Consider the following 58306-nt stretch of genomic DNA (forward strand, 5'->3'; position numbering starts at 1 on the left):
CTGTCAAAAGTTGGCTGACGTTAAAGCTGTTGGTCATACCAGACCATGTAAGGCTGTAGTAGTAAAACCCCTCAGTGTATCGAGCTCAGCAGTTGTGTGTTTTATGAACTATTTGTGAATTCAACCTTTCATTTGTTAATGGAACCAATTTTAGTCAATGTTTGCCCCCCTGTTCGGTGGCTTAATTCACTGTATACTAACTCACTGTGTTTTAGAGGATCATTACAGGGTTTTAGTTCCTACCCTGCAAAGTAACTAATGACTATGGCGGTCAGTTAAATGTAGTGAGCTAAAAGGTAAGCCACAGTATTTACCTCTGAAATATGGTGGAGTCTAATAATGAAGTTCTGTACAGTACTTTTACTGTGCTTTAAGTGCAGAACTTTACGTCACATTGACTTGCTTTACACCACTGCCTAAAGCTGGCATGAACACTACACATTATCCACCTGATTCAATGCAAACCTTGACATCTGAAATGCCCTTGGACAATACCCTGTTGACCCCGTGAACATGCGTATTACTTCATCTATAGGCAGTTTTGATGAAGTCAAGTGAAACACAGAGGAGTGAGACCACATAATTTTTTCGTGGTGACACGTCTTATTATTTTTCTAAGGAGTGAGACCTCATAGACTTTTTTATTGATCTGCCATAGGGGGAACTTCACATATTACAGCAGCAACAGTGGCAGGGGCAAGATAAGCAGTCTTATTATTTTTCTAAGAAGTGAGACCAGTTACTGTTATTATTACTGTTATAATTATTTGGAAGTGAAACCCCTTATTATTTTTCTAAGGAGTGAGACCTCTTATTATTTCTCTAAGGAGTGAGACCTCTGTCTCGGCCCTATCTGTCCCGCTGACGTCACGGCGGTACATTTATCCGCCGCTGCTTCCTGCTGAGTCTCCGCTCCGTCACTCCTAGCGGTACACGCTGCTGCTGCTGCTGCTGTTGCTGCTCCGCCTCACAACACTCTCCAAAATTCAAGAGCCGGGGAAACGTCGACATTTCGGGTACGTACACCGTTCAAATTTCGCCCACGAGCCTCTTACGTGCCCCGTGCTCTCCGCGGTGTGCCGTTCATGAGCGGCTGGGAGAGCGCGGAGTGTGACAGGCTGCTGCCCGCCGTGAGACATCGTGGAGGAAGAGATGCCCCAGAAGAGGGAGGGAGGCTCAGCGCGGCGGCGGTGCTGCTGGAAGATTTACGCACGGTTGTGGCCCGAGTTGGACTGTGTGACTGTGTGTGCCGTCAGTTTTCGGTCTACATGGAGCTCCCGTGTTGAACAGAAATCTTAATTTTCAGCGTTTTTGTCTCCACCCTGCCGCTGGCAGATAGTTGGAGCACTTCTGAGGAAGGGTGGCTCCTCTGGCTGCACTTTTAATTGAGGGCTTTAAGGCTGGCTGGGCGGCCTCACTTTTCATCTGCTCCCAGGCTCTTTACTTAATCACATTTAAAGGCTGTCAAAGCCAAACAGTCGGTGTGGGTTTAAGCGGCGCCCACTGTGAAAATGGACGGTGAGTGACTGCTGGTGATGATGTGTGGCAGCTGTGTGTGTGTGTGTGTGTGTGTGTGCGTGTGACTGTGTGTGTCTGTGTGTGTCTGTGTGTGTCTGTGTGTGTGTGTGTGTGTCACGGGGTCCTCTGCCTTTCTTTTGCCTGCCCTGATATGTTGCCTCTTGTATCACTTCTGCTTCACTCAGATCCATCACGATCACACTGTCGACAGGCAGTAATGTGCCTGCGTGTTGGTGAACTGCTTCCTTCATCAGGTTTAACACACTAAGGTGGTGCTAAAGTGTGAGTGTTTGTCATTTAACATTTTCCAGAGATGGTTCTGATGTATTGTGAGCTTGGATCGGACCTCTCGGAGATATTTTGTGTGTCTGATTACTCAGAATTGAAGCTTAACCGCTTCACTAACACACACACACAGAAAGCCGCCACATGGATTAAAAAGCATTTGAGTCTGTGTAGTAGTCTGAGTGGGACATGCACACTTTCTGAAGTGAGTGTCTCTTCCTGCTGTTCCTGGTCTCATGACATTCCTCATGTCTGCACTAGCTGATGGGGGTGAACTGACCAGTAATCCAAGTCACCGCAAACCACTTGCAAACTTGGCGCGTTGTGGCATCACCGTGAGCAGGAAGTGGATTGTTGTGGACAGATGTGTCTTGACCTCTGACATTGCTGCCTTTTGAGTCAAAGCATTTCATCTGCTGGCTAAATCTCTTTCCTGTAGGTGTTGGGTGGATGTTGAGTGATAACCCAAGTAGAAAAAATGAAAACCAGGTCTTGTATTTTCTGTTTTTGTTTGATTATAGAGATTCAAGTGGACGTCTTTGTGACATAGTTTGGAAATCTTTAAACTCCCTAAAGGTTTCCCCCTCGGCTGTGTGTTTTCACATTAGTCAGACGCGGATGTGCTCCTCTGAGATTGTTTGTTTGCTGTCACTTTTCCATCTGTGTGTAAACTGTTAAACCTCAGCCACAGGTGGCCAGTTCAGGCATTCTGATGCATCTGATCAATTATTCAGAGTGAAGATGTGGCATCGGGGATCAACTTGCTGCCTGTCTGTCTGACTGTAAGCTACAGTAACTGTAACAGCCATGCGATCAGATCAGATCGGGTCCCGGCTGCCCTCGGGCCTAAGATTACAGAGCTCCCTGTTTGTTAGTGTGCGCACAAGACGAGATTTTAGTGTTTCGGTCTTGGCTGATTGGCTTTCAAGGACAACCATATAGGAGAGTGCTGCGTTCTCTGCTCAGGGAACACTGCAGAGGGAAAGCTGCTTTTACCCATTTGTCTTGCGCCCCAGTTCTGCATTGTTGGCTCTGATGCGCACACGAGTGCAGTGACATAAACAGGACACCAGCTTGGTGCATCAAGATTTCTTTTTCAAAACCTCTGGGGGATAAAATCCAGAAGTGTCCCTCTTTCCTTAGTTCGTGACCACACATCTTGTTTGTTTTTCTCAGATACGGCCACATTTGATTTGTAGAGAAGTCAGCAGGGGGGAAACAGTGTCGTCCTGCCAGTGAATGCAGCATTAGCTCAAGGGCTTGCAGTAACTCTTGATGCCAGCCAAAGACGCTGTCACGCCTCAGCTGTATTGGGGTTTGGATGTGCAGCCTTGTTGTCACTCTCTGCTGGTTTCTGGCCTTTGAGCACCTTCTCTTGTAAAGAATGTTGAGTGTACCTCTTACATAGCCACAAAATATGCTAGGGACCTCCAATACATAAAATACTACCAAGACTGTGGTGGCACAAGCAGATGGTGGTTAACATGTCTAGACATGAGACCAATATCTGCATTTGGGGTGTACCCCTGCTATTATCATTGTGAAATGAAGCAATGTGTCTTCATACCACTGAACAAATGGATGTGGAAAGATGCAGTGTCATTTGTGTTTGTCTTATTTTGTCTGAGCTGTCGCCGACATGATTGACGTAAAAGACCATAATAGAGCAGCACAATGTAAATGGCTGCACGTGGTTGTGCAAGTCGATACACACCCTGACTTCACACACTTTAGTACCATACTTGTGTTGAGTGATGGAATGCTTGCACAAGTTGTGGCTTAACAACATTCAACTTGTGCTTTTAATAAACCAACAAACAGGAACCATCTTGGATACAGAGGGACATTTGACAAGAGGTACTTGGTCTAAATTTTGTTTCTATAGATTTTTGTAGACTGTTTAGTTTTGCATCTTTCCTATTTTGTGTGTGTGTGTTCTTAGTGATCATGTCTTAACTACAGTTAGTAATTATATTATATTAATTACAGCTATATTATTAACAAGCATGAAACCTCTCAAAGGCCACAGCATAATGTGCATATTTAGAGCTTTTTGGTTGACACAGCCTAGAGAGCTGATCATAACAGTAGTACATCACCAAATGAAGAATATTATTATCCCTACAACACTGGCAGTGCCTACAGCCTCCTTACAGAGTTTTCCAGAACATACTGTAAAACTTTCATCAGCCAGCCCTAATGGAGAAAAGCAGTGGAGGAATTACGACGGAGACCAGAATCATATTTTTGATCTTCATGCTTGACTTTAATGCAGCGGACCACAGGGCTGCTGCAGCAGTACAAAGGCCCCATACATAAAGCTGAAGTCAACAGTGTTAATGTGTCACAGCCAAGAGTCCAGACTGCAAATCAGAATTTGTGGCAGTGCTTTTAAAATGGCTCTTCATTCATCAATTTACTCCGCACAGTTTGACCATGTTTGCGAACGAGGAACAGCTGCCAGATGTGCAAAGCTGACGTAGACCTATGCATTGCCAGATTCATTGATAAGACACTTTCGCTAGCTATAGCGGTTCAGATACCTTAGCTCAGGATATCTACAGGTACTGAACACCTGTTCCATACCAGTGCCCTTTAAAATTAACATGTAAAATGGGTGTAATGCACTGTATGAAAACCATTGGCCAATAAAAGCTGTTTAATTTAGCTGCCTGAAGAATTTCTGCCTGTTGGACACGAAGGATCTGAGCTAAGCTAAGTGACTGACTAGCTCTGGCTCACTTTGTCTCCATTATCGGGGTAAATTTTCTTTGTGAAATGCATTTTCAAGTGGAAATCCCCTTAATCCAAATCTTAACATCTGTCTGGAGGCGTACACACTTTGCAGAATGCACAACCTCCTCAATTTGGGTTCACTAGAGTAGATTTTTCTTGCCCTCTGTTCTGTTTCTCTTCTCTTGTATGAGTACCATGCACACTGGGGCTGGCCACTTGGCACAGGATGTGATGCAGCAAACACTACATCTGCAGTATTGGCCACAGACTGAGCAGGTGTCCAGACTACAGCACGCAGTAGCACAGAAATGTTCTCTCTTACTCTAGAATTGACGTTTTCATTAATATTTTATTTAGATATACTGCTGTGTAGGAACAAAAGCTCCATATGATGGCAGAATTATCTGACGGAAGCTAAAAGTTTCATTTGTATTAAATCCTTTCTCGGACCGGTGGTAATGCAGCAGGCCTTCCCCCACATTCTGTCGACCAAGCTCTTCACACAAGCTGACAAGTTGGTCAGAAATGGGAACTGAGAAATTTCTGCTTGTTGCTACTTGATCTGAAAGTGGCAAGAGTGAATGTTAAATTGACACTTGACTTCCAACCCCCAGTAAACTGTTAACATTGCACATCAGAGTTGTCACTGATGATAAAATGCACATGCAGTGATGTGGTGTACTCCTCAGGCTGACACATGCAAATAACTAGCTGAATAACTGGTTTAAGTGTAATTACACGAGCAGTGATGCAGCTAAAGCTGCAGCAAGTATAAGAGCAGAATCTCCATTTAACATCGGATTGTATTGGATTATTGTCATAGTTGCAAAATAGATACCAAACATGGTTTTAGCTTTATCTGCCTTTTTGAAATCCTCTTCCCACGCAACCTAGATAATCCCAGATGGCTAATTGTATACTGTTGGTCTCAGATTGACTTGAGTATATTGGCATCTCACTAGATCAGTCTTTCTGTCCTGTAGAGAAGTAAGTCGCTAGTTGCCTGAATGGTTCTAAAGAATAACTTCAGTCCCAAGTGTTACTGCAGCAGCAGCAGCGAACACTTTCCTGTTATTCAGGAGTTATCTACATCCGCTCAAAGAAGTTAGTTCTTCCACTTCAATCTCAAATCTATGAAAAACGTTGTTCTGCATGTTGAAATCGAGCAGAGAAAAGGACTGCTTTGCACCATGGTTGTGATCTTTAACACTTGACATGACTGCAGTGTGTTCTTATAAGAGGAAGTTTCTATAATGATTTGGTTCACATGATTTTATTTTTGGTGGGGGTGTAATGTTTCAATTACAAGGGCAGTGTTAAAAAGTTCCGCTGTTTTGAGTCGTGGCAGTCCACTTTCACATTGTTTGGATAAGTAAGCGCTGGAAAAAGTTCCAGTCACACGATGGCCAATGGAAGAATATCCCCTGAGTTGATGATTAGACCAGTTATCTTTTGAATGGCCTGTTATCAGCTCTACAGTGTCGTTCCACTTACAAACCTACACAATCTGACAAGGCCACAGACAGAGTAGAGTCAACACATCGTGAGGCGACGTCCTCTGTCTTGTCTGCTGCTATCTTTGCCACAGACTTGGGATTCGACACATCGGTCAGTTAATTGATTAGTCAATCAACAGATAACTAATCTCTATCTTGGTAATCAGTTGCTCGTCACTTTTTAAGCAAACACACCAAATGTTCATTGGTTTCAGCATCTCAGGTGTGAACTTTATGAATCTGAAGACTGTGGCTATTTACTGTACGTGCTGGGCTCTATTTTGTTAAGTGTTCTAAATGAAAGGATTGATCAGGTTACCAAAACAAGGTGCTTAATTCATAATAACGTGCAGTTAGTTACATGTCCTCTTGAGACAAATTTCCAGTCAAGTTTCCAGTCTGTTTACTTTGTGCAAATGGTTAGGTAAGACTGGTGTGCATATTTAGTTTCCAATGGAAAAGTCTAAATAGTCTGTTAAACTTTAGATTTGAAACTAAAGTATATCGGTGTAGGTATTTTTTATTTTTAGTTCACTTTAGATTCAAGTCTTCAGTCTCCACATGGTGAAACATCTCACAGAGCAAAGTTGGTCTCTTAATTGTCTGTTTTCTTCTCCGTGCAGGTGGAGTGGTGTTGAGGAGCTCTCTGAACAGGACCGCAGACATCATGGTGAACATCCCAGAATACTATGCAGGGAAAAATGTGCTGATCACTGGGGCAACAGGCTTCATGGGCAAGGTACAGTATTAGTTGAATAGACCTGACTGAACCCAACAATGTGAGATGAGAAGGAACCTGTTCAGAACAGGTCAGAGTAGGACACAGTAGTGACAAAGTGCACTTCTTGCTGCTTTTATTGTTTTCACAACTTTATGCTGAGTCAAGGTTATTATAAGTGCAGCTTCAGTCCATATTACATGCTTATTGTAGGCTGAATTGTGAGTAGTATGCTGTGAAGACATGAGTAACACCATTCTTACTCAAACAGCAGATACATGAATACGGTTTTTGTGGAATGATTGAGAAATGTGGCAAAGCATTCATGTGGCCATCCTTTACTGCCCTCTGCCAAACACAGTGGCCATTGTTTGATTTCATATAACTGAGTCTGTTCAGAGTGTGTGGAGGAAGAGGCATTCCTGATACGACACATTAGTTTAGTTCTCTTTTCTGCTACAATGGACAGAAGGAGGATGCTGCAGTTATAACTTGCGTGCAGTACCGAGCATCAGCTCACCAGTCCAAAGAGAAGATGAATTTTTTTTTTTTATAACTTACTCACGGTTACAGGTGCTGCTGGAGAAGCTGCTGCGATCCTGCCCAGGAGTCAAAGCTGTCTACGTGATGGTCCGGTCAAAAGCAGGGCAGAGCCCCCAGGCTCGCATTGCTGACATGGTCAACTGCAAGGTGAGAGGTGGGCTAAGAGATGGAGTGGTGAGGGCGAGGCCTGCTGTAGCGGCTATGTGGAAGTTCACACGTATGTTAGTGTGAGCGTAGCACAGAGGTTATCCCATACTGTAAGAAGAATGAGCTGCACTGCACAAGCTGGTTCTTACAGGGTCAAGTTGTCACTTAAAGAAATTACACCTGCTCATGGGAGGCGTACATTCCTTGAGAGCCAGAGGAAATGTGCATTTATCATGACACTGACATGCAAACTGTTCCGCTGGACAGTACGATCCAGTGACTTTGATAAGAAAAGTTTTCCCAGAGACTTTTTGTCATGGTGGTATTTATGCGTCACACAGCATCCTCACCTGTTAGTGAGGAGGAAAAAAGCAGACAGCACAGGCGATTAAGTGAACATTGAATTATTAATGAAGTCATGTTTTGTGACAATGCTTTGATCGGCCGGCTTAGTTAAGCTGTAGTAGAAGTTTAAAAACAAATTTAAAGACAACACAGCAGTTAGTGTTGACTTTCCATTTGAAATTTCCGATCAGGCTTTTGTTCAGCCAGTGCAACAGCTTGCGGATATTTGCCAATGCTTACATCATTTGTGTCTAGATTAGCGGAAGTGTCAGGAGGGAGCAATATAGAGAGCTGAGATCTGTTGCAGGAGGAATAGAGGGAAAGAAGGGTATTCTGCCATCAGCCATGCACCACTGACACATAGATGTAAGATATTCAACTCTGAATAACAGTCCAAGTATTGATACTTCATGATTTACAACTATATTTACATGTGCTGTGTACTGTCACCTGGGCGTCGTTTTGACTTAATCGTTTTCCCAATTTTCCCACACAGTTGTTTGAAAGATTACAAGACGAGCAGCCAGACTTTGCAGAGAAGATCATAGCGGTGAGCAGCGACCTGACACGGCCAGAGCTGGACCTGAGTAAAGAGGATCAGAGCATCCTGGCTGAAAACGTCGATGTCGTATTCCACTGTGCCGCCACCATCCGCTTTAATGAACCACTCAAGTGAGTCGTGGGTTTATTCAGCTCCATTTCTCAGTCCTCATTTCTTGACGAATTTCCTGGGAATATCTACAGCACATTCCTTTCCTGCCCATTTCTCCGTAATGGCACTTAATAAGTTAAGCATGCGCATCGACGTGTTTCCTCCTGAACAGATTGACTGTTGTGTTTATTCAGTCAAATGGACGATAATCGGGCAGGGGTATGTGTAAAATTGCGGGCATACGCTTGACTTGGCGGAGACATCACTGTGTTGACAGGTTATGGCCCCTGTTGTTTGCAGTACACAGGGAAACCTGACACCTGGGACACCTCCCGCATCAAATCACTTTATCTGCAGGAAATTGGCGCACTTTTTTCTTCCCCCTAGCACTGCAAATGTAACTCAATTTACAACCTCTAACAGATATTGATACTGGATTCTGAAAGGCTTTTTATCTACTCACTGGTATCATTTTGTGTCCCTGTGATAAGACACAAGTTTCTGTAGACAAAAGGGTTCTTTAATCTCATGTCTAAATGAAGTATGGAGCTTAGCAGTCAGCATGGGATTCATTTAGCAGCTAAATCTCAAAGCAGGGTGAAGCAGCTAGCCTGCCACTATCTGAAGAGGAAAAATATACCCTAGCAACACCTCTGAAGCTCACTAATTAGCATGTTGGATCTCGTCACTCAGACACCAGGACATTCTGTTTTCTGCCCACTGTTGCCAGAATCCTATCCACATCCTGCACACTGCTGATCACTGGGACCGCTGCTTATTTGGTCAGTTAATTTCACCCACTGGATCTATGTCCAACTTCACTGTCTATTCCTGTTCCGCCTCTCAGAGATGCAATGCAGCTGAATGTCCTGGCCACCCAGAAGATGCTGGCACTGGCCCACAGGATGAAGCACCTAGAGGTCTTCCTTCACGTCTCTACAGCCTACGCCAACTGTGACCGAGAGCTCATTGAGGAAATCGTGTACCCTCCACCCATAGACTACCGCAGACTCATCGATTCTCTGGAGTAAGTTGATCTGTTTCCAAAAGGCTATTGCACAGCCAACAAGCTGTTGTGGTGACGGTTGACTGTGGATGGCCTTGGTCACGTATACAGATGTGGAGCTGGTCTCTCTCTCTTTTCTTTTTCTACATTAGCAGGGGATTATGGTTGAGGTTTTTAAAAGGATGTTATATTTCTTTTGACTACCGGATGCATAAAAAGCACGTAGGAAAGTATTATCAAGATTAATGTTAGCGATACACTGAGCATTGCAGCTTAGCCGTGGCCATAAACGGCTGCTTAGTGGCACTAATGTCGTAGAGGCCACCAGTCTCAGCTGCTGAGCTACATTAGTATGAGAACCCTGCAGAGTGAGTAGAGATTAGTGGGTGGATTCTGAGAGATTGTATACTAGCATCAAGCTTTTTAGGGAACTTTGGATGTGTGCAGAGAGAAAACATGCTGGGCTTGACTGTTTTAAACAATATGCACCTTTTTGGAGAGAGGTGAAGAGTTCTGTGGTGATTTTTTTTAAATTTTTTTAATGACTTTCTTTGCTTGGAATATAGGTTTCAGTGTTTCCATTCAGGCTGCTGATGGTTTAGATATCTGACATGTTCCTAAAGACTAAGTGAAAATAAGTCCATATGACCGTTATGTGTACCTTTCTTTTCCTGTTGAGAATCTTTGCCAAACTGGGACGCAAATACCTGTACACATGCCCTCATTATACAAGACATTTGCTGTATTGACACTAGGATCCAGTTTAACAGCATATTAAGTTTGAAATTTTGATCCACATGTCAGACTGACTCAATGTTTGTATTTCACAGAACTGTGAGAGTATAGTAGGGTCATCCCAAGGCTTACCCTGTGATTTTGTGGTGGTCTTTGGTGAATGAGCTTGAGATGGCCAATAGCCAATAAAGCAGGTTATGCTTTAGGGAGGGACTACCTTCTGACTAATCAGAGGCGAGTTGTGCCTAACCCTAACTAATCAGAGGCAACCCCCACAGAATGGCTTAAAAATACTAAAATGGCGATGGCCAAAATGTTAAACTGGAAGCTTCAGAACAGCAGTCAACAAACCAGCGGGTGAAGCTGCGACAGCGAAAGTCCACTTTTTATGCAGTATAAGCTACAGGCCAGGAGAGGTGGCTGCATAGGAGCCAAAGTAACACACTTTTAAATGATTTAACCTTTTATTTATGTGTCTATGTAGCTTTTTTTTTTTTCACAGATTCAGTCTTACGGATATTGTTCAAAGTGGCAGCGTTATCATTTTGGACCATAGTCTGGGTGAATACTCAATTCTGATTGGCTGCTGGGTGTCTGTTTAAGTGACAATGGACACCTACTAAGTAGTTCTGGGGAAAACTGTGTTCACCGTTTTAAATACATGTGCTGGCTGGAGTAACCATAGCAACAGGGACACAGTCAGAGCCTCTGTTTACAATACCATGTCGTCGATTCATTCCTGGTAAGGGACACCTCGTCGGGCATTATTCCTCACATATGTCATGCAAAATATCGTTGTTGATCAAAATAGAAAAAATCATGATCATATATTTGCGTTTCCAGCTCCCCTTTTCCAGCAGTCCCTCTGTTGGCTACTTGCACAACGTGGGCACTGGGCGTCAAAATGACGGCATCGGCCAGAAACTAGCGATGAATAGATGGATGACTTTATTAATCCCCAAAGGGAAATTAAATTGCCATAGAAGCCAGGTACATTTGAAAACAATAAGAACATATAAACAAAAAATAGAGGAGAATCAAAAATACAGGCTGAGGTAGAAATATACAAGATAAAATACAAGAAGTGCATAATGGTGCAAGATGATGATGATTATGATAATAACAATAGTGGTGATGTTAATGTATTAATGAGTAATGTTTTTGTATAAACTATAGTATATGTAGTAGATATAATGGGTATATTGTTGGCAGTGTAGTAAAATATATATATATACATACATACACTGTTTATATCATACACATAATGTAATGATATATAATATTAATAGTGTATATAATAGGACACGTATCACAGATGATATGATGTACAGTATTGTTAATTGTTGGGGTGTGGGAGTGCATTAGAAGTTTTAATCCACTCCAGTGACCACAGTTGTGGCAGAGACGGATGTGTTGTACAAACTAATGGTACCAGGAAGGAACGATTTCAATGGACATGATTGCCAACAGTTTTGCCAGCATTCTGTCAACCTCCTCCAGAGTGACGAGCTTGGAGCCAACAACAGACTCTGCCTTTTTGATGAGTTTGTTCAGTCTGCTGACGTCCTCGTGACAGCAGACTGGTAGAACAGCTGGAGCATCCTGTTGCATACGTCGAAGGATGTGAGCCTTCTCAGGAAGTAAAGCCGACTCAGGCCCTTCTTGTAGATAGCCTCTGTGTTGGTGGACCACTCCAGTTTGTTATCCAGTAGAGCACCCACGTACCTGTACGATGTTTTTACTATTTCCACATCTGTTCCACTGATACAAACTGTAGAAGGTGGGGGCCTGTTCCTCCTGAAATCCACCACCATCTCCTTTGTCTTTGCCACATTCAGATGCAGGTGGTTCTCCCCACACCACCTCACAAAGCATTCTACCAGATCCCTGGACTCCTCTTCCTGTCCGTTATCCACACACCCCACTATAGTGGTGACATCAGAATTTCTGAGATGACAAGACTTAGTGCAGTACTTGAAGTCTGCATTGTAGGAGGTGAAAAGGAAGGGAGGTGGCACAGTTCCCTGGGGGGCCCCAATGTTACTGATCAGACCCACAGCTCTGACCACAGTTTGTAAATTTACAGATACAGTCATTGATCCAGGTGTCTCAACAGTCGGGGTTGGATGGTATTGAAGGAACTGGAGAAGTCAAAGAGCATAATGTGAGCTGTGGTATTGGGTTTGTCCAGGGGGGGGAATGCCTTCTAGGACAAGTCTCTCCATGACAATGGCACTTGTGCTGTGCTGTGCACCACTTTGAGCTGTGTGTAAGATGGGGCCCATAGTCATGGTCATTTATTTTATAAGATTGAAGACAAATGTTCATTGCTTTGTAATTTAAGACTAACTGTTTGTGCTGTTTGGTGTTTTTCTTTCTTTGGTCCAGCTGGATGGATGATGATCTGGTGTCTACCCTGACTCCCAAGCTGATCGGGGAGCGTCCCAACACCTACACCTACACCAAAGCCTTGGCTGAGTATATGGTGCAGCAGGAGGCCGGAGACCTCAATGTAGCCATCATCAGACCTTCCATCGTTGGAGCCAGCTGGAAAGAGCCTTTCCCAGTGAGTGATTCAGGCCATTAGTGTGAAAAATGACTGTTGAATAGAAATAGTTTCTTGTTTTCTGTTAAATGCAGTGAGATTTTTTTTAATGCATTCAAGAGTGTTACAGGCAGCAATATACATTCACAGTACAAGGTCATGTTGAAAAAGCCAAGGTTCTAGAGCTGTTGGCTTTTGAGCGTAGGGTAAGAAGCTGGTCGTCGTCATGAGCAGGGATAAAGTGGAGGAAGTCCATCTATAGGCACAGATCTGTCCCGACTGTTCCTCAGGACACATTCCAGATTTCAATCAGGCTCCCTCTGTCTCTACTAAAAGCACTCCGCCTCTGTTTCTGCCAACACAGAGGTGCTGGGAGCAGTTGAGCAGTGACTATGGTGAGAATGGAAGTAGGGGTGGGGAGTAAAGGATGTCTGCACAACTTTGTTCCTGCTGGTCAATCAGTGTGGAAAGCTGTATTACCTGTCCAGTTTAGGAAAGTTTGAGAGATGCAGGGAGCTTGTGCGTGTGTGTGTGTGTCTTTTAGGGTTGCATCTAACAATGCACTGATTAATCATTTAGTTCAGTCTAATCAAGAGAAAAAAGAAAAGCATTTTCTGTCAATTAATGGGCAAATAATTTCAGCTCTGATTGTACGCTGCTTCCCTTTTGACTGTTCTTCCAGGGTTGGATTGATAACTTCAATGGGCCGAGTGGGATATTCATTGCAGTAAGTACAGAGAAACTGTTCTTCTCTATATACAGTAATGAAACATTGCCCGTTCTTCAGGTTGTAATTGTTTTCACCTATACATTTTCCCTTCATTTAAGACCCAAAGCTGCATCCGAAAAGGTTATGTACAAATGAAGCTTTCTAATTGGCTTAGATCCTGAGATGTGTTGCCTACTAATACTGCTGCTTGAGTGTGTGTTTTTTTTTTTATTGATAGAAGTTCCCCTTGTGGATGGGATTTTTTTTCTTCTTTCTTCTTTTTGTTGATCTATTTTGTGTCCATGTAGCATAATACGACTTGTTGGCCTGCGCCTGTGATGAATGAGAAGTGAATTTCGGTCCGACTGCGTCATTGAAGTTAGGATCTGTGTGACCAGCGGTTTCTGTACAGATTATACTGTCATCCTGTCATGTTGTCGTTTGCACCAGCCTGCCGTCGATCTCCATATGAGAAGGTCTTTCTTTCTCCCTCCCTCCCCAGGCTGGTAAGGGGATCCTGCGAACGATGAGAGCGTCTAATGATGCCGTGGCCGACCTGGTGCCAGTGGACGTGGTCATCAACGCCACGCTGGCTGCAGCTTGGTATTCTGGATCACAGACACGCAACAGGTTGGAGAGACACAAACACTTACACATGCGTTTTTTCTCTCAAAAATCTTCCAGTCAAGTTGTGTTGAAATGTCAGTTGTACCTTCTTTTTTTATTTTGAGAGAGTAATATTCATTGGATTTCTTCCCTCTGTATTACAGGCCTAAAAACATTGTGGTGTACAACTGCACAACCGGTGGGATCAACCCGTTTCACTGGGGGGAAGTCGGTACGATTTCTGTCTTATCTTACCCAAACACTGCCCCTGTAAAGGCCGCTGACACTTGAAGCTTCTGTTTAAAAGTGGCATCTAATGACACACCTTGACTTGTAATCTGATCCACTGGCCGCCGCACCCAAGCTAAGAGCTTTTGTTCACCTGTTCCTCACGGATTCTGGCGTGTAGCTGGATCATTATAGAATTTTCTTAGCGATTCCCAGAATCACTGAGAAGTCACACACTGTTTGAAGGCGGTTATGGACACAAAAGGATATTTTACTATGGAAAAAAAGCAGGGTGAAAATCAACAACGTGGGTAGTAGCAGTACAGGTAGTCTAGGCAAATAAACCTTTTACATTTTTCTCCTTGTTGCATGCAGCCTGTGCAGACCTTTACTGGCTCTAGTGCTCCTGTTTGATTCAACAGTAAAATAAGTCAGTTTTATTAAGTCGGTACATCATATGGTGGATGACAAGCCGAGAGCTCTGGCTGGAGGCAGCATTGTTAATTAGCTTTGACTAACCACAGTGTAATGATACAAAGCCAGCTGAAAAGTATCTCTTTTAATGATTAGGAGTAAAACATGGGGTTACTCACTGTAAATGTAATGATTTTGCAAACACAGCAGTGTGTCATAAAAATCGAATTAGGAAACACTGTGGTGCAGCCATAAATCACCTGGCACAATGGGAATGATATTTTGAGTAAGCATTCTTCCGATGAGGTTTTCAAATGCTGGAAGCCATCAGTGTTTAGATAAATGGAGGGCGCAGATTTGATGTTGGATTCGTAACACGTTCTGTCAGGAAAAAGAATCGGTAGCGCCTAAACAGTGGCATTAATTTAAAGTTGTATGATGCTGTTTTCTTCTGCCATCCTCAATTTGTTGAGCATGTCCGTTACTATTTGGAGCTTTTGATCTTATCACATGATCTTCCTCAGCAGACGATTTACCCCGTTTCCATGGACTTGGCGATAGTTCAATTCCCATTTTTCAGAGCACTTAAAAGGTGAATTCCACCGATTTAGTCTGTTTATAGGTGTTTGGTTCAACTACTGCATATGTGAAAAAAGTTGGAGAAAGCCTTTTGTGGCTCCAGAGGGAGCTGTTGCCTGACCTTCTAATCTTTATTTTATTTTTAAAAATTTTAAACTGTCCATCATGAGTCAGACAACATAATGGTGTGATGCTAAATGGCTGGAGTACTCTTTTAAGGAGTACTCCTCCATGTTGGCTGGAAAGCAGCGGTTCAAAGTTCGTTCTTGACCATGGCAATTCCTACTCTTTTTTTTTTTTTCTTCTTTTCTTTTTGTATTTAATCTCCACAATCCCATGACAACTGGCCTAAACTCCATCTGCTGAGGAATCGTGTGACACAATCCAAAGAACTGCTATTAATGTAGAATTTTGGTACAAGTGTTTGGCGAATTAGTCAGTGCCTCGTGTGAAGCTCAAGTATTTTGGGGAAACATCAGAAGTATTGATTGAACTCGACAGACATTTAGGCCTTTTGTAAGTTGTTTGTTTTTGTCTATTGCGTAAGCTACACAATGATGATATTGCCTTTTGATGAATTTAAACACTCAAGCTGACATATTTTTCTTTGATTTACTGCAGCTAAATCAAATCCCAAAAATACTTCAGTCAGGCCTAAAAAGAGAAAAAATGTGTTTAACTGCTGATTGACTTGTGTTGAACAACCTTCTGTTTCTTAGAGTACCATGTAATATCCACATTCAAGAGGAACCCCCTTGAGCAGGCCTTCCGTCGGCCCAATGTTAATCTCACATCCAATCACCTAATCAATCAGTACTGGATCGCTGTGAGCCACAAGGCTCCGGCCTTCCTCTATGATCTGTACCTCAGGCTGATTGGACGAGAGCCCAGGTAACCTCATTATCGCCGACTCGGACGTGCCGCAATTCTGCTGTTTTTCTAACGCCAACCTCCCCCTCGCACACGCACACACATCTCTGCTGCTTTAGTCCTGTCACTTTTCTTTTAGTGTAACAGCCTTATGTCGTAGCTGCAATGCTAATGTGTACATGATGCTTGTGTGCAGTTTTGTTGGGAGTTAAAGAATGTATAACCCAGCTGCTCTCCTGCGCACTCGGGGGATTAATGATGGGTTCTGCACTCTGTCCATCTTGCTACTTGCAATATTCGTATTCTCAGTTGGATTCCCAAAATGTCAGCACTAAGGTCATCTCAGTCCAGCTGATAAATGGACTAAGGTGAACTTCAGTCTGAGGACGCCCTTGGGAACCCAACCCAGGTGTTGGCCCTTCTGACAAACCTCTGCTAGCCGCTGACCTGTCCCTTAAGTTAACTGGATCTGTTAAAGATCAGACAGATGTCATAGTGCGGTAATGACAGGCTAGCAGTGGCAATTGCACAGGGCCTGCATCCTGCCAAGTATGACAAGGAGGAAGAAACGCACATTCTTCTTTATCTCGTCCTCTCTGTGTCCTCCTTGTGCTGTCGTATATCTCTCTCCTACAGAGTACTGTATAAACATGACCTTCAAGACCAATCCCTTAGAGCAGGCCTTCAGAAGGCCCAATGTCAATCTGCGCTCCAACCCCTTTACTAATCAGTACTGGACCACTGTCAGCCACACGCTGCCAGCCCTGCTCTATGACGGCTATCTCAGGCTGACAGGCCGCAAGCCCCGGTAAGCCTTCACCTCTCCCACAAACGCACCCTCCCCCACTGTGTGGTTTTTTGTTTGTTTTTGTTTTTTTACTGACTGGTTATGTGGAATGGTGAGAAGCAGGAGCAGTCCTGAGCAGAGGAGACCAAATGTTTGCAGTGTTTTTATCTTCACTTGATCTCATGGCATCAGCTGCACTTCAGAGGAAAGTCGGAGTGTCATGACAGCAAGATCTGACTTCTATCAGAGCATGTTTTCAGCTGTGCTCTGCTTTTGGGAATGTTTTTTTATTAACTTTTTCTATTCAAAGAAGACTTCCCTTTTCAGCGCACAAGCCATGCTGTGAATTTGACATCCATTACTGTCATCCCCCCACTTGTCATCCAGTCATGGAAAATTCCGAGGCACCATGGGACTTGGTCATTCAAAAAGTTGTGTCCAGTTGGAGACTGATTGTGTCCCACTGAATACAATCACAGTGCATGCTGACTTGATACCCACATTTATGTTCTCTGTCTTTGCTACAAGCCCAGACGTATTTCAGACATCAGGTGAAATGCCAAGCATTCCTCCACAATACAACATTTTTATTGGCTGATTTTACGGAGTGTGCGACTGTCTGAAATGAATTTGGCTTAGTAGCTAATTCACATTCTAGGGGTGTGCTTTTGATTCGATGGGGAATGTCACCAGCTGTAATGTAAGGATCTCTGCCTCTATGTGCTGATCAACCATGCATGCCTGCCACATCCTCTGAATCATTCGCCTTCACTGGAGGAATCTGAGTCATCTCAATCTGCCCCGATTACTGTAAATGTTTAAATGACAGCATTTTATGTGCGATACAACAGGCCTTTTTGGATAAAAGCCTCTTTTCCAGAGAAAATGGAAATAGTCCTAAATGTTTCACACAACTATTTTAATAAAGTGAAAATGTGCAGTTTGAAGACTCAGAGAGCCTCTTATCCACACTAATGGGTACTGCTGTTCTTCCAGTCTCGCCACCTTTTTTAAGGGGAATTACTCATCATTGCCTAAATCTGAACTAACACAGAAATGAAGTATATCAACTGGATTCTTTTGTGTTAACAGGAGGATAATTTTATATACACGGGAAGTTTTGGCAGCAAAGCAGATTCTATTAAGTTTGTGTTGAGTTTTAATTATTTTGGCTAAAATACTGAATCCATCCGACCTACATTTGGTTCATGGGTCCATCTAACATTGTGTGTCCTCCTGGCCTGCACACAGATTAAATCCAGTTAGTCCTCATCTGATTGTATCAGTCACCGTCCCAGGGGAAAGAACCACAGACCTTACCCCTTAGAGTTTTGTCAAAGTTTAAACAACCCTCTCGACTATTTGGAAAATCTGTAACGTGAATCATTATATGACTTTAGGTGTCTGAACCAGAGCCGTAGAACATTCTTGGTGTACTCTACCATTCTTCTTATGATGTTAATAAAAACAAAACACTTAACGCTACTGAAATTGCTTATTGTTGCTGGCAAATGAAAACCATGCATTTCCCAATTTGTTTTTTTTTTTTTTTTGATTTTTCAGAAAATCACAGGAGTCAATGCCACTCTCCATAATCTGAACTGTAAATATGACTTAATTAACTTAGCATAAAGACTTGGAACGAGGAGAAGACTTTTGTCTACATGAACATAAACAGGCAATTTCAAATCAATGCTTTGGTTTGGTTTTGTTTTGCTGTCACAAAGCTCAACGGACCCTTTTCTCGGCTCATGAAAGGAATTTGACATTTTGGAGATGTGTGGTTTTCAGAGGACGGTGACGGCTTGTATCATTCGAGGTCTAGAGGTGTAGAAACAGGGCAGTGTACAGATCAGTTTATCACCTGCATTTATTACAATTATTCAGATCAAAATCTGTTTATTCAGACTTTGTAATTCAGTGAAGTCGTGCCCACGACATGTAATCTGAGACTGTAGTGGCTCTTTTTGAACCAATGACACAAGCTGTACCATTAAATTCACATTTCTTACTATTTTAAATATTGAGGAACTCATGTTCTTTACAAGCTTTGCTAGAAAGGCTCTTCTGGGACTCCTGACTGTGGTCTTTATCTTTGTAGTTTGCATTAACTTCTACCTCTGCTCTCCCCTCCAACCATGAAACCTGATTTCATTCATTATTCCTCATCTCTGTCCTCACCCATGACGCATCTCCACACTAAATTCTACCCATATTCCCTGCCCACCCCACCCTCACTGTCCATCCAACCTTTCTTTATCCCACCACCTGTGTTCCTGCATTGTCCCTACTCTGCTTTGCCAATCTTCTTCTCTCTGGCTCTACATTACCATCACACTTTATCAATTTTCACGGTCACCCTTTGTCATCTTTGTCCTCGATCTTGCCTTCATCGCTCATTTATTATAGGATGATGAAGACAATCACTCGCCTCCACAAAGCCATGATGGTCCTGGAGTATTTCACCAGTCACTCCTGGGTGTGGAACACTGACAACGTGGCCATGCTAATGGCCCAGATGAGCCCTGAGGATAAGAAGGTAGATGGACAGAAAAAAAAGGTCTCCTTCACATCATCCTCACTCTGTGGGCCACGTCTGCCCCCACCACACAACACAGATTCATACACACTGTGGAGATGGCTGATTTACCACTCAGTGTGTTAATGTCTGATAGTGGACTGGCCACAATAGAGTCAGTCATTCATTCACTGGTGACGTCAGTTTGTAGTGAACAGACACGTCGTTCAGGATTACAGTCTTAAGGAATCTGCATTTGTAGAGGGCATGATGGTGGTCAGACTTGTACAGTGTTAGATTTTATCTTAGACAAAAAAAAGTCTTAGTAAGTTGTTTGAAGTTTTGTCATTTTGAAAATATTCCCCTTCAAATTAGTTTTATTTCTGTCAAATTATCCCACCAAAAAAAGCTCCAGGCTTGGGAATTCAGAGCCTTTAACTCCCTGTGTGCCGACAGAAAGGCAGCCGCTGCCTCCAGGGCTGCCAACAGTAACTCCACCTCGCTGCTCACTGATCCAACCACAAACCATGGGCAACTGTGCCTTCCCCATCTTCCAGCCAATGATCAACTTTTATTCTGCCTGCATACTGGAAAAGCTCCTCTGGGGGTTCAATTGGGCCAAAGCCAGCTGGGGCTCAGTGCCGCGCCCTCACTGTGACAACTTGAAATTCTCTCTCATTAGAGAGATACTCATGCAGGCATCCATTAGAGCAATTCAAATAATTTTCTCAATTGTTATCGAAACTGCCCCTTTCCTCGCCCATATTCAGGCTCAAAAATGAACATATGACATTTTGACATGTCCCATAGGAAAAGCATAGGCCTTAATGATGAAATCGGTGATGGATGAATTCCACTGAGCTGCGGACAATTCACAGACTCGTCGTTAATGTTATTAGTAACACCTCTGCTTGTCCTACCATCCTACCAGTCCAAATAACCCCTGAGGGAAAAGGCCTGCTGTGTGTCTGTGGTGCTCAGGGAAACACTGCACAAGCACAGAATTACATTTCCTGGCTTTTCTGTGGCTAAATACAAAAAATGTGTTGACAGGCCAGTATAATCCTCCAGTACTATGTAATCCATACAGGTGCACATGTTAGCATGGACACAAATAGAAAACGGTTCACAAATGTTTTATAGGATGTGTTTCAGGTGTTTTTAAAACCCGATTGTGGCATGGCTCTAAAGATTGCATTGTTGCCCTGTTTGTTTGAGACTTAAATATATACAATGCATCCAGTGCAGCTATTGGATGCAACGCCATGACATTCATGGTCCCCAGACTAGAGGATGAAGCCTACATACTTTAGTGATCATCCTTCATCAGCTAGTCAAAGTTTTCACTTATTCATTAAAGTAGTTTTAAATTTACCAAAGAGGTAGGCAAAAAAGTTTGTACAGACATTCATTGTTCCCAGAGGATGAATCTCTCTGACTTTGGTGATCCCCTGATTTTTTTTTTTTTCCTGTGGTGCCATCATCGGGCCAATAGTTTGGCAGTACAGGTATTTGGTCATAAACCAAACGAGATTCCCATCAGCCTCGGCTGTACTTTGTGTTTAATGCTACTTAGCAAGCTAAGCTAAGATTGTAAACGTAGTAAATGTTACCTGCTAGCATCAGCATGTTAGCGTTGTCACTGGTAGCATATTGGCAGGCTAACATTACCATTGGCTCACATCATTGTCTTGTCTTGTAGACTGACCTGCATTTTAAAATAGTTTTCAAATTTATATTGATATGTAGCGTTTTCTCAGATTTACTTTCATCTTTAACAGAGAACATTAGAGGAAGTGCAATCTTCGGCAATTAACTTTAGTATGAGATGTGACCGATTATTACATGGATCAATCATTAAAGTGTGAATGTTAACTTCTTTTGAAATGTTTTTTCATTTTGTATTACTATAGGTGTTTAATTTTGATGTGCGTCAGCTACACTGGGCAGAGTACATGGAAAATTACTGCATGGGCACCAAAAAATATGTCCTCAATGAGGAGCTGTCGGGCCTGCCTGCTGCCCGCAAACACCTCAACAAGTAAGAAACCCCCGACTCAATTCTGGCAACACAGACGGACACAGGAGAAAATATTGTATGTGATGAGCTCATATAGACAGTTGTCATCTCTGCAGCTCTTATTTCATCTCGGTCACCATACTGTGGATGAATCTCTGCAGTAGTAAATGATCTCTTTTTAGGTCAGATTTGCACACTCTTAACTATGTCCTCACATTAACCACTGATGTCTTTTACATTTGTCAGAAATAGGATTCTTTTATCTCAGAGTAATAATCTGAAGAGCAATGTGGCTGAGTGGATAGTCCAGTCACAGTGATGGTAATCCTCTCAGCTTTAACAAAGCTCATGTGAATAATTCAGCATGCAGAAATTTTCAAGGAATTGAAAGTAGCGAGCATGAAATAAAAATGGAAATAAATGGACATAAACACCTGTTTAACTGGAACTAGACTGTGTGTGTGTTCAGAATAAACAACCGTATTTTAGTTTTTTTTGTCACACTTCATATCTTCACCTTGGCAAAACCTAAAATTCCTAAAAGTCCCCCATTTGAAGTGAATGATTTTTCTCAATTGTGTGTTTGTTTCCCAGGCTGAGAAACATCCGCTATACCTTCAACACCATCCTGGTGGTGCTCATCTGGCGTGTCTTCATTGCCCGATCCCAGATGGCCAGAAACATCTGGTACTTTGTGGTGAGCCTCTGCTTCAAATTCCTCTCCTACTTCAGAGCGTCCTCCACTATGAGATAATGAGCTTGGGACAGGCGGCGGGTGGTGAGGCGGAGGGGCGAGGAAGTGAGGAAACACTGGCTGTGGATGATGAAAGGTGCCTGAGCTCAAAGCCCTTAAAATGTACCGCACTCACCGTCTCTGGCCCTGTGTTTGCCCTGACCCTGAGGATTACATGGAACCCTTAAACCCACGAACACAGAGCTACTGGACAAGCCTGGAGGCCACAGCATATCTCGGATCTATTTAACCTGATCTCTAGCGTTTCATAAAACCCAGAGGGCATGGATTTATCCCACAATGTACAACGCTCAGACTAACAGCACTTGGACTAGTTAAAGAAGCAGGACCACAAGCCCTCATTCTTTTCTTTTCCAGTTAGTTTAGTCTCCCTCTGGTACCCCATTTACTCCTGCAGTCTTAAAGCTCCAGGGCACCTGAAGCTGCTCCAGCTCGCCTGGCCGCCTGCCTGCAAAACAAAGCTACGCATAGGATGATGCTCCGCTGCAAAAATCCTCAGCTGGCTTTGAGTCGGTCCAGGCTTCCTCTTCTGTATATGGATTGTTTCATTGAAGAATGAGTACTCCAGCTGCTGTGTAAGTTATATTTCCCTGCTGTCATCTGAAAACATAACCCCAATATTTTGTTTTCCTCTTTTCCTCCCTTGAAGTTTGTGTTTTCTGCTAGTAAGGCCTATTGAAACGTTTTTAACGCCTGTTAGAGAACTGTATAATAAACTAGGGTTTTCATCTGACGGCAGCATTTGCCAGGCAAAGCTTACTTATTCAGAGCCTACTCTCAGCTTCTGCAGCATTGGAGTCGGTTTTGCACATCTGGTCAGAGGCAGTTGAATGATGAGTGTGTACTGACTCAGTGAAGGCTTGTTCATGGACAGACTGGTGGAGGAATCATTGTTTAAACTCTGTCCGGCCCTCCGAGCTCCATCCCCAAGACCAAAGCCATTTCAACCAGTGTTCATGACAGCTTGGTGTAAAGAGTTGACGTTACAGGGGCTTGGTGGATTGGGGGGGTTGGATGTGGTTGCTTACAAAGACCAAGAGTTGTCACTGGCTGTCTTTCACCCTTTCGGCTTGGCAAAGACACACAATGAAGAACAATGCACCCCTGTATGTCCCCAGAGAACTGCAGCGGCTAGTTCCCTAATTACGACCAAGCACAATGTAGATTGTAATACGATGGCTTTATCCAGTGCCTACAAACTGATTTATTCTTGCATCAGCAGATGTTGCAAATCAAGTTTCTTCTACAGGTTCCTTTGTCATGTCTGAAAGTCATTTGTGATGGTCTTAAAGCTATCTTTGCCAAAATACCTCTTAGCTGACAGACTTGTAGCTCAGTAGAGGATGAAACTAGTAGAGTTGAGAGGAGAGATGCTGTCACTCTTGGCTTCTTCTCCACCATGCTTGAGAGTTTAAACTCTTTCAGCACGGGTTGGCGTGGTAAGCCCCATAGGTTGGAGGCGATGACCCTTATTTATTGATCTTTCTAGTTCACTACTTCAGGTAGCTCTAACTGTAGCTCACCATCTCTGTGAAAGTCCGAGTGTGTTTTAACTAACTTTAATGGGTCTTAGTTTGTCTTGTTACTTCAGTTACAATCTTAGTTGCTTCTATAAATACAAGTATGCACTTGTCATGTGCTCATGCTGTTTAGAACCTGCTGTTAAACTCTTGGACCATTCCTGTTGCCTTCATCTTTCTGTCTTGTTACATATGAAATTTGCCTTTTTTAGACATGAAATGTTAGCTTGTTACAGAATTAGCAACATAAGATGAGAACATATATATTTTTGCGTCAAATTTCTCTGGGTTTTTATATGAATCGACCCACATTGCCATATTGAGTCTTCAATTAACATACCTGAGGTTTACCTGTGCACTTTGTCATGTTTGTCTTGTCTGTTACCTATTTCTGAGCACACTACTATGTTTAAACAAGCAGGGTGTGGCCATGTCTGTTGGTAGTGCTTGCATGTGTCCTCTCAGTGTCTTAGGCCATAGCAACTTCAAACACCTACTTGTACGTCCTGCGAATGTCCTGGATTCACTAAGGAATGTTATTTCACTCTCACAGCATGAGCCATTTTACGTAGGATCATGTGATCTGGTGGAAAGATGCACACATCTTTCCAAAAGACGTGTAAGTGTGACTCGTGCCTGAACTTTTTTTCAATAATTTAACAATGTGAAAACGGAGCAATCAGATCTATGTTTTCTAATTATTTTGTGTACAGCTCTATTTAGGTAGACTTCAACATATAATGAAACAGATGTATTTTTATGCTAATGACTTTGCGTGGCTATTTTACTGACTGAAAGCTTATTGAACCAACTTCAGCTGCTGTAAATAATACTTCATAAAATAAGTATGTAAACATAAGTGCGGTAGCTTCAGAGCTGAATTTAACTATTATAAGTTGCTTGTCATTTGACTTGTGTATGTACATGTCTTTTTCTCTTTTGAATGTAATAGAATAACACAGCCTGACTTGTTTGCACAGCGAGAATCTTCCCGACTTCTGAAACAAGAAATTAACAATACAGTAATTGCCTGTAATTTTTAATATTAAGCAAGTGTTTTGTTCTTTGGAGTGCCGTGTGGGATGTTTTTGCTGTCGTAAAACCATTTCCTTGTGACGGCGTGAGTGAGTAGGTCAGTTTTGTGATGGTGAATGGCTGTCATGCTCCTGTTTAGTCTTTGGGGGGGAGGGGAGGGAGGGGGGCAAGGCAATGAACATGTCAAATTCAGTTTTCTTCAAACTTGTTCTTGTGAGTTGAAGTGAGAGCGACAAACGGGTCCTCATTATCAGGTTCTCACTTTTGATGTCAGGAACTACTGAATCATACCCACAGTTTGATCATCAAACGGGGCCATGTACACCAGTAACATCAGCATTATCATCCTAACTTCAAGCCAGTGAAAGCCCCTGAAAATGTGGCTTCTAATCTACAAGTATTTCTGTGTGATGTGAAATAGTTGTGACTAAATGCACAATAATCAAAGTTATAGTTCAACATTTTGGGAAATGCACTTATTTTCTGACTTGGCGACAGTCAGATGAGAAGATTGATGTCAGACTCAGCCTATATGTTAAATATGAAGCTGCAGCAGGAGCTGGTTAGCTTAGCATAAAGACCGGGAAAAGGAGGAAAGAGCTCGCTAACCTGTTGTTTACATGTGGTTTATGTGCACATCAAACAAGGGCATGCATGTTAGTTAATGAGCTAGTTGTTTCTCTCTGTCCTCTAGTCTTTTGTGCTAAGCTAACAGGTTGTTGGCTTTTTTACTCCACAATCATGAATGGAAAGAGAGCAGATTGGCACGATTCCCAAAATGTCAAACTATTCCACTTTTAAAGTTGGGGAGGAAAAAGCACCACATGGTTTTAATTAACAATCAGAAACGCCACTAATCTGCATCGTCAGGCCTGTGTGGGTGTGGTCGGATCAGATCTGACCTGACCTGTCATCAGTAGATGTAACTAAACCCAGATTGGTGCTCAGAAACGTGTGACGTCACCCTTTTCCATCTGAGCCCCGCCCACTTCAAACCAATGCAAACACAAACAAATGACAGAACAGTTCAGGTTATTTCACATGACACAGAAAGAGAAAATGTTCTCCTGTAGAACTCTTTGTCCTGCAGCCGAGAAAATAGGCATCCAGGGCCGCCGAGAACCCCCCCTCATCACTTTGAATAATGGATCCCGTCTTTTGGAACTCTCATTTGGTTTTGCTGCTTAATCTGGTTCATGTATATAATCTGTATTTTCTTCAGTTTTCCCATCAGACTAGATCCTCATTCCTTATAGCTATTTAAATCCATTTTCCTGCTGAAATGTTTCCAGACTTTTCTCCTGTGTGTTTCAGATTCAGTGGTCTGTGTATTGAGCACTAGCTTCAAAGTGGGAGTGTCTGTTTCATTTCTTTTACTCTTTATTTTACTAAAATTTTTTTACTTGTTTTCGCGACTCAGCAATTACACAACATGGGTCTGTGTGCTTAGGCTGTGCTGGAGTGTTGTTAAATCTTCTCCTGGGCTTGTAGATGCATTCAGGCTGGTTCTAGTGACATAGTTCATTTTCTTTAATGCGTGTTCATGTGGTCCTTGACTCTTGTTTCATCGCTCCCACTTTGAGCCACGTGCTGAGCACAGGTCACTGTTCGCTCTGAGAAGGAGGGAAAGGAGTTCTTGCCACAGCTGTTGTCAATGTGAAACTCCAAAAAACAATAAATCAATGGGTGCCTTTTGTTTGTAAACCAAAAAGAAGGAATAAACGTGTTTAATCCTCTTCCTGACTTGAGATGTTTGATTTCTCTCGTCTCCGTAGTTTGAGCAGAGGTGTCGTCACTATCCGACGCTCTACCAGGGAATGACAGCATGACTGACAGTGAAACAAATGAACCATTAAGCTCAATCTGTCCAGCTGACCTGTTTCCTGTGGTGCATTAACAGATCTGTCATCCACTTCACACACTGAATGTGGAAGCCAGGCTAAAGTGGAAGCTATTGAACTGCTCCATTAAGATTTAATGCTGCCATTCAGGATTATACTGGACTCTGTGGAGTAGAAGGATTGGCCTGTCCTCGTTCTGGATGGCTCACATTTTCATTTTCTGGAAACGACTGGGGCAGCACAATTTCTTGTAATGCCACAGGGAGGTTATCGGTGTGCTGCCATAGTAACCTTTAACTCCTGCACAGTTTACCATTTGCTACCAAGTCAACCTTTCATTTGAGTGTAATGTTCTGTCACGTAAAGGCTGTGGAAGACGAGTTGACGTGTGTGTGACTGTAAACCCGCACAGGGACGGGTAACATGATTACTGGTTTACATAAATGCTGTTGTCTTATCTGCTGCCCTCATTTAACTCTGGTTGCTAAGGGAACTGACGCTGCAGATTGTGTCTGGGATATGGTTTCACACTGGAGAGGTTGAGCCGTCACACCTCATTTTAGAGAACATGCATTTGCATCCACACTTTGTCTCTGTGTCAGCAAATTAAATCCAAGCTCCCAAACCAACAGTGTGAACATGTACTCCATATTCTATTAATATAAAGGTGATGGAAACGTACAGTACCAACATTTATTCAGTGCTGCACATCACACCAAGGATCTAGGAATATGGAAACGGTAAGTACCAAGTTGCATCACATCTATTTGGAATCCAGTATCTGCCAGGACAAGACAAAAATTTAATGTATGCTGAAGTTACTAAAATACTATAAATACTCAATTGAAGTGAAAAGCTTTCGTACCTTCTTGAAAATGCTGAAAATTCCATGTACGTGTTCTCCCACGTTATGAAAACCAGAATGTATGAAGTGACGAGAAGTAAAATATTTTTGAGTGGAATAGGACTTTTCCTGACTGACGTTTTAATATCTCATAATGGTGGTAAGTCAGAAGGTTGACGTGGCAAAGAGGATATATTCTGTTCATGTCTCATGATGGAGCCTGAAGTAACTGGTGGTTAGCTGATGTAAAAAAGAAAGGATGCTGTCCCGTCTGTGAGTCCTCTAGAACAGCCCTGGCTTCGGCTGTTTGAACCAGACATTTGTTTTATCGTTCTGACAGATCAAATTTCTGCCAGGGGACCAAAAACGCATCCTGGGGTAACGAACCCCATGTAATAGTCAGAGCCAATGTGCACAAACGGGAACGATTAGCTGTTTTTGTCCATGCGCACCCAACGTTACTTTGAACTTAATCTCACTAGACTATGCACACAATTTCGTCTGTGTAAGTGGTCGACTCCCTGCTTTTTGGCATCTTCCCAGGTCAGATAAATTGATTTTTACAATGAAACTGACACAATGCTCATGACTAATTCATGGATATTAGATGCCTCCATAACTTTAATGCTCTCTGGCACTGATCTGAGTTAATGTACGACAGAGGAACCTTCTGAATGTTTGATAGTTCCTCTTGTGCTGCTTTACACAGACAGAGAAATTGAAATACAACAGTCAGAGACTGTTGACCGAATGATCTGATGACAGCTGGCCTCTCATCGTGTTTCTGTTCAGTACGTGGTGCTCATCGCGTGTCGAAAACAGTCCTACAGAGATGGGAGCGCTCGGTATTTCATGTTCCTCTCTGCAACACCTGGCAACAGCCACATGGCAACTGTGGCCCAGCAACCGTGCCAAGCGCTGAGTCACAACCAGCCGTGCACACCCAGTGGGGCCTGGGCCACTGGGCTGCATAAACAGGAACCAGGGGCTTACAGGGCTTAGAGCTGGAGCCCAGAGGCAGAAAGCACACTCACAAACACTCACTCATGCTCTCACTGAACACCTTGACTGTAGATCTGATAATGAATGTTAATGTGAGGGCTTTTTAGCACTTAGTTATGGGTAATACTCTTGTATACATAGCCATCCATTGTGCTGCTTTTTTTTCCAACACAATGCTTAGATTTTGCTGTCTGTTGACTCTTTACTTCCACTCGGTCACAACTTGACACTTAAAGCACCGACACTTAAAGCTGCACCTATCAAATGATGGATCAATTGATCATATGTGTAGTATGAAGATGTGTCACTCATAGTGCTGTCCCACCCACCTCCCCTCAGCTCATTGAGTCTTTCAGCTCGTTTTGGTTCTACGGCCCTCAGTGTTGCTGCTCTAGTTTTCAGGTGGTTCTGATGAACACACTGTCACAGGGGGAAGCCCGTGTGTTGAAGTAAAGCATGGACACCACACACACAGAGGCCTTCTTGTCTCTACCCAACAGGGTAAATAATGAGCATATGGCTGTCTGCTAATATTCATGTGCACAGGTCGCACTACGTGCAGTTTGCAGGGGATTAAACTTATACTTTTTTTTGGGATTTTTGTGTGTTACCTCTCCTGTTGGTCTCGTCTCTTCCTCTGCACAGACCAGAAGCTGCCAAACAGAGCCGGAGCGGTCCATCTGGAGAAATGGAGGGGCTCCCAGGGGAAGACACCAAGTGTAGAAGAGTGGGAGGGGTGTTTTGCTTTTGTAGGGGGATTTGGCTTTTTAAAGCATCTATTATGAAAAGAAACGTTTTTTTACAATGTACTTAAACTTATTTATAGTGAAAAGCATAGTGCTTGAACGTAACTGTTAGTGTGAATAAGTTTTGTATGGGATTACTCTTATGCCATAGCAAAGGGGAAAGGGGAGACTCCCGGAGACACGCAGCATCGGACTGGGGGCCCATCTTCTTTGTTTTTTGTGTATATGTTTTGTGATTCCTCGTTTTGAGAAAAAGAGTTCATTTCGGACTTTTTCCGCCTCCTTTTATTTACTATTTACGGCTTTTTCCTCAGGTCCCGCAAGAGAGACTAAAGCAGCACTAAAAGGAGAGTGAACATTGAGCTTGAATTTATCAGGTGGCCACAAATGAATGCTAATGACTGCAATAACTTTATAAGGTGATAGATGAAAAAGCAAATTACCATTCTAAATAAAAGACAAGGTATCGGACGCATTACTTCAATCATATCAAAACTTAAAAGACTTATCAAGTGACATCTGGGAAATCTAGTGCAGGAACATGAGGACCCACGTAAGAGATCCCCTAGATCTTCTCCTGCCCAACAAAATAGACACACAGTTGGAGGATCTGAAGGACCAGAACAACCTCCCTGTCCTCTGCACCTCCTTCTGCCTCTTGGATGTTTCAAGATGCAGTATCTTTTATTGAAAGGGTACCAAAAAGTGGTCCGGTCCTCTTAAGTAGGAGGCCTGTGTTGATTAAAACAATAAATGTGACAGCATTTCTGAAAGCTTTCTCCTGCTTCGGCCACACGTCTGACTCATGCTGCTTTCTCTACACAGATACACAGCATCTCTATCATAGCGTGAATGTGGTGAGGGACCCGTTTACTGTGTCTCATCTCATAAAGCTTTGCCTCAAAGGTCACAGTGACCACCACAGGTTCTCTGCTTTTTTCAAGCTTTCACAATGAGTTCTTTGACTCGGGGGGGGGGGGGGGGGGGTAACTGCTAAAATCACCATCAATGAAATCCTTCTCTGGAATGGAAATCTAATTTTTTTCCCATCTTTTTCAAGCTTTGACATAAGGCAAGCAAAGTTGAATCCAAAATTTTGAAGGAGCTCAAATCTATTTTCTCCTTTTCTCTATCTGGATCTACGTCAGCATGTGTGTTCGCATGCAGCAGCCAGCCGATCGGGGATCTTTGTCTCCACTTTATGACTATTTCTGCTCTTTGAATGGTTTACAGCAGCTTGGGCGGTTTGTGTCTGGGGACAAAAACTCTACACAGCTCACCACGGCTGACCTTGACAGTGCCAGCACGCTCACTCAGTAGAATACTGCAGTGAACAGGACGCACCAACCACCTGCTGCAAGATTTTACTGGCTTGTTAATGAGTTTCCCCTCACGCACACTCGGGTCTATAAACCGGTCTGCCTCCCCCGTCGGACCCATTCTTGACGTGTGTGCTAGCGATGAGGGCCTCTGTCGCTCTGCTCTCTCTCTGGTTCTGGGTAAACGCTGGCGTCAATGCTGCTCAAACAGGTGAGTGGATACGACCCTACGACGTCTTTAATGCAGTCAAAGGGACTGAGTGGAGGGAATGTGAGAAGATTTCATCTTCTCTGCCAGGTCTGCCAGGTCCAAAGTGTGGGATTCCTCAGGTGTGGAGGCCGGTGGTTCACTCTCTGAGGGTGGTCGGAGGGGCAGAGGCCGCATATGGATCCCATCCATGGCTCGTCAGTGGTCTACTCTTCTTCTTTGAACATTTTTACTTGTTATTTTGCTGAGCAGTCTGTATAATGACATCTCCTCCTTCTGCATTTTCCGTTGTGGAAGTTTAGGTTTCTTGGACTGTTCAGCACCTTGCTGATGTCTGTCATTTAACATTCACCAGAGCCACAGGGTGTCAAGAAAAGTGTTGATGACGCTATTTTGCCTTTTTTTAATCAAAACACAGTCATGTGAAGTTCCCGAAATGGACATTTATTTGCATGTATGTTGCAGTATATTACTTACATCCCAACACTAAGGCAATGATTTGAAAACACTATAGATAATTTGTGTTTATCGATGATTCGAATACAAGTATTTCATATTCTGCATTATTTCTGTGGCATCTCACATTAAAATACACATGAGTGTTCCAATTACTGTGTCCTTGTTCCCACTGGTGCTGAACTGACAGAGAACCACTTGCTCCTCTTGTGTTGTCTATGTGCAGGTTTCCCTGCAGAACAGAGGCTCTCATTTCTGTGGGGGGGCCATCCTGACCGAGCGCTGGATAATGACCGCTGCTCACTGCTTTGCATCACTCTCAAAGTACTGTTACTGCTCACTTCTATTCCCCCAGTGCCTCTTCTGTGCTCCAGTTTTCACGTTGCTTCTGCTTCTTCCTGATCTGCACGCTGATGGTGTCCAGTATGATGTTTATTCACAACAATAGATTCTAGTCATGATTCTGACAGTGCTCCCCTCTGTCCAGAGAGTTTCTCAGTGGTGTGACAGTGGTGGTGGGAGAGTTTGACCTGAGAGCAGATGATGAAGAGGAGCAGGCCTTTCTCATCAAGTCCGTCTCAGTCCATGAGAAGTACCAGCATGCTTTGCCTATGACCTATGACATAGCTCTGATTGAGTTGGATCAACGCATTCAACTGGGCAGGTTTCCACTTTATCATTGGTAGTCAGTGGTGTATTAAGTGTTCTGATCCTTTACTTCAGTAAAAGTACCAATGAAAATACTCCACTGCATTAAAATCCTTACGCAAGGAAAAGTATGTCAGTCTTATCAGCACTTAAAGTTCCAAACATAATGTTTTCCTTTCATATCTGTTGTGTCTTGATTGATATTACTGCTGCACTGATGCGTGTGTTGCATTTTACTGATGCAGATTTTCAATGCTGAGATAATTTAATCTACTTTATAGACTTTTGGGCAGCGACACATCACGTTCTCTAAAGTCATCATGTGTTTGTAGCATCACTGTCCTGTGACAATCATGTATCTCCTTAAAACCTCTCATGAGCTCAGAAAAACTGTTTTTAGGTTTGTAATGAGGTTTTTGTTCCATCTGATCCAAGAGGGTTTTAAATAGCTTATTTAGCTTAAGAGGGAGGAACATTTTCTCAGCCCATGAAGGAACACTTTGTCCTTTAGTTTATGTGTTCCTAAGTGTTCGTGCACAATCACATGTGGAGATAGATGGTTTTCTCTGGACAGGATGAGGATGGAAGAGCTGTGATCTGAAGTAACTAAAGCTGCCCGACATGCAGTGGAGACTCTGAGATGTGGTGGAGTAGAAAGTTGCATAAAATCCAAACATTCCAATTTGTAATTAAGTACATTATTTGAATAAAAGTTACTTTTTACCACTGCTGGTAGTATAATTAGTATAATTACTGTAGCAAGTTTTAATCACTGATCAGTATTTTTCAACAGGAGCCCGTGTCCAACCAATATGTCTGCCTTTGCCCGATGAGAGCCTCCCACCTGAAACCAGCTGCATCGTGGGTGGATGGGGCAGGATGAAGGAAAGTAAGCAGTTCCCTCGCTCCCACCAGATGCTGTACTGTTAAAGCAGACTGGAGCTTTTATTTTGTTCTACTCTGCTGTTTCCAGAGGGCCGTCTTCCTGCCGTGCTGAGAGAGGTCCAGTTAGACTTGGTGAACCCAGCCAGATGTAAATATGTTCTCCAGACTGTCAAAAGTTCAATTGTTAAGCAGAGAGCAGCTCAGCCTCCGCCAGCCATGACAGTCCTGTGTGCTGGGCCAGAGAGAGGAGGCAGAGATGCCTGCCAGGTAGAATAAAGAAAAACATTTCCAAACATTCAATTATTCTGCTCTCCGTTTAGTTCAATAGCCCAATTCAGCCTGGGCTACTGAGAGCAGCAGAGTGTCACTAATACCTGGGAACTGTGAATCAGTCATTGTGAAGAAATCCCATCATTTAGAAGTTTTAAATAGGTTTTGTAATGATTTTTCCTCCCTCTGTTCTGTCTGCAGGGTGACTCGGGGGGGCCTCTGGTATGTCCGGCAGGCTCAGGCGGCGGTCACTGGGTAGTGCGGGGTGTAACCTCCTGGGGGAAGGGATGTGGCCGGAGCTGGGGAAACAACAGCAGTCGCCACCCTTCCAAAAGAGGATCTCCGGGGGTTTTCACTGATGTGAGGCTGCTGCTGCCCTGGATTAAGAGTAAACTGAGAGAGGGTGGGTTATTATAAGGTTATCATGAGACTCTCTCAGGAGTCAGTCTGAGGTTTTTGCCCATTATTTATCTTGGATCTCTGTTTGGGGCTAGTGTTAAGGCCATGGTTAAGATTACATACAGTAATCTGTTATCATGCAACACGTAGACAAGTGACATTTTGTGGAATCTCTTTGTGACCAGTTTATCTGACCAAACTACATTATACACCTCATTAGTTTTTATACTCATCTGTTTTTGTGGCCACTGCGGGGGCCACTGACTTTATGAAGTAAAGCAGTTCCTTATTTACGCACCCAGCAGACACAAAACAACATTTTCATTCATTCGGCGTTGTGATTCTGGCCACCTGATGAATGTAAGTCTAATGTCTTAGACTTCTTAGCTCCATTTTGGTCTCCACCTGCTCCTGAGATAAACATTTGACTCTACGACTGTTAACTTCTCCACTACGTTCACCAGGAGGTCACTAACTTTGTCTATCGGTTGTGTGGTGTTCATCAGAGATTTTCTTTGCTGAAAACAGCTTCGTGCTGTGAAACTTTTGCATTTAATTGTTGATAGAAAAAACTGATTCGAGCAACTTTCACACTTAAAAACGCTGAAATTACCCTTTATTTATTTAGTGCCTATCGCCATAGGTGCTGCCAAAGAGAATGACACAGATGTTTGACATGATAACTTTTATATTTGTAAAATATGAACTGGTTGGTGTCATGACTTTAACACAGTAAAGACATGATCAGGTCATTAAAAATCCTTCGACTGTGTATGATTATAGGTGAATATATATCGTAGGTATATTTGCTAATATGATATTAATAAGGACTTTTCTCATCCTGTTCATGTTTGTATGTTTGCTTTAGCTGATGAGCAGCAGCAGGGAATGACTGTGACAAGTGAGTTGTTTTTCCTCTCATGATATCAGCTCTTACTCATCTATATTTCATCATTTCTCTTTGATGTACTCAGTACTGTGTGTGTGTGTGTGTGTGTGTGTGTGTGTGTGTGTGTGTGTGTCAGAGCTGTGCAGCGTGAGAGATGGGCCTGTAATTGACCATGAGGGGGTAATCAGAAACCCCGCCCTCCTGGGTGATCACTATGACAACAACCAGTGAGTGACACTCCAGATAAGGAGCTTTAATAACAAATGGTTGTAATTGTCCTTTAACCTCCATAAAACCAACATCATTTACGGTGATAATCCCTAACATTTGCACCAAATGTAAAGAGAGTGAATGTGTCAGGATCAGAAATCCATTAAAACCCAGTTATTTTTCCTTTTAGCTCAGGATTATAGAAATGTAGTGAAGGAAAATGAATGACCAACAAAAGACTATAGCATGTGCATTAAAGTGCCCCGGATAAATCCTGCCTCTGTGTCTCTTCAGGCTGTGTGTGTGGAGTATCAGAGTTCCTCCAGGTTATGGTGTCCTCTTGGAGTTTGATCATTTTGATGTGGAGAACGATTCTCACTGTCTCTACGATCGCCTCGCTGTCTCAGTAGGGACCCGCAGGCCCGTTGGTGAGTTTCAGACACACACGAGATTGAGACTGCATTTTTATTATGTGCAGAAACCTTCATCAGAGGCAGCACAGACACCCAGGACCTCTGCGTGTAAATGTGTCAATTAGCTGGGTTAAAGGAATAATTCAACATTTTAGGAAATGTACATTTTTGCTTAATTTCTGAGTGTGAGATGAAGTGAACAATAGCAATGTTTTCTCTCTTGTTATAGGTCTTTTCTGTGGAAATGTCCCTCCTGGTCCAGTGCTCCTCACTAATAACCAGAATGCAACACTTCTCTTCTCCTCTGACACTAACAAAGCAGGAAGTGGCTTCGTCATTAGGCACCGTGCTGTACAGGCACACTCTGATCCTGGTGGGAAACACAACAAACACACAGATACAGTACCGGGCACACACCTCTCTGTGTGTATGTACAGTGCAGTATTGCAGGCTGATATACGTTCTGCTAATCGCTTAGCTTAAACCGTGTGTACACACTGACTGTTCACACAGTTCATACACAGGTTCACCCTCTGCTAGCAAGCTGCAAGCTGTGCAGACTGATGTCCCATGACACAATAATGAGCTGCACAAGACACACACACACACACACACACACACACACACACACACACACACACACACACACACACACACACACACACAAGTTTAGTTTTCAGTGTGCAGATGAGTGTGTGAGTTTGTGTTAAACTGGTCTGTCTTTTGTACTGTAGTAATGATTAGTGTGCTTGTGTTTTATGTTGTTTTGCGTGTGTGTGTGTGTGTGTGTGTGTGTGTTCAGGATGCGGGACAGTAGCTCTAGTTGAGGATCAGACTGCTATCCATACCCCAAATTACCCACAGTTCTACAGAAATGACTGTGTCCTCCGCTGGGTTGTCTATGCTCCACCCGGTCACGTTGTTAAGGTGATTTATAAAAAATCCTCCAATGAATCCATGTGAATAAGTGAAACTCTCCCAAAGGCTGATTATTGTGTTGTGTTTCAGCTTGACTTTGCTGATTTTCACCTGGAGGAGTCTGACAGATGTCTGTATGATTCCCTTACTGTCCTGGGAGATGTGGAAGGAACGGAGGAGATCGGTAGGATGGATCAGGCCCTGGGTGGCACAATTAAAAACACTAAAAGTAGTGTATTATACCCACAATGACAGGCTTATTTTGCCATGTTTTGCGTAGTGGTGTTGTGTGGTGGTAGCGCCCCCCCTCCAGTCCTGTCCTACCACAGCGTCATGGTGCTTCAGTTCACATCAGACAGCAGCATCACGCACAGAGGCTTCAGTGCTGCGCTAACATTCATCAGCCATACAGGTATGTCCACGTTTGTGGAGGGGTAGAAACAGACTCCAAATACTCCATTATATGTAAAAGTCCTGAATTCCAAATGTTACCTGAGTAAAACTACAGCAGCAATATTAGCAAAATGTACTTAAGTATTAAAAGTACAAATAAAGGATAAAGTATTAAATGAAATATTGTTATAGAAAACAAGCATGTGTATATATATTTTGAATTAATTTTAGTTTTTTAAATGAGTGGCACAGTGCTGCATCATATCATACGCCTATCATGTTCTTTTTAATGAGAAAAATAACTGATGTCAAATACATTTAGTGGAGTAAAAAGTCCAGTATTTGCCTTTGAAATATACTTATATAATATAAGTATAAAGCAGCATTAAATGGAAATAATAATAATTAATAATAATGAAGTAATATACAAATATAAGTAAATATAAGTTTGCTTAAATGCAGTTTGTGTTTAAATGTACTTAGTTACATAGCACCACTGTTTAAAGTCAGCTTTGGTTCAGTGTTCAGTCGTCTATAATTCTAAATACTGCTTTCCAATCTTGCCGTGATAAAATGTAAATGAAATCCAATATTCCCCCGAACACAAACTGCCTCCTCTATTTTTCGGCAGACCTCCACAGTCAGGACACAGCAGGCATGGAGCGTCTCAGAGACCATCTGAGAGACCATCTGAGAGACCACCACGATGATTTGGCAGCTAACCAGCAACATTTGACAGCACACGGTCGGTGGTTTGTTCATTGTCTTCAGCCTCTTTTGCATTTCAATGTGTTAAACTTGAGGTTTGTTGATTTAGAGAGAGGGCAGTGACAAGAATCCTGGGTCTGGAAAATGGAAAATATTACATAAGTGGAGAAAGAGAATGAGTAACTGACCTCACCTTCAGAGGTCAACAGAGGAAGTGGACTCGACAGCTCCATCCAACTCTCCGAGTCAGTCAAGTTTAATGGAAAACCTGTCTTTGCTTCCTATTCTGTACATGCACGTAACGGCAAAACAGCAGTTTCTGTCTCAGGTTTAGCAGCGCTGTCCACCAGCGGTGATGTGGCCTCAACAAAACTGTGTTCGTCACTGGCATTTAGAACGGCAGTGGGACATTTAACACCGGAGCTACAACAGAATGACACACTCCCTCCTGACTAACAAATAGGCACAACCCCCCCCGAAATTAGATGATAAGTTTGACCTGCAGGACAAAGGTGAGATGATTCTGCGTTAGATTTGTTTTAACACTGATCATATTGAGTGCAAGCTGTTCCAAAAACAACACCGAACCATAATTCATGTCTCATGTGGGAAAAGAATCCGACTTCTGTCACACATTGTGGGGTTTTGTTTTAAAAGAGAATTCCAGCTTCAGCATCACAGCAAGAGCACGAGAAATAAAATAGTTCAGTATTCCCCCTCTTGCTTAGAACAGAATCAGTCTTCCCCTTAATCTCTCAGAGAGAACGTGCTTCACATTGCACTCATGTTTTATTAATATTATGAAATCAGACAAAGTAGGTGTAAAATTGTAGTATTAGTAGCTACAGAAGAAGAATTACATGTGTTGCATATGATATGTCATATCATACAAGTGGCTGCAGTTCATCCTGGGTAGTGGGATTTAAAAGCCCCTCCACGTTCACAGTACTGCCACAGTGTGGAGGGGAGTAACTGGCTACTTCCACACTTTTCTGGCATTAAAATTGTCAAATTCAAAAATTCCTCAATTCAGAAACATCTGCATCCACCTGCAAAAGTTCACGTGAGGTACTGATCCATGCCCCCTCCATCCTCAGCTCTGCAGCGTGAGCGTGCACACACACACACACACACACACACACACACACACACGGTAATCATTCAGAACACACTGATGAATGATTCCTGCACTCTTTGTCTGTTCAGGGCGTTTCTACTTGTCTTGATCCTCTCCAGAGAGAATAAATCCCTCAACAGGCTGTCAGCAGGGAGGTGTGAACAGGTAGATGTGGGTGTGTGAGTGTGAGTGTGTGTGTGTGTGTGTGTGTGTGTGTGTGTGTTGTGTGTCCTCCAGAGAAAGACAGAGAGGCTTCTCTTCCTTCTCATTTGCTCTCTAAACTTCTCTCTCTCGCACACCATTCTATCATCTTTTATTTTGCGCTTCCTTCCACATCCATACTTGTCTTTTCCTCAGTGATTTATTATTTATGCGTGTTTCTTTATCCTCTAATTACATCCTGAATTAGGACTCAAACTGGGTTATATACTCTGGCGGGTTTCCACATGACAGGAGAGGCAGCATGTTTTTTTTCTTCAGACTGTGAATTTCTTATGTGTCCCAAATGAAAAAGTCTGTTTTTCCTGATACTTTCTTCTTCTCTCTGCTGTCATCGCTCTGTCTCTTCTGCCTCCTTCGTCAGACCTGTTCCTCTCTGTTTTTCACTTGTTTTTTCTCTCTGCCTCTCCTGTTGTAAACCTGTCAGCTCTCTGCGCCTCATCTCATGCTTTGTGAGTGTGTGTGTGTGTGTGTGTGTGTGTGCGTCTTTCAGAGGTGTCATATCTCCAGGGTTCACCCTCACAACAGCAGCTCCTTTGGGACTGTGATCCTGCTTTGCTGCAGCTTTGCTCCCGCTCTACCTCTTCTTCCTAAACTGTAATAACTGAGAGCTCTGCCCATCCAGCTGTGCACTGACCCATTACTCATATTTAGTATAATAACCTACATAGGTCTGTATCAGAGAAACGTCATCATTTAGATTACTCGGCAAGAAAATAGACACAAGGTCAGATTCATGATTGTGTGAAAGTGCAGCTTCGTTTTGTTTTTGTGTCCAATCACATCCTTCTGTACATGGACTGTGATGAAGTGTATCAGCGTAACAGTGTGTTCAAACACCTCAATCAGCTGTCACCAAACACACCACACTGCAATCAGGAAAATAATATAGTATATACTAATATAACAAGACCAAGGGTTAGAATAAAATAGTCTGGGCCTAACAAAAGTGACAATAGTGAACACAACACACGCTGGACACCCACCAGGCAGAGATGAATGTCACATGATGCAGCCTCATGCCCGGTGTTATGGCCACACAGCTTATGTGTTTCCCCCAAACAAGGCGTCATTTCAGTCTGATGCGACCACATTAACGTGTTCAGCTCCAGAGAACTATTCAGATTCATGGCTGAATGATTCATTTATCTAGTTACTGTAGATAAAAGGTTCTAGTGCACAACCTAAACATCTCTGGCTTGTGATCCATCCTCACAGGTTGCATTCATCTGCAGATTATAACCAGGTCGACCACCAGGTCCAATGTTATAACATTCATTTCATTTGATATGCAACAGGAAGTGAAACTCTTTACCATCTGTGCACTTTTATAACAACTCTTGGTGTGGATGTTAGCGGGAAACTACATGGAAGGGAATTGTGTTCATAAAGTGTTCAGGCCATGAATATTTGTAGGTGCAGGTTTCCCTCTAGTGGCAGTTTATAGGAACTGAAATTGGAATGCTCCAAAATGACATGAATAAACTTTCAATATAATCTCATTTATGGTTGAATATTGAATTAAAATGTATTATGTAGTTTATCAGAGGTCATCAAGATCACATAAGTTTGTATGGTGTATGTTGGATAATCATACACTTTTTGTTATTCACTTCAGTAGCAGCGCTCAGGAACTGGAAACAGGAACAGAGGAGACAAGTTCAAGTACTTCACATATATGTCTTAGACCCTTTTCACAGCTGACAGTCTGTCGTCTCATAGCAGGAGAAGCACAGGTGGAACTATTAATGAATGTTGGCTGCATTCCATTTAGGTGAGCTTCGTTACTGTGCATACTTGCTCACTGGCATGGATTAATGGGACACTTAATGTTGGTTTTTTTTTTTTGCACTTTTGCTTTTCCTGCTTTGAGTCAAGCTGTGATAAGGTTCTTCAGCAGGGCCCGGGGCCAGCACACCTAATGGGATGCAGCCACCTGCGTTTTTGCTGCATTTACAGGTCAAAATATCTGAAATCATTTTGTTAACTTTGATTTCTGAAGGGAAGAAAATCTGAGTACAAAGCAGCATGTGATTCATAAAGGCGACATGTCCACACCAGAGTGACGGCAGCCGTCTGCTTCTGACCAGCAAGCAGCTCCACTGCAGCAGCCTCTCAGGGTCCTGCAGCACCGTCACTGATGGCATGAAGTGATGAAAGTCACTCTTGGATGTGGTGGAAATTTCCTGGACATGAAAGCAATGTCTGAACTTAATGCCTGGAACATACATGAGATAATGACTGGTGTTAATTTCATTATTCTCCATGCTTCTGATTTTTAGTGAACGTGGAGGTAGCAGAGCCAGTTGTAGGGCAGTCCAGCAGCAGAGCCCTGTCCCTCGAGGGTGATGTGAACCAGGAAACCTCAGAGGATCCCAGACTACATGTGGACATGAGCTCAGATGATGAAGACTACGGTGGAGAATCCTCAGGGACTGGGACTAGTGGGACTATTGGATGGTTTGCCAGACACTGATTCAAGTGTTTTGGTCGTAGATTCATTTGAATAAATTCAGTTTGATCAAATAAAAAAGAAATCTTCTGACAGGCTGTAATAAACCCACTTGCTGAAAATGTTTCTCGCCTTGTTTCCTGATTTTCTTTGATTGTTGCACAAAACTGGAGGACTGTGTCACCATTATTCTTACATTATGAGAGGTGTTTTTCATGTTTGCTGATGCTTATATCATTTATCTAGAGCACTTTGTACTTTATCTGTGACAGGCCACCGTAGATAAAGTTTATATGATCATCATTCTTGATGCTTCGTGGCTCTACAGGTGGAGCAGAGCCTTTTAACCTTTCATGACACTTGTCTCCATAACTTTGCTCTCACTCAAACATTGTTCAGTAAAGCTGGCAGCCCTCTGAGACCTTACAGTCGTCTGCATGTGCTTGTCAGTGCTTCACTTCTCTCCTATAGGAGCTCAGCGGCAACAGTGGTTCTTATGTAATGGGTGTGTGTGTGTGTGTGTGTGTCTCCCCTCCCCTCCCCTCCCTCGGTGGTGTGATCTCAGCGCTCTGCTCCTCGCTGCCTGAACACCACCTCTGTCCCATATAGTGTCATGATGAGATCTGTCTTCCTATTGGTGCTTTGGACCTTGTGTCACCTTTCCTCCATAGTGGGAAGCCACGCCCCCTTTAGAGGCCCTTCAATGAGTGTGTGTGTGTGTGAGAGAGAGAGAGAGAGAGAGAGAGAGAGAGACTGTGGCACTGTCATTGCCTGGTTTGTGTGTGGACTCTGGTCTCTGAGGCTGTGTGAGCAGAAGGAACTTCTGGCACTTTGTTGCATATAAAAGTAAATCATGGTGAGAATGAACTTTCACTTCATTTACTTTTTGATTTACTCAACTTAATTTATCTTTTTTGGTATCTGAAAATTGCTACATTCCTTGAAGAACTGCTCGATCTTACTCGGATTGTGACGTTTTATTCACCCGCTCAACATCTTCCTTTCATACTTGTATGTTATGTTGTTTGACTGTAGTGAGGCTGTAACCTCACTGAAGCCTCTTGAAGCAGAACTAGAACTGTGACTGTGAGCTGTTGCTCTGCTTGTGACGTTTGACTTGCAGATGATGCCGGTGGGTTTGGCTGTTTGTGTGGTGGTGGTGACGGTGCTGTACTTCGTCCTGCGAGGCTCTGCAGGAGAGAAGAAGAAGAAGCTGCCCGTCACTCTGCAGGATCCTACGGTCAAATATGCTCTTCCCCTTGTAGACAAGCAGGTGGGCTGTGCACATTCACTCTCTGACCTGAACATACAGCAACTTAATATCCAATACAATGTTTGACTGGCTGCAGAAAATGAGATCTACAGTCACATTAATATCCCACATTGTGTTTGAGTTTATGAAATAATGAAAGGATAAGCTGTATATAGACAAAGGATGGGTGGATAATATTTACTACTGCAATAATTCTCTTTCCTTACAAGGGTCATTGTGGTGTCATATCATCTATCTCTAGCCTGAAAGTCCTCCATATACAGCACATGGAATAAACATATGTTAAACATACTGTTTAAAGACCACCCAGTCTCAAGACATTTATTTTGCAGGATGATTTCATATGGTCTATTTCTGTGTACCTTGTACAGGAAATCAGCCATGACACGAAGAAATTTCGGTTCGGCCTTCCATCTGCAACTCATGTCCTTGGACTGCCAGTAGGTACTGAAACAGCTCTCCTCCCTTCTTTGATCAAATTCTTCACTACTACAAAGTTTGCCAATGCTCAATGTTCCAGAGTGTGTTGGTGAGAAGTACACATGTGTGAGCTGCGTTCAGTAGCGTTACTTTGTGCCTCCTCTTGTGAGTTTCCAGCAGCTCAGGCCTCATACATGCAGAGAGTTGGCCCGTCTCGATCTGTGATTCTAAGGATCATAAAATATGACACAGTATATATGTGAGAATACAAGCTGAGATCACAAGCTCTGCAACACAACACAGGAAGCCACGTGACATGTAGGTACAAGACCAGACATGAAGCAATAAAAAGTCATTCTTCCCAAATATAGGGTAAAAGAGCTTATTCACAGCTTGCTTCCATCACAGGATAGTCCTCAAGTTTCAACATTTTTCCGTCCTCTCATTCCCTCAAATCCACCTCCTCACCCATCCTCCCCCCTGTCCCGTGCACCAGGTCAGCATGTATACCTGTCCGCCAAGGTGAACGGCAGCCTGGTGGTCAGAGCCTACACTCCGGTCTCCAGTGATGAGGACCAGGGATACGTCGACCTTGTGGTCAAGGTCATTAACACAAAACACTGGCCAATAGGGGCACTGCGATTTTTCACACCTTAGGCTGGTTTCACTTTTCTATTAACTCTTTAGAAAGGGTTGACAAGTTGATGTTAATGGCTTTACTAATGCCAATAAGTCATTTACTGATCAGTTATATCCATTAATATTGGTTGTCAAGTTATTGTTAGTCCTTAATGAATCTTGACTTTCTCACCTTCTAATGAGATGTGGAACTTCTCCAGGTGTACTACAAGAACTGCCACCCCTCCTTCCCAGAGGGAGGGAAGATGTCTCAGTACCTGGACAACATGGCTATTGGAGACACCATGGACTTCAGAGGACCCAACGGACTGCTGGTGTATAAAGGAAATGGTACAGAGTGTGCGCATGAGCGGATGGAAGAGAAAGAAAGCTGCTGCCGCCAGCAGATGTCACTGTGTTACAATAGAAGACTAACTGAGACTCACTCTCTCCTGATCAGGTCTGCTCTCCATCCGACCAGACAAGAAGTCTGAGCCCAAGGTTTGCAAGTTTAAGCGCATTGGAATGATCGCTGGAGGAACAGGTTCATTTACATTTCTGTTGAACTCTCTAATGGACATTCATGCGTGCACCTTATTCAGACGGACATCACAGAGGCTCAGCAGGCTGAACTCTCTGGACAGTACCACATAAAGGGATTGTTATACAGGAGAAGAGTAGGAAGATAATAGTTCTGGTGGATTTTCTCTCTTATCACACATAAATGACACCCAGAGCTGTCATGTACTTCAACTTTCACAACCATTTGATGATATTTTTTTGTGGCCTCACCGTTGACAATATCTCCTTATGAAAAAAGCACAAAAAGTAATTTTCACCTCCCAATAATACCCTCAGCTAGACGTGGCCCGTCCTCTGAGACTGACTGTGATGTCCTCTGTCATCACAGGTATCACTCCTATGCTGCAGCTGGTCCGCAGCATCACAGCAGACCCCACCGACAACACCAAGTGCTCCCTCATATTTGCCAACCAGGTCAGCTCTGTGCTGTATATTGTCTTTTCCCCGTGTCTCGTTCTTAAAGAGTGTCATAAACGGGAAAACGCTGGAGAAATAAAATCTCTTTCACTTGCTCCCACTCAGACTGAGAAAGACATCCTGTTGAGGGAGGAGCTGGAGGAGGTGGAGAGGAAGCATCCTGACAAAGTGAAACTCTGGTTCACACTGGACAGACCTTCGCCAGGTAAGGCAGCATCTCTTCAACTATGGGTCCTACAACAGGATGCCTGGTGGGCCCCCGCTCAAAATAAGCTGCCCTGTGAGTAATAAGCTGCTGGTAGGATAAGGCCATCACAGTTTGTACGACTAAACTATGAATTGTATTTGATAATAAATATATCACATGACATTATAACAAAGGACAAAATATCTCAAAGGATCCTTCGTCTAAAGGATCTTTGTATTTGTGTGCACATCTGTTATCTGAACTCACTAGATAGTAAAACATTAACTGATGCTTGTGTCTTTTATTGCAGAACATGGTGGAAACATTTTCTAAGGCCCTTTTCTATCATGTTACCATAAAGTATGCAGAGTACATGTGGTTATTAATGCACTGCCAGGCTACGTGAAGCTGAATTTATCTCAAAGTCCTCTGTTTTCACTGCTGAATATTCAGAGTGGGAAACCAAACAAAGCTGAAGGAAAATCCCTGCAGGCCGAGGAGGGAGATAGTTCCAACAAGGTGTTACAGTAGCTTAGGAAACCACTCAAGTCTTCCTTTGCATAATCTTTACAGCGAGCAGAAATTAATGAGCATAATATTCTTACATAATCTCTGTTGTGAGTGCTGCTCGTATGCTGTCTTGTGTGTCATTAGTTCCACGCAGAATAAAAACACATCGGCCCTTGATCATTATTCGTTAGGAGGGGTGCACTTGCTCCGCGTTACCAGTGTTATTATTTGGTTGCCTTGGAGGGAGAGATGACTAATCTGTGGATGAAAGCACAAGTTGAACAAACCTCTTCATCTGTCTTATTTCATTTGTTGTATTACCGATTTCATTCCCATCTCTGCCTCTTTTTGCTTCTGCTCACCCTTCACCATTGGGCGTCCCTCTGCTGAGGCACAATGGAAGGAAAGTACAATGAAAAACAGCAACAGGACGTGTTTCATATTTAGTATTTAGGGATGAAGTGAAAAGGGCACTTAAAGACAGGCTTCTTCTCTGGTGAATAAGTCATAGATGTAGCAGCTTCACCGTTTCCAGTGCTGCTGTTTGATAAATCCTGCCACATTATGGTTGTAAAGAAGAAGGATGCAAGCTCTTATGCATTTTTGGCTGTACATGCACCAAACAACCGTGTCAAACAGTCAACTTTCTTAAGAAAAGCATGAGAATCTGTTCAGAATTCTCACTGCTATAAAAAAAAAAGGGTAAGATGATGGTTAAGAATCTCTGAACCTTTTTCCCTCTCTCTTGTTTTGCTCTCCAGACTGGAGCTACAGTTCAGGGTTTGTGACCTGCGACATGATGAAGGACCACCTCCCCGCTCCGTCCTCTGACGTCCTTGTTGTCCTGTGTGGCCCTGCGCCGATGATCCAGTACGCCTGCCTGCCAAATCTGGACAAGCTGGGACACAGGACAGAAAACATTTTTGCATACTAATGCTATTAACTACAAAAACTGTTTTATTCACTTTCAATCACTGTATGAATACTGCTGATGGCTTAATATAATCCAAAACCACTGTGCTACCTGGATGCTTTTTATTTAAGCATCTGTGTCAGTGACACTGGAACAGCTGCCTGTACCAATGTAAAATGGGTCTGGATTTATATACAGTATGGCCAAACTTCCTGTCTGGGATTACCTTTTGTACAAGACAAGAGTTGCTTTTAAAATGAATCTCTTTTTAAGCCAAAATGTACATTTTTGTGAAATAAAGACGTGAAAATTATCATATCTATTTTAATGCATGCCTTATACTAATATGCTGACAACGCACTGACTAAATAATGAGGCTGCTATCAGTGATGTTGTGTCAGTTGTGGTCTAAAGCCTCAGAACAAATGAGCAAAAGGACACTGAGATGCTTTTAATTAACAGTATTCGTGTCTCTGGTCTGCAACCAATATTTCCGACGTCCCGTGAAGGTATCACCCTGTAGTGGGCGTGTCTGTCTTCACCAACATGTCGGCTTAGGAGTTTGTGGCCAAACTTTACAGCCCTCATCAGTCCGTTCAGCAGCAGGAGGGGGAATATGGTGTGTCAGCGTGGCGCCAACTTAGTTAAACCTTTTCAGAATGGTTTCCTGTGGAAGTTTACAGCTTTAGTGGTGTTTGTCTGCTCAAACTTCCCGGTTTGTGAGTGTGCACGAATCACCCCAGAAAGATGTCTCATCTGGGGTCCAGGGCTGAGCCCCGACCCTGTCCTACCCGTCCGCTACTTCTTCATTCAGGCGGCCAATTCAAAGGGAGAAAACCTGACTTTATCTCCAGGTAAAGTGACCACGAACGCAGCACGTGCTGAAAGTGTTGTAGCGTGAAACTAAGAGTAGCATCTCTGACACACTGGAGCCTAATAGCTAGCTAATTGTGTTTAAGCTAACAGACTTTCTGTGTGACCACCAGAACTAGCTTAGCTAGCTACACCCAGCAGCGCTTTGTGCTTGTGGACGTCTTTATTGACTACGTAGTATTTTAATAATCATGAGGAACGTGTCACTTCGCCTGCAGGACTGTTTTAGTGCTTGTGTGAATCATCCTTGATGTCCTCACACCCTGAAATCAGAAGTCCTGTGGTGTCTTTGCTCCGCTAACAGCAGGGGTCATCTATCAGGGACAGGAAGATGCTTCTGTTCCAAACTCAGTAGAAAGCTCTGGCTTTCATTTAGCCCTGCAGTAAGATGGAATTTAGTCATTTAGGTCACCGAAATGTTCTCTTTAGGTGCAGACACCTTCAAAGTGAAGATACGTCCGCTGGACGAGGAGGAGCACATCCGTGTCCACGTCCCCCCCCCTCTGGACCGAGGAGACGGCTCCTTCCTGGTCAGGTACCGACTCTACAGCACCGTCCGGCAGGGCCTGAGGGTTGAAGTCCTCCACCAAGATGCTGCTGTGGCCAAGTCACCGTACACCATCCAAGGTGTGTTGTGTCATGCATTTATAAGCACGTACAGGTTCATTAGTCAACCCAAAAACACACACGTCCCTTTTTAATCAACATGGAAGCAAAGGAAGAAATCTTAGAAAGACTCCTCTTGCAGGGTGGACAGATGCAGCACACACACACACACACACACACACACACACACACACACACACACACACACACACACACACACACACACACACACACACACACACACTCTCACACTCTCACACTCTCACACACACACACACACACGGGGCTGTGTTGCACCCACGCAGCATCACCAGATCTATGCATAATGAGTGCTGGTCTTGAAGCCTCATTGAGCCTGTCAGGGTCGTTCTTATGCAAATGGAGGGAATATCATTTTTTTGGGGGGGGCCATCATTATGAGATGAGGCCAATTAGCGATTGCGCTTCACTTTACAAGCTCCCCTCAACAAAGCGCACCAGATGAGACGTGGAGAGATAAAATGTAGTTTGTCTCATAGGAGGAGTTCCTTTCGACACTTTCACTACTCACTAAAAGTTAGGGATATTTGGCTTTCGGGTGAAATTTATGGAAAATGTCAAAAGTTCACGCTACAGTGATATTATATCATGAAAGTAGGGCATTTAAGTAGAAGCATGCACCTCATCTCAAGCAATTTGTTGAAACAAAAGCTAACAACAGTGGTGGGGATACCACAACAAAAAATGTCATTGTCTCAATAACTTGTCATGTGCCCTTAAGCATCAATTAAAGTTTGACAACGACGTCTCAGGCTGTTCACAAGTCGCCTTATTGTCTGCTGTGGCATCCCACTCTTCTTGAAGGGCGGCCCTCAGGTCATTGAGGTTCTGGGCTACAGAGTTACGAGCCTCTACACGGTGACTCAGCTGATCCCGTAGGTTTTCTATGGGATTCAGGTCTGGAGAAAGAGCAGGCCACTCCATTTGAGGTACCCCAGTCTCCAGCAGCCGTTCCCCAATGATGCGACCTCGATGAGCTGGAGCATTGTCGTCCATGAAGATGAAATTAGGCCTGTGTTGTTCATGCAGGGGCACAATGACTGGATTAATGATGTTATTCAGGTAGTATGGGCTTGTCACTGTACCATTCACAAAGTGTAGGGCAGTTCTGTACTGACTAGACACACCTGCCCACACTGTAACACCACCACCACCAAAGGCTCGTCTGGTGACAACAGTGGCTGATGCATAGCGCTCTCCTTGACGTCTCCAACATCGTTGGCGGCCATCATTTCTGCTCAATGTGAAACAGCACTGAGGCCCACTGGTCCCTCGTCCAGCCTAAATGCTCCTGGGCCCATGCAAGACGATGACACCTGTGCCTGGTGGTGTGGTCAGGTACCCTTGCAGGTCGTCTAGCACACAGACCACGCTGATTTCGAAGCGGTTTCGAATGGTCTGACGTGACACTCGGGTGCCTCTCACCTCCCTGAAATGTGCCTGGAGTCCAGTGGCATTCATCATCCGGTTCCGCAGGGCACTGTTCACAATGAAGCGGTCATCAGTGTGGGATGTGGCCAAAGGACGTCCACTCCTCTCCTTTCTGTGACTCTTCCAGTCACTCTGTATCACTGTTCCAACCTCCTGATGACACTCTGTGACCCTCTAAGCTCAGTGAACACCTCCGTCTGAGGACTTCCTGTTTGAAGCCTCCAGTGTTGAGGTGCTGCTGATCAACTGTTAGGTGTCGTCTTGGTCTCATGATGTCAGAATGTGAACAGCAGGATGAGGAGGACTGTTTAAATACCAATTCTAACTGAAGCAGGAAATGTATTGGTGGATTCATGGATCAAACCTGTTGTGAATGTTGCTGTTAAGCTTCTTGTTAGAGAACAGCAGCTGGTGCAGAAAGTACTGAGACACTGAACAGTTGGACATGTGCATTCAAAGGTTTAGAGAAGGTCACATTAAGTTCACCTGGAAAGGTTAGAATGCATTTTAGGTTCATCCTGAGATTTCACCTGAAAGCTGAATATCCCTGACTTTTAGTGAGGAGTGTATGTCTAGAAAATGAACCATTAATTGTGAGGCTGGGAGTGTTGTGCACAAGTCGGCAGTAAAATGCGATGCAGGACAGACGGAACAAATGCCACCTTGTTTCGACCTGTTCTGGCTCCCTCATCTAACCCTGCGTATTACTTCATTACTCAGGCCCAGTCTATCACGAATACTGCGACTGTCCGGAGCCCGATGCCTCTGTCTGGCAGAGCGTCACGCAGTGTCCCGCTGAGGAGCCGCAGATTCTGGCGGACTTCAAATCTTTTCCAACAGTCGACCTGCAGCGCCTCAGACAGGAAGTGCCTCACAGATTCACCAACAGAGGAGGTCTCATCCACTACGCCATCCTCAACAACCAGCTGTATCGCCGCACTCTTGGCAAATACACAGACTTCAAGATGTTTTCCGATGAAATTCTGCTCTCTCTTACAAGAAAAGTAAGGCTGTGTGTGTCACAAGGATCTTAAAGGATCATACTGGTGTTTTGGCACGTTTTGGCACATTTACCACATGTATTGTCTCAACACTGCTGCTAAAAGGCTGAATGTGGCGTCATGTGATTGCTGATTTCATTTTCCTGGGATCTTTATTTTGCTGTTGAAGGTGAGGGTGCCTGATGTGGAGTTTTACATCAATGTTGGCGACTGGCCATTAGAGACGAGAAGGGAAGACGCTGTTCCGGTCCTGTCGTGGTGCGGCTCTACAGAAACACGTGACATTGTCCTCCCCACCTACGAGGTCACACACTCCACGCTGGAGACCATGAGAGGCGTCACCAATGACCTGCTGTCTGTCCAGGGAAACACAGGTGAGAGGAGGGAAGCTCACACTCTGTGTAAGTTACCTGTCAGTAAACGGTGACACAGTTGACACGTTTGTCTCTGTGCTACCCTGATTTCGAGGTAGTCAGCACTACTTTGTAAATCCAAGTCACTCTGACAAGTTCCAATAATATAACTGACAATGATTTTAACAGTACCTATTTCAGCGGACAGAGGTGAGAGCTTAATAAGAGCTCTGCTGTCTTTCCTCAAAGGGAGCCTCTGAAATGAAAGCTGCAGCGTCGTCTCCCTTAACCACTGAGTGTGACCAGGGGGTTGCGGGCTGTTCTAGTTTAGTAACATCACTGTTACTAGTGCTAAAGATCGCCTGAGATCCCAAATATTGCAATCGCAGGATTCACTTGTAGTGGCTGTTCAACAGTTCTGAGCTGCAGAATTGAATAATTTAGGACGGTGTCAAAACACATAAGCAAAGGAGGTGGGGTGCAGTCTGCACTTCTCCCAGATGGAATTTAGTCCCATCTCACAAATGTAAGTATCCACCAGGGACGGCCCATGGTTCAGCACTGGAGCCTCTTTAGTGGGCAACGGTTTGCATCCAGTGTGCTTAAATAATCTCGTTGTTCTGTCCAAGGTCAACTTGACTGTTAAAGAAACTAGAGCTTGAACTCAGAATGTGTTTTTATCTTAGGTCCTATTTCACATTGGAAAGACACACCTTTGAGAGAAAGAATTGCAGCTTATCTTCGAAATATTACAGTTGAGCCTTAAAGTTTATCACCGGCTCTAATGCTTATACCCACGCAGTGGTTTGTATGAAAAACAACTGGCCATGTTAACAATTCAAAGACATATCAGCTGGTATTGGTGCACTTGTAATTGTATTTTTAAGCAATTTCCTCAAATCTACCTGCACCAAAAATGTCAAACTGTAGTATGTTACCTGAGGTAATTTACACAAGCTGGTACAAAAAAGAAAAAGACCAAACTCATTAATACACTTTCACTGTATTTTCGAGGTGTGTTACACTTTTGAAACAAGTGTTTCAGTTGGCTTGTATCCCTTTTCCGCTGCAATTTTTATTAGAATCCATGAGATTAGAACCTGATTAGACGAAAGTCAGATGAATAAATAATTCTTATTTTGCTCTTTGTATTTAAATTCTTAAAAACGCATTATCACACACACATTTCTTTCTGTTTCTCCCACAGCTTTATTTGCACTGGGTTTTGCCTTTTAACCAGACTAGTGTGGGAAAAAACTAGTCGCTGATAAGTTTGATAAACAGTCAGGAGATGAAGTCACCCTTACCACAGGCTTAATGTGTCAATAAAGCACAAGTTAAACAAATGATAAGTCACTCTCTTCTGTTGATCTAGAATGAAATGAAAGGATGAAATGTTCTATCGCAGTTTTGGGTCTTAAAATGCTCCTCTGGGTGCCAGGTATCAATCCACCAGTGTTAGTTTATAAGTCCCTGTTGTATGTCTAGGGTTAGGGTTTAGAGCCCTTTAGACACCGTATCCTCACATTTTCTGCCTTTCTGGGTAACTTTTTTTTTTGTCACTTCCTTTCAGGGCCTCCGTGGATCAACAAAACAAACCGTGCGTTCTTCCGTGGTCGGGACAGCCGAGAGGAGCGCCTTAACCTGGCCTCTCTGTCCAAGAACAACCCCGAGCTGCTGGACGCAGGCATCACAGGATGGTTCTTCTTCAGGGACAGGGAGAAACACGTAGGCAAAGCACCGCTTGTTGGGTTCTTTGACTTCTTCAAGGTGAGGAAAATGAATCAATAAATGCACTTTTTATTCTAATTCACCTTCAGCCTGTAACTTAATGCTGCAAAGTGCAACTTCTCTCTTTGAGAGAGGTATCTTTTTAAAAGAATATAGAAATGAGAAGAAACGGTATTGTACGATATTAAAAATGGCTTTACTGGTTTACTGTTTTCCCCTTTTAGTACAAGTACCAGGTGAATGTGGATGGAACAGTGGCAGCGTATCGCTTTCCTTACCTGATGCTCGGTAACAGTCTGGTCCTGAAGCAGGACTCGCAGTATTATGAACATTTCTACAGCCACCTTAAAGCAGGCACTCACTACGTTCCAGTGAAGAGAAACCTGTCGGACCTTCTGGAGAAAATCAAATGGGCCAGAGAGCACGACGCCGAAGCCCAGGAGATGGCCAGAGCGGGTCAGACAGCAGCCAGAGAGCTGCTGCAGCCCAGCAGACTGTACTGTTACTACTACAGAGTGCTGCACACGTACTCGGAGCGGCAGACGGGACAGCCAACACGGCATGCAGACATGGAGCTGGTGCCTCAGCTGGACGAGCACACTGCGGTGTGCACGTGTCGGCGTGAAAGCCACAAAGCAGAAACCAACATGAAGGATGAACTATGATGGAGTCTCTCTTTAGTTATTGTCATTTTTTTTCTGAAACATTCCAGACCTATAAAGCGTGATATATATGAAGATACTTGAATGTTCGTGATGTTCACAACTTCACAAGTAAGCATCGCAATTACTATTGTTTTTATTCTGGACAGCAGGACATTACCCTCAAAATATAAAGCCACTCTTAGTTTTTGGATTTTCTGTTGTTTTTTGTACCTTTTGTAAAGCACAAAGAAACTGAGGATATAAGTGTTTCGTAAATGTGCCTTTGTATTGGGTGTTCGTATACAGTATTATTTTAAAACGAGCTCATTTTAAATAAATGGTATTGGCAGTGTAATTAAAACGCACACTTTTAGCATAATGCATGAGAGAGAGAGAGAGAGAGAGAGAGAGAGAGACTCAGTCTTACAGAAACCTGTAAAGTAGATATTTTCCTCTGTGGTGTCACACAGCTGGTCTGGTTTCTTACAGACTGAACATTTTCAAACAGGTCAATTGATTTTTTTTCCCCCACATTCCAGTAAAGGTTTGGATCGTGAATAAAAAGTGACTTCCTTTACTGGTACTGTGGGGTAAAAAAAAAAAGTAAAATGTTCATACAACCACAAGAAATGAATGTGTTCCATCATTTGGTGAATCTGAGATGTGTTGTTAGTCGTTGTGTTTGTAAAGCAGCAGACCAGGAGTCCTCAGCCCTGCCTGTGGCTCTGTGGCCTGTGCTGTGACATGAATTCTAGTGTTAACATACTGATAGATAACAGTTCATGTTTACCTTGCTCTCCATCTCAGTGTGTTAGCAGGCCAATGTTTGATAATAGGCAGTAACATAAAGCACAACTGTGTTTGAAAGCTCTGAGAAGGTGCAAGAAGGAACAGATGATCAACAACATTAGGAGGTTTCATCCTCTGAGGACCATCAAAGTACAAAATTAGAAAATGTTCTGGCAATCCACCCAAAAACGATTTTTTTCTACTAATCTTTCTAAACGTGTCCCAAACCGTAGCCTCCCCTCTGCCATCATTTCTCCAGATTTCTGCTGAAATAGTATTTTGACAAACTGCTCTTCGTTTATTTGGCTTGGTGTCTCCTGTGCTCCGTCTCATCAAACTGTTTGCTTGATCCACTGGTCTTTTCACATGAACTCATTTCTTTCCAGTTGTACAGGCCTCCTAGAGGCTTTTGGACCATTTGGACCAGCTGTAGTGAGGTCGGGTCGGGACATCAGCACTCAGGAGAACATGTTTCTTGGAAAGCTTGTTGCACGCAAGTGGAAAAAAAAAATGCTCTCATTGCAAATTATACAGTTATACAATATTCATACAATCATTTGTTTAAGATTCAAGAGGTAAAAATGTGTCTCACTCATGAATGTTTGAAAATCTCAGATCATTTTAAATGTAACAATATTGTTGTAGACGATGTTACAGAAGACAAAAGGGGCTTTCTAACCCTCTTCGTGTTCTTAATATCTATCATTTGGGAATGTATGTTCTGTGCCATTGTGTCTCTGTAGATAAAAGGACACCTTCGGCCCTAACCAGACCACAGAGAGAGAGAGAGAAGGTACGCTCATCCTTGAATTGAATTGCAATTTGTGATGCAGATTTAAAAAAAACGAAAACATTCCCCCACAGAAGAGTTGTTTCAGGTGAAAGTACTTATGGACCAATTTCTGTCTAAATCCGAAGAATAAAAGAGTTTATTCAAGAACACGTTGCACTCATTTGCCCCCCCCCCATTGAAAATGAACTAATGACTTACTGTAGGTAGGTAACACCTGTTCAGACAGAGCCATTGTTACTGTTGTTAGTTAGACCTGTGCTTTCTCTGCCATGACAAGTCAAAATGTCTGCCGTCCTAAAGGCCTTTAGCAGGAGCCATGAAATACAACATGTAAATGGAATGCAGCCATCACTCGTGTTATTAATTACACCTGTGTTAAAGCAACCTGAGTGATTTGGACAGCTTGTATTCTGAGGTTGAGAGTACAGGAATAATTTCAGATATTTTCAACCTTGAGTTTACAGTAATGTTTCATGTTTTTACCATCACGTTGTGGAAAATCTCCAACAGGCAAGTAAAGAGAAGTGATGAGACACGTTCACACACTGCAGTGGGACCTGCTTTGCTTTCCTGTTACCCACTTAAACCAGAGCACCATGTTAGATTAATTTAGAAAAGTGAAATGATGAAACTCTTTAAAGAGGACTGAAAGTAAACAGCAGAAAACTGACATTCTTTGAGATGCACCATCAGCAACTGAGAAAAGGTGAATATAACCAGTATTTTCTCTTACCGGCCTTCTGTTTCATCAAAGTCAACATCACAGAAGGTCTGGAGGTTGTTTGTCAAGAGATGCACCAGTAGCCCCCACATTTCTACCACATACATTTTATTACTGTGTCACGTTATTGTCCCTTCAGCTGAATTTAATCATGAGTGTGAGGGGGTCCCCCTCTCTCTTGGTGACAATGGCCTGCATCATTCCTGAAGGTGTATGGAGATACCTTGAGCCTCTGAAGAAGTTCTCGATTAAAGCTCTGTCAATCTTGTTGCACTTCCCGATGGCCGCCTCAAAGTTGTTGCTGAGGACGCCGTAGATGTTCCCCTGGTCGTTTTTCTTCCCCATGAACAGGAAGAGGGCGTAGCAGTCCTTGCCAATGGAGGCGCAGAAGTCCACCAACCTCTCAAACATGTTCTTGTTGCTGGACTCCTGGGCAATCTGGACGGATTCGCTGTAGGCCTCAGAGTGGATGCCGTCGTCCACGGCGCCCCCCCTGTTGGTCAGGTGTAGGACCTGGACGGCAATCTGGATCCGAGGGTTCTTGGTGGGTTTTTCCAGCACGGCCCAGACCCAGTCAGCCCCCAGGAGGATGCGCTGCTCGGGCGTCATGGCTGTGCAGTTGAAAGTGTCTGTCATGTTGAGGTTGACGCTCTGAGTGATGTAGGTCATCAGGAAGACCTGTTGGAGGACAAGATGGTTTTAAGGCCACTTAAAAGTGATCTTGTAACATCATTTTCTCTCTTTTTAGTAAGAAGTTACCGACCTGACTGAGCACCTCTGGGCTTGGGTGGAACTTGTCCTCCGGGTCTTCGAAGAGGAGGCACTCCTGAGCTCTGGACGAGGCGGCAGAGATGCAGTCGTTGAATAGAGGTATGAAATCGTTGGGCTTGGCGACGGGGGGTTTCCTCAGCGTGGCGAAGATGCTCGGTTGAGTGGGCACGTTGTGATTATTGGAGGGACGACTGGGGGAGCGTCGCTTAAAAGAGGGGAAGTAGTTGGAGTTCTGGAAGGGTCTGTGTTTGCTGATGGTCTGGCCCATGACGACTGATGATGGAGGGTGGGAGATCAGAGGGTGGTCTCCCTGATGTACTGAAAAAATTGAATTTGTATCATTTAAGAATAAGCCACAATCTAAACTGAACATATGGTTGGAGAAAGTATGTGCTCCCTCCATATGGAGCCGTTGCTGCTGTGTGATCTTTCATGTAACAGTGAATAGACGAGTCTTTGCCCCCCACCATGCAACGCACTAGTATACAGGAATAACATGAGCCGATATCTATAATAAAACAAACTTCACAGATGATTGCACTCACCAGGATGGGTCTGGAAGTTTCTGTAGTTCCAAGTCCACTACCTGCCCTCCGCTCCTGTCCCCCGTCCTGCTGAGATACACAGTGTGTGTGTGTGTGTGTGTGTGTGGTGCTGTAGGTGAAGCTCAAGCTCAAGCTTCCGTCTCCACACATGTACAGAACTATCAGTAGAATAAAGAGCATTTTCTGTCCCAGGTTTCCGGGGGGGGGGGGAGTTCCTGCCCACATTGTTAGCAGGGGTGTGGTGTTTTTTTAACTCGGCAAATTTTATGTAAGTCAACAAAAGACTCATCTTACCAGTTAACTGGCGGCGGCTGCAGCAGCTTGAGGACTAGAGTAAGCCTGAAGGGTTTGATGGGTAAACAAGGCACTTAACTGTCTCTTTTGAAAGAGAAGCGCGAATGAGTCCATGTAGGTTAGGTCAGGATCTTAAAGTGGGGCTCTCTGTTGTAATGTTACATTAGGATTTGGAGGATCAGAGGGGAGTTTCACTTCAAATGTGTGAAGGACATTTATTGTTCTCGCTGAAATTCCAATTCTGACTTCATCCTTTTGTAAGGTAGTCCAGCTATAGGATCTTCCAGTGGCTTGTGGGTTACTACTCTGGTGTGTAAGCATGTATCTGTATGTGCCTACACAGCCTGAGGTCACTTTCCTAATGCGTTAGCTGTTTACCACTCAGAGGACCAGTCTGTTGAAGTGCTTTTATTTTGCCAACCAGACATAACAATCTTCTGCACTGCCATACCATCGTGGTGTCATTTGTACCCTCATACATGTACTTTGTAAAAGTAGCCTTGTACATTTTCCCTATGTGGACAGGGCCAGTTACACTAACGAAGCTCTACTAGAGCCTATGCAGTACAGTAGGGGAGAACAGGGTTAAATGAGCCATAATTTGTGATAATAAGTGATATTCATGTCATGTTAAAATTGTTGATGATTTTAGAGTTTAAGAAATACATAATCTAGGAGGCGGTACAGTGGTACAGCGGTCAGCACTGTTGCCTCACAGCCGGAAGGTTGCATGTTGCTCCCTGTGCTCGGCTCCCGTGACTCTAATTTGTGAGTGTGGATGGTTGTCTGTCTCTGTGTGGCAGCCCTGGAATACATCGTCCAATATTCTTATTTAAAGGTGCAGTGTGAAGGATCCAGCGGTGAGGTTGCACATTGCAACCAACTGAATACCCCCTCACCTCACCCCTCCCTTTAGAAGCATGTAGGAGGAGCTACGGTGGCTGATGAGGATTCACACTACCTTGGTTTTTGTTGTGCTACATAATAAATATCCTCTTCTTACTTGCATTCACACCACCAAAGTCAAGCTGCCACTTCAACCTAAAAGCACAAAAGGTCCCATTTGTCCGTCCTGGGCTACTGTAGAAACATGCCAATGCAATATGATGGAAGAGGACGTGGATATAAAGAGCTCATTATAAGCCAACCAAGACAGAGGATTATACACTGATGAAAACATAATCATGAAGGTCATATTGCATCTCTGTCAATAGGCTGTAAATCCTACGCACTGCACCTTTAACACAAAAACACATCTTTGAGAAGGACTCCTGAAAGCAGCATTAACTGAAGTGTTTGGACACTTGGGGGCAGCTGAGCAAGTAAGAAAATGCTGTTGTTTCTGTATTCTACTCATGTTTAAGGTACATTTTCTAATTTTTGCCTGTCAATGTGAAGCAGCTTACAGCTTACCTGTAATGACTTGTGCTATATAACTAGAATTGCCGTTGCCAATAGTTGCCTATTTACACACCCAGAGACTCAGACCAACATTAGCACTGAATTGGACTCATGTTTCTGTCCGCCGATGAATGGAAGGCCAGTGTTCGCTCTCCTTTTGGCTCTGCTTTGGTCTCATCCAACTCCTGAGAAAAACATCCGTCTCTTTAGCTGCTAAATAGCCCACAGCGTTAAAGCAGGTGCCGCGTGTTTTTCAGAGCTTTTCCTCTGGAAGCAGCCGCCTGCTGGTGCTAAAATCAAAACAAAGAGCTAAAAATACTAGAAATAGTGAGAACTGTTGCCACATCATGCCCATTCGTTAGATTCACTTTTATTATAAAAATATTGACGAGTGCAACTTTATCTGTTTAGAAGACAAATGATATTAAAATGAACCTGTCAGTGGTCTCTGGTGGACACACAGTGTAACAGTGTGGGGGGGAGACTTTCTTTCTGCTCGTCTGACACAAGTGAATACATTCTGGTCATCATTTCTGCTTCTCGTGCTGCTGAAGCTCCTTGTGTTCACACCGCCATATCACATCAGTAACCTTCTTCGCTGATCAGTGGTCGGATGCTGAACTTTCCAACATCGCCCTTTCAGACTGATCTGCACACTGTCCCCGGACACTTTGCTGAGGAGCTCCCATCA

The 58306-nt window shown here is 43.4% G+C and overlaps 5 protein-coding genes across 6 annotated transcripts; 4 read left to right on the top strand and 1 right to left on the bottom strand.

The window, feature by feature from the left end:
* Positions 1 to 926: 926 nt before the first annotated feature.
* far1 (fatty acyl CoA reductase 1) lies at positions 927 to 24924 on the top strand. 2 transcript variants are annotated; one of them, XM_070830305.1, is made up of 13 exons: positions 927 to 1016; positions 6659 to 6774; positions 7327 to 7443; positions 8285 to 8460; positions 9288 to 9467; positions 12570 to 12747; positions 13409 to 13453; positions 13938 to 14065; positions 14206 to 14273; positions 15982 to 16153; positions 19329 to 19458; positions 21351 to 21478; positions 22052 to 24924. In XM_070830305.1, exons 2-13 carry the CDS (start codon positions 6703 to 6705, stop codon positions 22209 to 22211), a joined length of 1554 nt encoding a protein of 517 aa, XP_070686406.1. In that variant the 5' UTR covers positions 927 to 1016; positions 6659 to 6702; the 3' UTR covers positions 22212 to 24924. The 2 variants fall into 2 exon arrangements, with proteins under 2 accessions (XP_070686406.1, XP_070686405.1); XM_070830304.1 differs by lacking the exon at positions 927 to 1016 and adding an exon at positions 1498 to 1518.
* Positions 24925 to 30659: 5735 nt separating this feature from the next.
* LOC139201307 (ovochymase-2) lies at positions 30660 to 40727 on the top strand. Its single transcript, XM_070830588.1, has 15 exons — positions 30660 to 30729; positions 30817 to 30923; positions 31409 to 31506; positions 31670 to 31842; positions 32624 to 32719; positions 32804 to 32982; positions 33187 to 33388; positions 34359 to 34500; positions 34778 to 34911; positions 35126 to 35269; positions 35699 to 35823; positions 35905 to 35998; positions 36095 to 36226; positions 36839 to 36952; positions 40534 to 40727. Exons 1-15 carry the CDS (start codon positions 30660 to 30662, stop codon positions 40725 to 40727), a joined length of 2004 nt encoding a protein of 667 aa, XP_070686689.1.
* Positions 40728 to 41449: 722 nt separating this feature from the next.
* Positions 41450 to 45697, top strand: cyb5r2 (cytochrome b5 reductase 2). The gene is made up of 9 exons (XM_070830941.1): positions 41450 to 41559; positions 41827 to 41976; positions 42348 to 42420; positions 42893 to 42999; positions 43236 to 43365; positions 43475 to 43558; positions 43925 to 44010; positions 44119 to 44218; positions 45472 to 45697. The coding sequence occupies exons 1-9, from the start codon at positions 41557 to 41559 to the stop codon at positions 45642 to 45644; spliced, it is 906 nt and encodes a 301-aa protein (XP_070687042.1). The 5' UTR covers positions 41450 to 41556; the 3' UTR covers positions 45645 to 45697.
* Positions 45698 to 46239: 542 nt separating this feature from the next.
* Positions 46240 to 52406, top strand: poglut3 (protein O-glucosyltransferase 3). Its single transcript, XM_070831157.1, has 6 exons — positions 46240 to 46477; positions 46926 to 47123; positions 49293 to 49576; positions 49743 to 49947; positions 51500 to 51696; positions 51882 to 52406. The coding sequence occupies exons 1-6, from the start codon at positions 46240 to 46242 to the stop codon at positions 52320 to 52322; spliced, it is 1563 nt and encodes a 520-aa protein (XP_070687258.1). The 3' UTR covers positions 52323 to 52406.
* A 2326-nt stretch (positions 52407 to 54732) lies between these two features.
* rep15 (RAB15 effector protein) lies at positions 54733 to 56018 on the bottom strand. The gene is made up of 3 exons (XM_070830633.1): positions 55921 to 56018; positions 55368 to 55693; positions 54733 to 55282 (listed from the first exon to the last, which is right to left on the bottom strand). The coding sequence occupies exons 2-3, from the start codon at positions 55641 to 55643 to the stop codon at positions 54740 to 54742; spliced, it is 819 nt and encodes a 272-aa protein (XP_070686734.1). The 5' UTR covers positions 55644 to 55693; positions 55921 to 56018; the 3' UTR covers positions 54733 to 54739.
* Positions 56019 to 58306: the final 2288 nt, after the last annotated feature.

Source organism: Pempheris klunzingeri, chromosome 5, assembly GCF_042242105.1.
Source record: "Pempheris klunzingeri isolate RE-2024b chromosome 5, fPemKlu1.hap1, whole genome shotgun sequence".
Taxonomy (NCBI): Eukaryota; Metazoa; Chordata; class Actinopteri; order Acropomatiformes; family Pempheridae; genus Pempheris; species Pempheris klunzingeri.

Excerpts from the sequence above, each read along its gene's own strand:
- far1 (XM_070830304.1), top strand. Across the intron at positions 13,454-13,937 it reads CGAGTGGGATATTCATTGCA|GCTGGTAAGGGGATCCTGCG; the intron begins GTAAGTACAGAG and ends CTCCCTCCCCAG. Across the intron at positions 14,274-15,981 it reads GTTTCACTGGGGGGAAGTCG|AGTACCATGTAATATCCACA; the intron begins GTACGATTTCTG and ends TCTGTTTCTTAG.
- LOC139201307 (XM_070830588.1), top strand. The coding sequence starts at position 30,660 with ATGAGGGCCTCTGTCGCTCTGCTCTCTCTCTGGTTCTGGGTAAACGCT. Across the intron at positions 32,983-33,186 it reads GAGGCAGAGATGCCTGCCAG|GGTGACTCGGGGGGGCCTCT; the intron begins GTAGAATAAAGA and ends TTCTGTCTGCAG. Across the intron at positions 36,227-36,838 it reads AACATTCATCAGCCATACAG|ACCTCCACAGTCAGGACACA; the intron begins GTATGTCCACGT and ends ATTTTTCGGCAG.
- cyb5r2 (XM_070830941.1), top strand. Across the intron at positions 43,366-43,474 it reads GCTGGTGTATAAAGGAAATG|GTCTGCTCTCCATCCGACCA; the intron begins GTACAGAGTGTG and ends TCTCCTGATCAG. Across the intron at positions 44,219-45,471 it reads ACTGGACAGACCTTCGCCAG|ACTGGAGCTACAGTTCAGGG; the intron begins GTAAGGCAGCAT and ends TTTGCTCTCCAG.
- poglut3 (XM_070831157.1), top strand. The coding sequence starts at position 46,240 with ATGGTGTGTCAGCGTGGCGCCAACTTAGTTAAACCTTTTCAGAATGGT. Across the intron at positions 49,577-49,742 it reads TGCTCTCTCTTACAAGAAAA|GTGAGGGTGCCTGATGTGGA; the intron begins GTAAGGCTGTGT and ends TTGCTGTTGAAG. Across the intron at positions 51,697-51,881 it reads GGTTCTTTGACTTCTTCAAG|TACAAGTACCAGGTGAATGT; the intron begins GTGAGGAAAATG and ends TTCCCCTTTTAG.
- rep15 (XM_070830633.1), bottom strand. The coding sequence starts at position 55,643 with ATGGGCCAGACCATCAGCAAACACAGACCCTTCCAGAACTCCAACTAC. Across the intron at positions 55,283-55,367 it reads GCCCAGAGGTGCTCAGTCAG|GTCTTCCTGATGACCTACAT; the intron begins GTCGGTAACTTC and ends GTCCTCCAACAG.